Source organism: Danio aesculapii, chromosome 16 (assembly GCF_903798145.1).
Source record: "Danio aesculapii chromosome 16, fDanAes4.1, whole genome shotgun sequence".
Lineage (NCBI taxonomy): Eukaryota > Metazoa > Chordata > Actinopteri > Cypriniformes > Danionidae > Danio > Danio aesculapii.
Genome location: NC_079450.1, coordinates 38,977,932 through 39,042,816, shown reverse-complemented (window position 1 = coordinate 39,042,816; position 64,885 = coordinate 38,977,932). Strand labels below are relative to the sequence as shown.

Here is a 64,885-nt window from a genome sequence, read left to right as displayed (position 1 = left end):
TGGACATGCATCAGTTGCTTTACAACTCTCTGCTGTTTTATAATATTATCATTCGCTTATGTCATGTCAGTCAAAATTAACTAAACTTGTGAATGCTGAATAGTCATTCCATGGCTGATTCCAGCGTCATGGATGTGACATTTGCAGTAAAAACTCAAAACATAAATTCACATAGAAAGTATATGTTAACATTATATTGACAAATCTGTTTATATTTTCCAAAACAACTAACCACAAAGTTACAGGATCAGAAAAATATCAATCTGTAAACACTTTTTATACTTTAAATGAGGAAAATAAACATGCGTTATGGATGTGACAAAAAAAGTTTGCGAGTTTTCAGGAAACAACATACTTTGTAGAAATTCTGTCAATTAAACTGCACAACCCGAAAGAAACAATGCTAATCAAACAGACATGAGTCGGCTCACTAAAGAACAAAAGTTATTGATTTTATTTTCTTTGACATTTTTGCATTTATGAGGAAAAAGTGTCGTTACGCATGTGACGCTTTTCTGTTATGTATGTGACAGATGTGAAATTGCCACTTGTGTGATTTTGGCAAATTATATATAATAGTTTGAAACACTGACAGATATATTTATGAGTATTTTTAAAGTACTGTAAAATACTTGCTTACCCAAAAAATGTAGAAACGGATTCTTTTTTTGGTGAAAACTGGCAAGGTTGACATTCATGACAAGGTTGACATTTGCATGGAATTGCTCACATATAAAACTAATAGTCCTCATTTCATTACTTGAGTCATTACAGACAAAAAAATGTTGAACAAGTTATCAAAATCTGTCAAGCTAATTTTATTAACAAAATAAATTGTAAACCTTTTTTTCTTCCTGAAAATCTCTTCTTAAATGAAAAATTAAATGAATGATTTACAGACATATGTATGCTGTAGGTTCAGTTCCAATATGTACTGCAATATTGTTTACAGTTGTGCACAGCTCTACTCAAAGGAACTTTATGTTTGTTGTAAATAGGGGGGTATTTATTCTTTTGCACAATGCTGTGAATAATTTAGAATTGCAAAGAGCAAATGCAGTAAAAATGTGAAACATACATATTCAGTGTCTTGTCCTCAGATAATAATATCTAGTGCTGTCTTGAGCATTTTCAGGAAGTGTCACCAAAATCTAACTTTTTTGCATTGGAAAAAATGTACAGAGTAAACTGTCATAATGAAAACATGACAAAGCCATTCGACTGTCTTGTTAATAAACAATGTTGTCAGAACTTTTTATCTTGATGAAACTGACACTTTCTTTGACATCAATACTTGCTTTTGAGGAATGAGCTATAAATTTTGAGCTAGTGACACGCTTTTGCAGGTTATCATCTAGGTTTTGCAGTTTGTACTAATTGTTTTGAGAAATGCATTAACTGTTGTGCAAATGTAAATAGTGTTGTGAGAAATGCACCAAAGCGAATGAGAAAAACTGTAACATCTTTGTGTGTTTAAACTTTATTTACAGTTGTTGGACCTTTAAAGGTAGCAAAAACCATTTAGCAAAATGATATGGACTTTAATGCCATTGAGCCCTGTCTGCAGCACGTTTTCTGAAAATAACCGAGAACAACAGTCAGCTTCTCCAAGTAAAGCTTTTGTAAGTTCCGAGGTTGTTAATTGATTAATTTTGCTTTTGTGAAACCCATACTTTTGCATCAATTCAACCTATTTTCAAAGCATTAGCGTTTATTGCAGAATTTGCACACAAAATATTACCCATGATTAGGGCCAGACGGAATCTGAGGACATTTTTTGCTATTACTGTGGAGAATTTTGTAAAAAAAGGAGTATATTATAGGAGTATTTTAACTAAAAACTTAATTTATGAAATACAAAATAATACATTTTTAACTTTTATTTAATGTTTTCAATGCAAATCCAATTATATCCACTTATTTGGTAAACAATGCTAGTCTCTCAAATAATATATCCACTAAAAGACAGAAAATATTACTTTACAAACTGTATTGTAAACAAATCATATAAACATTTTAATATTACTATTATTATAACACAATAATATTAATAACATTTATTTAAAAACTGAATAAATATAAATTTACACACAATTACACAAGTAAATACATAGATCAATGATGGGCTAAAAATCTGCGGATTTCTGCGTGCACAGATTCCGTGTGGGCCTACGCATGATACTGTGCAGAAAACAGTGAGCAAAACCAATAGTATCTGACTGCAGACTTACATATGCAAGCTGAGACACGCAGTCTCAGACATGCAGTCTCAGACACAGTGCACTCAATGGAGCTAGTGACGTCACTGTGAGGGGTTAGGTGTGGACATTAATAGCATTACATGCAGCTCAGCTTGCATCTGCACCCTTCTCAGCAAAACACACCAAGAGATTCTGATATAATCTGATATAAATGATATAATTGTCATTATAGTGTCTTTATATATATACAGTCATCGACTTTTAATGAATAGTTTTATGTTGATTTTTTTATGTTATTTACAATGCAGTGGATTGTTGCTTTGTCCAAGGATAATACATAACCTCAAGTTTGTCAGATTTTCATGCAATTCTATTTATCAAATCAAAACTTGTGTTGTTTAGAAGCTGGTTGGTTTGATCCATGGCATGACTTTAGGAACCACTGTGACTGAAAATAGGGGCACTATGCACTTTATTGCAAACCCTAGCCTAGAACATTCATTCATTCATTCATTCATTCATTCATTCATTCATTTTCTTTTCGGCTTAGTCCCTTTATTATTCACCACAGCAGAATGAACCGCCAATTTATCCAGCATATGTTTTATGCAGTGGATGCCCTTCCAGCTGCAACCCATCACTGGGATTGTCTTTGGACTGAGGGGGAAACTGGAGCACCCGGAAGAAACCCACGCAAACATGGGGAGAACATGCAAACTCTACACAGAAATGCCAACTGGCTAGCCGAGGCTCGATCCAGCAACCTTCTTGCTGTGAGGCGACACAGCGCATTCATCAACCAATAAAAATGAAAATTTCATCAAGCAACAGCTCCCCATTGGTATAAATATTCATAATATGTCCAGTTATAAAGGACATTCTAACTATAACGTAAGGTGTTTACATGAACAAAGACTATGAGTATCTAAAAACAAGAATATTGGCTCAGTTTATACAGAGTATAAAAAAAACTTTATTTGTTTGTTTATTCTGTTAATTATTTGTTTTTCTTTTATGCTAAAAATCATTAGGATATTAAAAAAAGATCATGTTTCATTAGTAAATTTCATGTCATAAACTTAATTTTTGATTGTAATACACATTGCTAAGAACTTAATTCGAAGTGAAGTTTATTTATAAACTAATTTCGAGAGGATCACATGCTTATGATTGTCCACATCTGGTCCCGCATTAGCTAATCCATCAATTACCAATCGGATGATTCCTAACCCATTATAAATAACAAGAGTTCCTTACCTCAGTCGTCTTCGGCTTGAAGAATCCCCCCTTCCACCCCTACTCCTCCTTTCTTTTCCACAATAGGGCGGCACGGCAGCCCAATGGTTAGCACTGTTGCCTGACAGCAAGAACATCACTGGTCCAAGTCTCTAACAGGCCAATCAACGTTTCTGTGTGGAGTTCACACGTTCTCCCCGTGATCGCATGGGTTTCCCTTGGGTTCCCCTAGGATCCTCCCACAGTCCAAAAACTAGGTAAATTGATCAAACCAAATTAGCACCATAGACAAGCTCTTAATCAGCAGTATATCTCTCCGTAGCAATCCCTAATTTATAGCATAATAGCAGGGGAGTTCTCGAGAACTACCTGAGCTCAAACTCCCCTCTCGCCCAGCAAGTGAGAGGGAGCCCCTGGCTCGAGGATCTTATGAGCTCAGGGCTTTCTCCATGCCAAACACACTTTATAATCAATCATCAGCTAAGTGTGAACAAATTTAAAAGAAAATTTCTCAGTATTTCGAGTATTTTTTTGAACCCAAAGATTGAATATTTTCAAATAGTTATATCTGAGCCAAATATTATTATATCTTAACAAACAAAACATCAAGGGAAATATGATTTATTTCAGTCATGTAAAAATCTCAATTAAAAAAACAAAACATTGACACTTATGACGATTTGGGGGTCGAGTCAGGGTCACATTTGCTTAATCATTCTGATATTATTCTGAATATGTTTCTTACAATCAGTGTGTTGTTTCCTACCATAAAAGAAAGAGAAAATAATGTGTTAATGAAAATGTAAAAAAAGGAAAAGTGGGTTATAAATTACAATAAGCCAATGTCAAGTCACCATCATAACAGAATCATGTTTAATCTAGGAAATGACAGAAACAGGCATCTTGGAGTTGATGCTAGTACCGCACTGCTAATGAAATGCAATGTTATCCAGCCTGAGAAAGAGCGCTGAGTTCCGCAGAGGGAGAGAGAGAGCAAGAGACACGGAGAGGAGGGTGAATGGAGGGAGGGAAGTGAAAAATGGCAGGTTGAATGCGACAGATGCTTCAAAATTGGCTTAGAGCGGGTGAGAGTCTATTTCTTATGCTTTCTGTCATTTTAGAGATCAATAAAGACTCACTTTGTGTGTGTGTGTGTGTGTGTGTGTGGTGGGGGGAAGGGGGTGTTTGTGCAGCACATGCGGATGTAGATAAAATAATCTGAGGCTGAGTGAAAACGTGATGGCATTTCTGTGAAAAGACTAGCCAGTTTTGAACCAAGAGAGAGTTTGTTCCTTTTTTAATTTTTGGCCTGTCATTGATTGCGAGCATGTCAGCATAGCCAAGATGCGTTCCTTATTAAGCAGACTGTCAGATGACCAAACCCTGTGCATTAGTACAGCGAACTACGACCTTCAAAGGTTTTATGGACCGATATTCATGTTCATTTTCATTCTCCACTTCTCTCACTCACACACGCGGAGAATGGAATGGCTAATGCCGGGTGACAGCTCTTTCATGCAGTAATGTTGGTGAAAAGAGAGCTATATCCAACTCTTCTTGACTGACACACACGGGCAGTTTCCCCCACCCCCTCATGTAAGCACAAACCAACACACACACATACACACAGACATAGTATATTAGCTGTTGCGTTGAAACGTGCTCGGTCACAAGTGCAACACCTTGGCGAAAGGACTTACTGAAATGTGACTGTTATGACATCCTACTCAAATATAAACATGCAGAGATAGAAATAGAAAGAGAGAGAGAGAGATGTAGAGGCAGTTTTGATCAATTGGACTGCACGCTTCCCTCAGGCAATGGAACGATGAACCGCAGAGCAGAGAAGCACTTAACAGTCCCAGTGCAGAAAATACACACGCAAATATACACATCCACATTGCTCTGTTGTTTAAAGCCTTAGTCTGTCTTTTCGTGGAAATATGTTTACTCTTCCTTTATAGCGCAGCGACTGTAAGCGAGCTGTGCACACCTTTATTTACACCAACATGTTACAATTGTGTGGCGTGGTAAAACATTTCTATTACTAAACAGGCTGACCACAATCATTGAATCAACTGTAGCTGTGAGTTTGACCAATAGTAAATGGGTTTTTGTTCAGGAGCTAAGTGGTGGCTCGCTTCTTTGAATGATCGGAAGATATAATGCTTCACTTGATGATTCTGGCTAAAGCATAGCTGTGATTTGGGTGGCTCTTTATGAGGGGAAACCTGTTTGAAAATGATCATTATTTCTGCAGTTCAGTTTGTTGCCACTAGTGGCAATTCACTGTTTTCCATATTTGATGAAGAACAAAAGTTACTTTGAACTTTGGAATGTGAGATTGACTGGCGGATTGGTGCAGTGGCAGCAGTAATGTGGTCGATGTATCGGTCCGTTGTGATAAAGAAGGAGCTGAGGCGAAAGGCAAAGCTCTCGATTTACCGGTCAATCTACGTTCCTACTCTCACCAATAGTCATGAGCTTTGGGTCATGACCGAAAGGACAAGATCTTGGATACAATTGGCCGAAATGAGTTTCCTTCGCAGGGTGGCATTGCGCACTCTAATGGATAGGGTGAGGAGCTCTGTCACCCAGGAGGAGCTCAGAGTAGAGCCGTTGCTCCTCCACATCAAGAGAAGTCAGCTGAGGTGGCTCAAGCATCTGTTTCGGATGCCTCCTGGATACCTACCAAGGGAGGTTTTCCAGGCATGTCTCACCGGGAGGAGGCCTCAAGGAAGAGCCAGGACACACTGAAGGGACTATGCCTCTTGGCTGGCCTGGGAACGCCTCGGGATCCCACTGGAGGAGCTGGAAGAAGTGTCTGGGAAGAGGGAGGTCTGGGGTTCTCTCCTAAGACTGGTGCCCCTGTGACCTGGCACCGGAAAAGCGGCAGAAAATGAATAAATGAATGAAAAATTTCTTTGCTCAACCTAGGTTGTGAGATTGGGCGGGGCTTTGTCTGAGGGTGTTTGACAAATAGAAAAAAGGGGTGTGTTCAGAATATCTATTTGAAAATGATCATTATTTCTGCTATTCTGTTTGTTGCCATTAGTGGCAGTTGACTTATGTTATTTTATGTTATTATGCTGTGACTGTTACTCAGTGAAGTGATTGGTGGTCTTTGAAACGTGAGTTTTTCACTTCTTTTAATATCTTGATTACACAACATAATATCACATCCATATCTCAGCAGGGTCCGTCATGTTTTTGTGTCCCCTAGAAACATTTCCATTGTGTTACGTGGATATTTGCAAGTGTTGTGACCAATTTGCTGTGCGTTTCTTCAGTTGTTTGTGTTATGATCAATTTTCAACACGTGTGCTGTCAAATTGATGAAGATTGTATCTTTATTTGCTGGTGTTTTTTGTAAATGCATGTGCTTTCTTAAACTGCAGCGTGTTAAGCTTTCTCAGCCACCTTACAGCCAGGACTCGAACCAGCGACCTTCTTGCTGTGAGGTGACAGTGCTAGCCACTGAGCCACCGTGTCACACATTTGACTTGACATATTTGGAAAAAAATTATGTTTAGCTCAACCTAAGTTGTGAGTGTGGGAGGGGGCTATGTGTCAAGGTGTATGACAGTAGAATGAAGGCATGAGTTTAAAAAACCTTTTTGAAAATGATCGGAATGAGCGGAATGAACCGTTAACTGATTCAGCATACAGTATGTTTTACGCAGACCTTTCAGCCACAACCCAGTACTGGGAAACACCCAGATACTCTCACATTCACACATATACACTACAGTCAATTTAGCTTATTCAATTCACCTATAGTGATTATCTTTGGACTGTGAGGGAAACCGGAGCCCCCGGAGGAAACCTATGCAAACACGTGTAGAACATGCAAACTCCACACTGAAATGCCAACTTACCCAGCCGGGACTCGAACCAGTGAACTTGCTGTGTGGCGATTGTGTTCCCACTGCGCCACTGTGACGCCCTGAAAATGATCATTAATTCTGCAATTTATTTTGTTGTAATTGGTGGCGGCTTACTTCTTGAAATATAAAAAAATAACTACTAAATAGTACATGAAAAATTCTGAATTCATACTGACTGGATGTGGGCGTGTCAAGTGAAGTGACACAGGTGAGAATCTTTCAACTTTATGCAAATGAGGAGCGACTTTTGCGAGTGACAGCCAATACGGGCATCTGTGGAGCTCACGTGATCCTCTGTCAGCTCAGAATAGGTTTAAATGGAATGGCCTAAAGTAAACCCTAGAGCACTTTGGAAGAAAATTGTTGTGATATCTTAATCGCATTGCATTCTGGGACATAACGTTGCTGGAGTGAATATGAAGCTGACTTGCTTCCTCTGTCAAAATGAAGGGATGAGGGATATGTTGATGTAAACCTCCCTCACGTTTTAAAATGGCAACAGGGATTACCCTAAGGGAACTAGTGAAGGCAAGCAGTCTATGTTGCTGCTAGTGTGAATGCAGCGTAAGGCTTAGCTCCACCTCTAATGGCTGAACCAAAATTGTGTGTTTGGGGCGGGGCTACATGTACATGAGTTTGACCAATAGAAAAAGGAGTATGTTCAGGAAATCTGCTTGTTTCCACTACTTCACATATTTGGAAATAAATTATGCTCTGCTCAACCATGCTGACTCAACCAAATGTGAGAGTTTGGGGTGAGGTTTTATGTGTGCTTGACTGACAGACAAAAAAAGAGGTTTAGAAATCCTGTTTGGATCAATAACAGTAATGTTTTTTAGTCAGTAGTGAGGCTCACTTGTAATGTTTGGAAAAGTAAGACTTCTCAGCCAAAGCCAGAGGTGGAGGTGGGGCTATAAAATGTTTAACAAATAGAAAATAAGCGAAACAGTTTGAAACTGATCATTATAGCTGCAATTATGTGTGTTGGTGCAGAATTAATTCCCTGCAGCTTTGAGATCAATGCATATTATAGTACTTAATTTTACACCTTATTACCTCACACACATACAATTAAATCATGCAAATTATGTGGTTTCAAAAATGGAATAATTGCTCACATTGTAACAATAGGTGGTTAATTTCATTCTAGATTAAATCTGGTTAACATATTTTTAGGTGTCATTCATTATGTTCATTCACATTTATGCTGTATGGGTAGAGCTAAAAATATTAATAGATTTTTTTGAAATTTTTTTTTTTTTTTTTTTTTTGCTGCATTAAGCAGCCTTGAATGATTTCATAACTATGGTCAGTGCTTCTCATAAAGCCGCACAACCTCTTAACCACTAGAGGGCGCTGTGAGCTATGTGCTTTTTTTAGTGGTAGACCTATATAGGATGATAAATGGAGTGAAGACTCTTACAAAATAAGAGCGTTTAAATCATTTTAATTCAGTATTTTCTCACCAAATATTTCAACATTCTCCAGAAAGGCAGTGAATCAAACCACAGCCCAAACACGACAGTAGCCTACACAATATTTACACAAGAAATATTGAATATTTCTAAACTCTCTGAAGAAAAAAACCCTGCTATCATTTCAAATCCAAACAATATGTTCAGCATTTAAAATTGGTTTATAAGTAATTCCCACTTTAGCATATGATGACAACACTAAAACTAACAAGTCACAGATTCCATGATAGAAACTAAAATGCTTTTATTATATCATCTACAGAAGTCAAGGCAATAGTTACAGATCTCTTATGTGCTCTAAAGTGTACGACTACATAAATGAATCGTCAGTTGTGTGCGATTGTCAAATGTTCTTTCGATCCAGTGCAGTTTAATATGCTACAAATTCACAACGACATTCAGTCTTAAAAAGAGGCCTTTGTTACAAACAGTATTTTACTTCCTTTTCTCATATAAAAAACTATATCTTGCCTTTCATTGTAATTTCTGTTTTTTATGTACTATGCATCATCTCAATGAAAAACAAGTGCACTATACACTTTCTCTTTAGCATGGCGAGGCGCTCATGCGCATGTGTGTGTGGTAGTGTGGTGGTGGCACAGCAGCTGGTGGACCGGACATGGGCATGGTCTGGGATGCCGCAGCTGGCCCGTGTGCCCCAGGGTGGAGGGGGTGGTTGTGTGGGTATGGAGCGGCAGAACCTGGCGATGGCAGCTGGTATCCAGTTCCTGAGGCGGGACTGGAGGCGGCGGTGATTCCTGGAGAGGACGTGCCCTGCTGCCCACTGGCCTTGGATGTGTGCTGTGGGTTCTGGGTGAGCTGGATGGAAATGTCGCTGGAGATCTCAGAGGCGCTGCGTGCTCGCTGAGGTGGAGGCCAGGTCTCTGGGTGCAGATACTGGCCACTGTAGTCGCTGCCCTCGGAAAGACGGGGGCGATAGAGAGTGGGATGAGGCCGATACATCTCCTCTTCTGCATAACGCTTCATGAAAAGATACACTGACATCACACCGGCACCCTGGAGAGCATCGAGACAACAAGAGAGAGATGAATGCTGTGACACCCAGTAGTCACAGGACGTCAACATGACATCAGATTGATGTTGTACCCCAATGTCGTGGGGACGTTGCATTTTGTTTGGAAAAGATAATCGGGTTGACGTCAGAACCCAAGTCAGGCCAGCATCAATGTCTAACGTCCAACCTAAAATCAACCAAATACCAATGTCTAATGATTATGCAGCTTGACGTTATGTGGACATTACCATTATGACGTCTATCAGACGTTGGATTTTGGTTGCCATACCTGACGAATAAATGTCAGTATTTGACGTCAATATGACATTGGTTTAAGATGTTGGCTCGTCGTTGGATTTTGGTAACTTTCCAACACAACCTAAAATCAACCAAATATCAACGTCTAATGATGATACAGCTTGACGTTATGTGAACGTTACCATTATGACGTCCATCAGACGTTGGATTTTGGTTGCCATACCTGACAAATAAATAAATGTCAGTATTTGACGTCAATATGACGTTGGTTTAAGACGTTAAAATACCATTGTCCTTAGAAACTGGTGTTGCAAAATCCACACAGAAATGCCAACTGGCCCAGCCAGGGCTCAAACCAGCGACCTTCTTGCTGTGAGGTGAGCACTGGGCTACCGTGCTGGCCTCACGCAAATCATTTTCATGTAAAATTAGAACAAAACACAGACTGTTATGTTGCACATGTGATCATTAATATGCATGCCCAAGGCTGTTTTACTGGCCACAACATTTCCTAGTGAGTTTACGCAATTTGTATTTTTTCCCCTTATTTTTAAAGTTTATACAAGCTTATATGAACTTACTTTGTATGTGGAACTTTTATTTTGAAGACTAAATCCTGCCTCGCCACATGTTTTCCGTGAGTGTGAACACACCATTGCCTCATTTGTCATCTTTCCACATTGCTTAGCAATGTATTGAAAAAATATGTAAAGATGTGGCACGACAGGCTTTAGTCTTCCTACCTTTTCCTTTTTCTGCATAGTACTTTCTGTCTGGTGTGCGATGAGATTTAATTAGCGATTCTCAGCCAGTCATTATAATCCAGAATGCAAGATCATACATTTAATCAGTGCCACCCTAAAAAAGGCATAAAATCATTTTAAATTGTCTTTTGTTCTTTTAATGTGTATATTGTGAAATTTACCCCATATGTTTGTAATGAGACAACAAACCAACATAATCCCACGTCAATTCCTGAATTTTTGATTTAGTAGTTAATTTGTATGAACTTGTATGATCTTATTTGTACAATTTAGAATGATTGTACAATTTATAATAATGGACCCGTTATAATAATGAATTTTTTCTCTGAATTTATACTTCAATAATCAAAAAATTTAAAAGAACCAAATTTATCTAAATAGATTTTTTGTTACAATTAAAAATGTTAAAGTCTTTTGCAATTTTAAAGTTTTTTTTGTAAGTATTTCTTTTAAAAAACTGACATTCTGGTCATGACATAAAGAGTGACCTTGTAGGAATGAGACTAATCTCATATTGCTATCTAAAATGCAAAAACAGAATCAGCAGAATTAATTATGAATTTGCTTATAGTATTTGTGGAAAATCAGTGCCATTTTTTGTGACATTAGAAGTAACATTTTTAAACATAAGAAAAAACTGTGCTGTATTAACAAAGTCTTTCTTAAATGAGGAAAAACTCCAAGTGAATTTACGAGGCCATTTTACAACAGTTCTTCTTTGCTCTTACTCTAATCTTCCCTCTCTCACACACCAACAAACTAATGTTTCCTTTAGCGACCATAACAGTAAAAGGATCCTGCTGAATCAAGCAGAAAAAGAGTTAGAGGCTGAACTTCAATTTTGCTTAATCCTCATTTTATGGGCTCGCAAGAAATGGCTGACAGACAACCTGTGATCTGCAGCTCTTACTGTTCCATCGTCCACTTAGACTTCTTTCATAATCTATTATTATAAAAGAATATTATTTGTATTCGTATAATATGTATAAAATCCCTACAGCTTAAACTTTCCTATTGAAGTTAATAAAAACAATATGATTAAATGCTCTAAAAACTATTCAAGCTTAAGCTAGTAACTCAAATGGAGCAAATCTGAAGATCCACATTCATAATACATAAACAGCGCACTTAAAGTTCTGAAGTGTATGTCAGGCCAGGGCCATGTTAAAAGCATCTGCTTCAGCGACAACAAGTGGCATAATTACAGCACCATCATTTGTCAAGACCTTCAAGCCTGGAAGCATAGAGAAAGTCACTGGAGCTTTCTCCAAAAAAAAAAAAAAAAAAACAGTTGAACCCAGAATTATTAGTCCCCCTTTGATTTTTTTTCTTTTTTTAAATATTTCCCAAATGATGTTTAACAGAGCAAGGAAATTTTCACAGTATGTCTGATAATATTTTTTCTTCTGGAGAAAGTCTTATTTGTTTTATTTTGGCTAGAATAAAAACAGTTTCAAATTTTTAAAAACCATTTTAGGATCAAAATTATTAGCCCCTTTAAGCTATATTTTTATTTGATAGTCTACAGAGCAAACCATAGCTATACAACAACTTGCTAAATTACCCTAACCTGCCTAGTTAACCTAAATAACCTCTTTAAATACCACTGTATAAAATAAGCTGTATAAAAGTGTCTTGAAAAATATCTAGTCAAATATTATTTACTGTCATCATGGCAAAGATAAAAGAATCAGTTATTAGAAATGAGTAATCAAAACTATTATGTTTAGAAATGTGTAGAAAAAAATCTTCTCTCTGTTAAACAGAAATTGGGGGAAAAAAAATAAACCGGGGGCTAATAATTCTGACTTCAACTGTATATAACTACATCTTGACCATTTAAAGCCAATGGGTGGCTAAGCAAAAACACAAAAAAGCTGATGTTTTGGACTGGAATTTCCTCCTCTGACCTCTTTGAGCAGGAATGAGCTGGCAGCGAATGCGAAGGACCAGCCATAGCGATAGTTGAAGAACTGCTCTGGTTCACGTGGTCTGTTCATTACTTCATCATTGATACTGGAGATGTACAACACCAGTCCCACTACCAGACTCAACCCTAAGAGAAACACCCACAAAGAGAGAGAGAGAGAGAGAGAGAGAGAGAGAGAGAGAGAGAGAGAGAGAGAGAGAGAGAGAGAGAAGAGAAATAAAATAAAGACAAAAATATTAATAATAATAATCACCAGAACATTTGACACCACGTATGCTGACATGTTAAGTCACCATGAACTTGAAGAATGCTTATTTTTTTTAATGGAAGCTTGCAGTTTATTAGCTCATCCAAGTTCACAGTTATGAGGTTGGAAATCAAAAATTTATGATGTCAGGTGCCTTCAAATATACTTGGTCTTAGAAAATGTGCTTTTTCTGCATAAATGTCACTAGAATTATTTAAAGGGCTAGTTCACAAAAAATGTTCTTCTGTCATAATTTACTGATGTCAGGATTCTACTACTTATGGCTTGTCAATTCTTGTTTTGGTGGCAGAGTATGTTGTATGTTGAGATCATATGTTCATATAATTATTAATCACCAGTTTCTAAATGGTCTGTCTCTAAAAGTGAGGGGGACGGATCCCCCCCCCCCCCCCGTCTCCCCCCCGGTTGCTACGCCCCTGCTGTCGTGTCTTCCAACCTTGATCCCTGCCAGCCTGCCCAATTAAGTTGTTTGTTCTGTTAATGTTTTCTTCCTCTGTGTTGTTTCTGTTACCTTTTTGTTTTATTTTTATTATTAAAAGTTACTGCAATTTGCGTTCTCGTCTCCTTCCTACCTGGCACTGAACCTTCACTTATTACAAACCTGTTTGAGTTTCTTCTGTTGAATTTTGGCCACGAGTTGGTTCTTTGAGACAATTTAGAAAAAAATCTGTAGTCTTTGATTTCTGCTTTTGACATGGAGGTCGTGATCAGTTATTTTACCTCCAATTAAATCACGTTAAATTATGCAGTTTGACTATATACATTGACCATCAAACTAAAAACAACTAGGAGCGCATCAAGCACACTTCAAACTACTTTCGGTGAAATGTTGAAACGGGTCATGTGTCCAGTACAGCAAGAAGAGAAACACTGAGTTATGAAGAGAAGAGTTTGCATGATGTGTCATCACCAGTGTATCATCACATGGCTAAAAAAGAACATCTGGAAATTACATCATCACAGCACACACCGTTTTCAAAATTGTCGAATGTCTTTATTTTTTAAGGAGTCATAATTTTTATATACAGTAGTCTGACATTATGACCACTGAGATCTTACAGTATGACATGGGGATCGTGCTTGTATGGCCTGATCGTAAAGGACTAACATAGCAAAGTGTACACCCTGCCTTAGTTACTGCTGGTTGATAGCATTCATTTAATTACATGGCAGTCAAGACAATCTGCTGAAATTCAAACAAATGGGGAAGAAAGACGATTTATGAGACTTTGAACATGGCATGCTTGTTAGTGGCAGGGTTGGTCTGATTATTTCAGAAACTGCTGATCTACAAGGATTTTTACACACATCGTTCTAGTTGTTAAGGATGTTATTTTGATTAAAGTATATACTTTTGAACAATTATGTTTGAAAAAAAAAATAAAATAAAACCATTTATAATCGTTTGTAACTAACATTCCATAAAGTAGCAATTGGATCCCCATCAGGCCCAGGACGCCAATATGACGTCAGATTGACGTTGTACCCCAACATTGTGGGGATGTTGTATTTTGTTCAGAAATGAACATCGAGTTGACGTCAGAACCCAATGCCAGGCCGAGGTCAATGTTCAACGTCCAACCTAAAATCAACCAAATATTCAAGTCACCATGAACTTTAACAATGCTTTTTAAAAAATGGATTATTGCAGTATTTATTAGCTCGTCCAAGTTCCCAAGGAAACTTCACATTTATGAGGTTGGAAATCAAACATTTATGATGTCAGGTACCTTCAAATAAATTTGGTCTCAAAACATGTGCTTTTTCTGCACAAAAATCACTAGGATAATTTAAGGGCTAGTTCACTAAATTGTCATAATTTACTGGCCCTTCACTTGTCACAAACCTGTGTGAGTTTCTTACTTCTGTTGAATTTTGAGTTGGTTGTCTGGGACAATTTCAATTGCTACTTTATGGAATGTCATTTACAAACGATTATAAATGATTTATATATGTAAATTTTCAAACATAGTTTTTCGAAATTATATACAAAATAACAACCCTAAATCTAGAACGGTGTGTGTAAAAATCTCTGTAGATCAGCAGCTTCTGGAATATTCAGACCAACCCATCTGCCACCAACAAACATGCGCTGTAAAAAATTGCTGTTGAAAAAACAGTCAGATTCTACAGTAAAATAATGTTTTTTTCACTAAAAGTAATATTTTGTTAAACACAGTGCATTATGGGTAACATTTTTGTTTTCAAGAAAGTAACCAACAGCAGAAAACTGTGAGTTAACAAAGCTCAGATTCGACGTTTCAAGTCTGTGTTTGAAATCAAAATTTGCACCTTTGTTCACTATTCTGTACATGAGTTCACTAATATAGTTCGCCTGACAGTCAATGAACACAAATGAGTGAATTCAGAGACTGATGAACCCCTGCTGTTAATAATCACAATCACTGAAAGAAAAGAGAAACAAGAAACACAAACAGTGACGTCAGTTACAACATTAAATAAAATCAACTAAAATAAAACACCTTCAGTCTCAGCAGAGGATCTTTAAATAACTCCACAAACAACAGCAGATACACTTATTACTGACCGCTTTGACTTCCATACCATTCTAATTGAGAATCAACAGAAATGTAGGTGTTGTTTTTTTTGTGTGTGTGTCACCGTAATGGAGTGAGGGGCTGGTTTAATTGGGCTCTTCACCCTTTAATTCATATATTTAGACTCTCCAGCTGCTGTAATACAGAGTTTATACAACTCTTTTATTATAGCAATAAAGCAGGAAAGTCAATAGGTAGATGTGCCTAGTTCTGTTCTGATAAATGTTTTGATAAAAGCCTGGATGAATAGCCTCATGCCATTGTCTTTATACTTGGTTGCAGATATTAATTTATTAATGTCAAGTGGAAACCGGAAAGATACTTAATTCTCTTACAAAGTTAAGAAACAACATACAAAAACAGTTCAGTTAATATAAAGTCACGTTCTGACCTCATGAGTCAGACCTTGTAACTCAACAATGGTTAAAGACAGTGGCTGTTTAGTTGCTGATGCAGTAAGAATCTCTCTGGTAGTTCCAGCTTTACATGTATGTGTGCTGCTGTGAATTTTAAGACATTTGGGTTAAATGGAGCTTTTCCAATTAACTAAAACAAGTTATCATTATATGTATGCTTTTAAGCATATATAGCACATTACTTCATAAACCCATACAGCAGTCAGCCAACTTGAGGCAGTTGCTTTCAGTGAACAAAATGAGTTTACTTGAGTATTGTGTATATCAATGTAGTCCATGTATTTTTACAGCAAAATACTGTAAAATAACAGTTCATTGCTGGCAACTGCAGCTGCCAGTATTTTACTGTTAGTTTACAGAGCAACAGCAAGATGCTGTTAATTTAACAGTAACTTGCTGGCAACCATGCTGCCAGTAACTTAATTTTTTAACAAGAAAATCTTTAGCAGTATGCCATGTTTAAAGTCTCATAAATCATAAACATGAGGTCAGATTGATGTTGAACCCCAACATGGTGGGGATGTTGTATTTTGTTTGGAAATGAACATCGGGTTGACGTCAGAACCCAATGTCAGGCCAACGTAAACGTTCAACGTCCAACCTAAAATCAACCAAATATTCAAGTCACCATGAACTTGAACAAAGTTTATTTTTTAATGGATTATTGCAGTATTTATTAGCTCGTCCAAGTTCCAAGGAAAGGTCACATTTATGAGGTTGGAAATCAAACATTTATGATGTCAGGTACAGTACCTTCAAATAAATTTGGTCTCAAAAAATGTGCTTTTTCTGCACAAGGGCTAGTTCACTAAATTCTGTCATAATTTACTGACCCTTCACTTGTCACAAACCTGTTTGAGTTTCTTACTTCTGTTGAATTTTGGCCAGAGTTTTTTTTTGTCTGAGACAATTTCAATTGCTACTTTATGGAATGTTATTTACAAACGGTTATAAATGATTTATATATATATGTATATTTTCAAACATAATTTTTCTAAATTATACACTCTAATCAAAATAACATCCCTAACAGCTAGAACGGTGTGTGTAAAAATCCGTGTAGATCAGCAGCTTCTAGAATATTCAGACCAACCCATCTGCCACCAACAAACATGCCACGTTCAAAGTCTCATAAATCATCACCGCGACGTCAGATTGATGTTGTACCCCAACATTGTGGGGATGTTGTATTTTGTTTGTTAATGAAAATCGGGTATCCAACGTCCAACCTAAAATCAACGAAATATCAATGTCATTTGATATTCATCATGTGTAAAGATGTTAAAGCTTGACATTGTGTGGACGTTACCTCTACACGTCTATCAGACATTGGATTTTGGTTGTCATACCTGATGAATAATTGTAAGTATTTGACGTCAATATGACGTTGGTTTGAGATGTTGCCTCGATGTTGGACTTTGGTCACTTTCCAACACAACCTAAAATCAACCAAATATCAACGTCATTTGTCGTTGTTATTGGACGTCAAAATACCATTGTCTTTAGACGCTAGCTAGACATTGAATTTTGATAACCTGACATCATGACCTAAATCTAACCTAATATAAAACCCTAGACACTTTGTTTATCTTCAGAACACAACCTAAGATATTTTAGATTCAATCAGAGAGCTCTCTGACCCTCCAAAGTCTCTCCATTCTAGAAAAGGAATCATAAAACAGTCTAAAACCATCCAGTGATCCAACTGTAATCATACAAAACCCAGAGAATACTTCTGTGTGTGTAAAAACTACTTCGCATATGTATTTTCTTCAGCAGTGTCAGGTCCTAGTGTGTTTACTACGACAATATGACTTGTGTGCTTCATGATTACAGTTGAACTACTGACATTACATTGAATAGTTTGACAATATTTTTTATTTTAAATGTCTCACGACCCTTGATCTCGATGGAGGATGAGAGAGCTGTCAGATTTTATATAAAGTACTTTCATTTGTATTCCAAAGATAATCCCAGGGGTTTAGAACAACATGAGGGTGAGAAATTAACAACAGAATTTAAGCAATGATTAATATTTGTAAAGGAAAACGAGACACAAATAGCCAGAGCATAATTTATTTTCTACAGTGTGTGGTTAAATAACTGCACTGATGAGGACATCAGCCTTCCTGTCGGGCCCCCGAGGACATACTGCTCGGCCAACTCAACAGACACACACACACAAATACACACACACTCCAGGCCTCTGCCCGACCACTGATGAGAGGACATCAGCTCCATCTAAATAAATCACAGCCCCACACGCTCCTCTCTGCAGGCACAGCAGCCCGAGAGACACATGGAGGACAGAGGAGAAAAACTGAGAGCAAAGTGTGTTTTCAGCTTGTACACAGAACGACAGCAAAACTGAACAGGTTAAAATGGGCGAGAAAAGCTCTGACAGCTGAGAAATGCCTGTAATATTTATCGCAACAGCCGAATGACCGTCTCTCACCCGCATACACAAAACAAAAACACAAGGTTCCTGCAAACATCAGCTACATTTCACAGCCGCTCCATATAACGGCACTATCAGCGCACTTGATCTTTACTTTTTAATGGCTTCTTTCAGCTGAAGCACTTTTATCAGGCCTGAGCAGTCTGAAATGCCTATTACATATTCAGCAGCAGGCTGATAGAGAACACTGGGAAAAAAGGGACAAGTTAAAAAGGTGTTTTTCTAGGGCGGTCTGTCAGGAAGTTTGTGCTGCAGAAGGAGAGAGGTGCTTCCGATAAAGTTGAAGGTCTATTCTGGCCGTGTGCAAGGTTGAGGCTGCGGTGAGGTAAACAACGGCGGCATCTGAATACAAATAAGTTCTACAGTCACAGCAGGTTAGGGTTAGTCTCTCAGTGCACAAATAAAAAACAATAATGAAGTGCTATTTCATGTGCACATTTACTGTGGGCTTCCAAAAAAGGAAGAAAATTAATATTTAATATTTAAATATATAGTAATTTTATTATTTATTTTTTGCTTCTGAATCTTCTAAATTTCCTGTATTGTTTGATGCTCAAGTTTGCTAGTTTGATATGAGTCCTAAAATACATTTTGTAATATTAAAAATAGGTCTAAAATGGTTCATATTTCTTAATTCAATTATGATTTTTTATTACTTACATGATATTAGTTGACATGATAAAAATTTGTTAGAATTCATTATACACATATCCACTTATTTAACAACACACTTTACATGCCAATCTGCACATATAACGTTGTATATAGTAATAAACATGTACATACACTTGTCAATCTGTATATTTGCACTCACTACTTACTTCTATTTTTTAAAATATATTTATTATCTGTTTTTTGTCCTGTCTCTGTTATCCTGTTGCACTGTAGAAGCTCTGTCACGAAAACAAATTCCTAGTATATGTGAACATACCTGGCAATAAAGCTCTTTTTGATTCTGATTCTGTTTTCCTGTTTCATTTTTACCTTTTTATTAGTTGTTGTTGTCATTTTCATCGGGTTTTTAATATATTATCTGCCACTTTTGATCAGCTCAGCGTATCCTCACTTATATAATTTATATACATTTAATGAATGTAAAGAAATTCAAGCGCATATGTGATCCTGGACCACAAATCCAGTCATAAGTGTCTATTTTCTTTTTGTAAATAGATTTATATATCACATGAATAAATAATCTTTCCATTGGTGTATGGTTTGTTGCTGTTTGTTGGCAGGACGGTAAAAAAGAATAAGATAACTGCATTGGTTGGCATAACAGAGGGCAGTGGGTGCACATTGTATTTTTAAATGACTGTATTTATATTAGGAGGTATTTTAGCATCCGATTTTTTATTCATTCATTTTCTTTTCGGCTTATTCCCTTTATTAATCTGGGGTCGCCACAGCGGAATGAACCGCCAACTTATCCAGCATTTGTTTTATGCAGCGGATGCCCTTCCAGCTGCAACCCATCACTGGGAAACACATACACACTCATTCACACACACATACACTACGGACAATTTAGCCTACCCAAATCAGCTGTACCGCATGTCTTTGGACTGTGGGAGAAACCGGAGCACCCAGAGGAAACCCACGGGAACGCAGGGAGAACATGCAAACTTCACACAGAAATGCCAACTGACCCAGCTGAGGCTCAAACAAGCGACCTTCTTGCTGTGAGGCGACAGCACTACCTACTGCGCCACTGCATCGCCCAGATTTTTTTATGTGTATGTACATTATATGTTGTCTATTTGGTGGCAATTTACAGCAGAACTTTTTTTCTAAAACAAATCTCTCCTAAGGGAGATTTTACCTTGACCTTGCTATGATGGAACAGTATGTAGAATACTGAGAAAATCACCTTGAGAGTTGAACAAATGCAGTTCTCAGCAATGCATATTACTAATCAAAATTAAGTTTTGATATATTTACAGTAGGGAATTCATGAAATATCTTCATGGGACTAAAATGCTATGTAATATTCAAATGATGTTTGCCTTAAAAGGAGAATCTGTTATTTTGACCCATACAATGTATTTTAGGCTATTGCCATATACTCATGCAACATAAGTAAATGGTCATACTTCTGATCATGTAGGCATTATATATATATATATATATATATATATATATATATATATATATATATATATATATATATATACACACACACACACACATAATATTTTGAATGAAGGGAATGCTTGTTTCCATTTAACCATTGCCATTGGAAAAACACTTTTATCTGCAGTTAGGATTTTCCTGACATAATTGTTATTAATTTGTTTTATTCATGATAGAAAGGCCTTCAATAGTAAGCTCTGGAAGAGAGCCAGATACATGGCTATATATTTTTGTGGTTTTAATAAGGTGAAGTAATTTTGGGGAGACACAATGAACAATTTTTTTGTATTCATTCAAAGTAATTTTTAAACCAAAAGTGTTAAAAAACCTACTGTAATTATATAAATCCCCTACATGATTTAATTAGTCTGTAAAAAAAATTAATCCTTTTTTAACATAATCATTGCAAGATATGGAGTTGTTTTTGAATAAAATATACTGATTGTTCCAAATAATACATGAGTGGGGGAATGCCTACTACTGTCTGCTGGTTTTTCTTTAATGAACATGTTTCATATTTTATAATCTTGCTGACCTCTGCTGGTGCAGAACTGAACTGCACGCTCAGATTAAAGAAATATTCCACTGGGAAATAAAATCTGCCATCATTGACTGATGAATTTAATCTTCATATTTACATAATATTGGCCTCCTCAGACATTTGCGCCTGCATTAATAGATTACTGCAGTTTTCTTTGCTCTGTATTAGAGAGTTACAAAAGAAAACAATATGAGAAAAATATACTGTAGATATGCAACCGCATAATAAGAGATGTCACATGACAAATCTTTTACTTAAGCCACCCATTAGATTGATTTGTTATTGTACAGAAAAAAAACCACACACAAATGCAATACAGAAGTTCCTCTGAAGAATCTGCAACAACCGTTTGCAAAACCTGATAAATACTAAACAGATGGAGAGATTTCATGCTCAGACACAGGTTTATGATTGGAGAAGACATCATTAATGCACTGCAGATGGTACTGATGCATTCTGGGAGAAAAGAACACAAAATCCTCACATCTGAAAAACGATCTGCGATAAATATGTTGTGAGCTATTTTTAACTGAGAGTATTTTACAAAGGGACTTAAATCACAAGAACATTCGACCAGGCCTATTTGTGATGATATAATTATAGAGGACACAACACATTTCCATCTTAAAACACACATAGAAATCTGGTATTATACAAATTACAAATATGGCATATCAAGGCTGCATTTATATAATCAGAAATACAGTACAAAATGTAAAATTGTGAAATGTTATTGCACTATAAGATAACTGTTCAAAAGGAGTCTATGATGTAATAAATAAAAAGAAAATTCTAGTGAATTTAATAATGAATTTTCAGCATCATTACTCCAGTCTTCAGAGTCACATGATCCTTCAGAAATCACTCTAATATTTACTGTTATTTGCTATTATTATTATTATTTGTTTTGTTATTATTATAATTATTATAAATGATAATAGTAATAAAAGCAATAATGACTGGAGTATTCATTTCATTTGAAACTACATACAATAAGAAAGCAGTTATTTAAATTTTTTATAAACATTTAACCTTTTTTATATTTAATAAATGCCACCTTAATGAACAGAATCATTTTCTTAAAAAAAAAACATGAAATAAAAAACTGACCCCAAACTTTTGACCGGTAGTGTATATAATTACTCATTACAGTATAACACCTTTATTTTACATTCCATTTAAATTCAGGGAACACGGACAGACAGTCATCAGACAGCCATCATATGGAGAGCCATCAGACACATACAGCCATCATATCCTCTTTCTGACTGCATTTACCCTTATCTTTACAACCATTGGACAGTGCTAGGAATCCTTGTTGTCATTCACTAATAAGGCCCACATGGAAAGAACCTATATATGAGGATATTTGCGCATTTATGAAACCTTTATGCAGTATATATGCACATATATGAAAATACATATGCAAAATTGAGGTGCATGTATGTGCATAGGTCTCCTGTATTGCTTCTTTATATCCACATATAAGCCCTATATATATATATATATATATATATATATATATATATATATATATATATATATATACATACAAGATATTTCTCCTATGTAGCTCATATCTCACTTTGGCAACTGTCATCCAGTACATGATGCCCAGCTCATATTTTCTATTATAAAGGCAATAACTCAGATCTAACGAAAAAAAAGAAAAAAAAAATGCAAAAAACATGTATGTGCGAACACTTGAAATTGGTATCACATGTAATTGGCATATTATAGAATTTAACTATGGCAAATAAGTAAGAGGAGATGGAAAGCTATGAAAGTCTACTATGTGCATATATGCACACACACATATGCATATATATAGGTACATGTATGCACATATATATTCATATGTACATGTAACATAGGAAAACAGCCAATTTTAAATATCAAATATATTAAAACCCTATATCAAAACCTATATTAAAACATATATGTTTATAGGTTCTTTCCGTGTGGGTTGCTGTCAATCCGCTTTCAAATGTTACATATGAATCAAACTACACCATAAAAGAATTAAGGCCTCATTTAAGGGGAAACAATGCATGCAAATATTTTTTAATACAACAATTAAACCAAAAGACTGACAATAATGCAGGATATTTTCACATCAGTCCCATAGATAGCCCCAGTGAAAGGGGTGGTTCTTTTTTCTCAAAAAGTGGAGTTTTTTGCAGTTATTTGCCTCATTTTCTTTTTATTTATAAGATGTAAATTCTGCATTTTAGTGACATTTCAAGCACTATCTTTAGCTGGATTAGCTTTTCGGATGGTCATCATAATCACACTTTGATGTACCAAAATATTTTCCTAAAAATTTAGAATAAAGAAATATGAAATAATATTTTATTTATTTAAAGATTTATTTTTGGCCTTAAATTGGACAGTATTGAGACAGAAAGTGAAGTTGGAGAGAGAGAGGGGGTAGGGAAATGTCTTCAAGCCAGGATTTGAACTCGGGACAGCCTGACAAACCACTAGGCTATTGCGCCGACATAATACTTGTTTTTAAAATACAAATGTATTACATCACATATCATTAGAACTAAAAGCTATAAATTAAAAACTGTAGCCTATTGTAATTTATTAGGCAAATAACAAGCTGGCCAGTAACAACAATAGCCAAAATAGTATTTAAATTGATTTTAATATGCGCCGCTTTTGGTGGTTCACAACTTTTTATTGGTAATTTTTTCTTTCAAGAACAAGGTCCAAGATTTAGTAAAAAAGTAATATGTTTTCTAAAAACAATATAGTAGTGAACGATGACTTCGCTTACGTGATATTGTGTTTTTTTTGCACAGCTGGATGTTATAACAATAATAAAAATAATTGTTTGCATTGGCCAAAACCGGTTTTCTGAAGTCACCACAGCCAACAGGATTCCATTTGGTCTTAAGCCGCCTTTCCACTGCACACAACGTTGTGAGATTGCAAGAGCCTTTATTCTCTGTGTGTTCACCATGGTTGATTGAATGAATAATAGAAACTCATAGAACGCTAAAATTTTTGCAGGGAATGTGGATGACAACATAAAAAAATAATCTTTTTTATTACTTTTTATGAATAGAAATGTTTGTTTTTATATAGTTTTTTTCTGAATTAAAAAATAAAGAAAAAAATGACTATTTCTCATCTCGCGCACAAGGACCTGCTTAGACAACACTTCATATTCGGTCAGCCGGTTGCATACGGTCTATTCGCAGGAGTTCAAATATATCAATTTAGCCGCAGCTCAAATCGGATCCAAATTTTCCCGCATACAGAGATGATAGGAACTCCACGCAGCTCCTGGACTACTCTCCATTGGAAATAAATGACTTCCGGTCTGTCTCATGTTGTTTGTCGTGTGCAGTGGAAAGGCGGCTTTAAAGTCTTTTTTGATCAGTTTTTATTTTCACAATGTATGATGGCATTGCAGTCAAAATAGGACAAATGGGCTCATGTATGGGACAAATCCTGGACCTTTGTCAGTGAGGGATGGGTCTTCCGAACCACCCAAACCCCTCCTGGCTACGGGCCTGCACATTATGCAACATGTAGGACAAAAAGCTGTGCTTTACATGTAAAGCATGGTGGGGGGACATCCTGCCAGCTTCCGAATGTTTATTTAACAGTGTAAAAAACTAAAGTATGGGATTTTTATACTTATCAGAGGTGCAAAACAATACAGCAGCTTTTCAATATTAAATCAAGCAAACATAAATCTTGCTTTTTTTATTTACAAGATAAAGCACAACAAGGCATCAGTGTATTGATTATAACGGTTTGTTTTGCTCCATATGATGTTTTTGTGGGCGTTTATAGTAATAGGGACACTATATTTTAAAGCCTGAGACACACTAAGCTGATCCTAAGTCTGAAGTTCCAGTTTTCCACTGTGGAATGAGAAAACAGACTACTGCCCCTTGTGGTTGCCGAAAAACAGGCGCTGAACGGGTGAAAAGTCTGCTGCTGTTCGTTTGGTTCACAGGCAGAGGCAGCTTTTTGGTTCCAAAGTAGTCAACACAGACAACACAGTAGGTTTTCGTTGGTGCTTTTCTTTGGCATCTGCTTGGTGTGTCCCGGGCTTATTAAGAGGTATTGTCTTTCAGGTGAGAGGTTAAACTGTCTCTCTATTAAACCTGACTCACTTTGGTCATTAAAATCCCACAGCATATCTCGTAAAGAGCAGGAGTATAACAATGGTGTCCTGGCCAAGCCAAATCCCCTCTATTGGCCCTGACCCATCATGGGCTCCTCTCCACCTACAGATTGTTTGTTATGAACACAATGGCACCATTGTCTTGTGTCTACCATTGCATCATTTATTTAAACACCTGATAAACCATTTCAATGTGGTAATGTCATTGGCTCATGAATATTTCCTGCTTGTTCTTAAACTATTTCATAAAGGTAACAAGAGGCAATTCAATCATGACTTAACATTAAATCAGCTATCATTACATTATCAATATGTAGACCTTTTAGGATTCTCGGAGGCTATGGAAATTAAAAATGTAAAACAGGAAATACGTCAGGGGTCAGGACCATTGTTATTGTTTAAGTCCCTTAACCATTGTTACTGTTTAAGTGAATTTTGCATCATAATAGGTCCCTTTAAAATTGAATTTAGATATAACTATAAAAAAATATATAACTATACAGATATAACTGTAAAATATAAAAAGTGAGCACAGGATCAGTGTTCACCAGTGTTTTTCTCTGTACCTGAGAGTATGAAGAAGATGCCGGAGACGAAGGCCAGGATGGTGCGCTGTGGACGGATGTGGCCCACGTTACTGATGATGAAGGCTGTGAAAACGAATAGTAGAGACACCATCGGGAAGGGCGTAGCGGTCCGCACCATCTCTGCAGCAGCAAATACATGTGTGTGAGAATTGTGTGTGTGTGTGTGTGTGTGTGTGTGTGTGTGTGTGTGTGTACATGTGGATTTCATACTGTGATTTGATTTAAAGTCACATTCACTTACTGAGGATATTCGCTGTGTTTTCTGTGGTGATTTCAATCTCTGGCTCTGTGAAATACTCAGAGGCGACACATCTACCTTTCTCTGTGCCTAAAACAGTGAGACAGAGGATATATGAAAAAAAAGAAAGAAAGAAAGAAAGAAAGAAAGAAAGAGGGAAAGAAGAATGAAAGAAAGAAAGAAAGAAAGAAAGAAAGAAAGAAAGAAAGAAAGAAAGAAAGAAAGAAAGAAAGAAAGAAAGAAAGAAAGAAAGAAAGAAACATACATGAAGGAATAAAAAACAAGAAAAAAACATAATCCTTAATTTCTTTTACTTTTCTTGTTCACTCAACTTTTGAAAACATCATCTGCACTGACCTAAAATTATTTGTCAGTAATACAAAAAACATTTATTTGGGTTAACATACGATTATTCGTTTTTTGGAGAGGTGAACTACCCTGTAAGAAATGTTTTTAAGTTGTGCCAACTGAACATTTTTGTCTGCAGAACTGGAATGCTTGAAGTTGAGTGAACAAAAAAACATAATCCTTATTTCCTTTCATTTTTTTTTTGGTTTTCTTAACTTTTGAAGACATCAGTTGCACTGACCTAAAATGTCTGAAGTTGAATGAACAAAAAAGTTATTTGAAAATTGGTACTAAGAATTAATACATTATCAGAACAAAAAAACATAGTTAAGTTGGAAAACAATACTAATAAAACAGAGACAAATGTTAACAAAACATTCATTACACACTAATTTATTAAACAAGACAGGAGGCAAAACAACAATAACGGTAAACAAGACAGGGACAAACAGGCAAAATGCTTTGTAATGCTTCACAGGGAAAAACAAGACTCAGCAAAGAGCCTATGTGAATGAGGTGTCTTTATAGTCCTAGTAATTATTCCATCGTGAGCTTCCAGCTGTGTAAAACTGGTTCCTCTATTTGAATTATAGTTTGAGCATTTGATTTGTCATTTAAATATTGCAGGATTTTACTGAGTTGATTATGAAAATTAAATATCAAATACATTTGATTTGTCATTTGAGAATGCATTTTGATGTATTATTTGCTCGTTTGAGCGTTTTATTTATTGGGTAATTGTTTTAAAAGTTTGATTTATTATTTGATCTTTTTAGGCATTTGAATTTTCATTTTAGTTTTATTAGGAAAAAACTTTCATATATCAATATATATACATAACAGTTAAATACAAATTAACAGTCCACATTCGCTAAGCATTTCTTTTTGTAGAGCGAACTAGGTAAATGTGGGATGAAAATTCACATTAAAAGTCTTTCTGCAGCTGGGCGTTAAATGTAGTTGTAAAAAAGAAAAACAAATTCAAAGGGGGGCTAATAATTCTGACTTCAACTGTATACTTTTGTATATGTGGAATGAAAGGTAATATGAGCATGTCTAAAATGAACTTGGTGATTTGTAACAAGTCCCTGATTGTAGCAATTGGAAGTGTTAGAAATGACCGGTGATTCCCTACAGGTTGTGATTCAGAGGAAAAAGAAACTGATCCAAATAAATTGTGTACTGACAAAGTCCCAAGTATGACTAGCCTTTAGTACTGATCCTCCCTTTAATAATAAATGGAAAGAGAATCTCGCATTGTAGGGTAAGTTGCAGTAGCAGTCATCAGTAAAATGACAGAAATACAGCACAACATTTCTGCTTTACTGTGGTATTGTTGCAAAAACTAACTTTAACCATTATTACCATCATTACTCTACTGTTCAGTTTCAAATAATCATGTAATCATGAATTTAGTCCATTCATGCAAAATATTTCTTTTTTTTAAATAAATACGAACATACAAAAAGTCTTATCAATTCATTCATACTACATCTCTGTAACTAAATATAACACATATAACTATATCACCAAAAAAAACAAACATATTATCTATATCGGCATATTGTAAAGGAATGCCTTATAGATGGATAATCATATTCGGAGAGTCCTTGGCATCCTAAAAGTACTAGTAAAGACTTAATGTGTATTAATGTGTGTGTATCTGCACCTGCAATGAAACACACTCTCCAGAGGCCAGAATGCAATGCCATCTTGACATCGACAGTTTGGTTCTGCTGCAGTACGATTCCCTCCTCCATCAGCAGCCAATAATCCGTCGCCACCGCAACCCCCACCAACAGCAGTCCACACGCCCCGAACACTGTGGAGAGCAGAGTCAGAGCCCTGCTGCTGCAAGAGCTCATCTGCACACATGCACACACACACACAGTCACTGTCAACACCCAAGGTCGACATCACAGCTAAAACATTAGAGACATCCACCTTTTTTGTACGTGACTTCAGTGTTTCAAGTACAGTTCTGGTTTGGGGAATTTTCATATCATTTCAAATAATAATCCACACATGCAGTGAAAACTAAGTCAGAGGCACATTTGGCTTTGGATTCTACATCTTGAATATAATGTTACCCTTGGTATTTTGACATATTTAGCATCATCATATCTGTAATTGTGTTTTGATCCTCCATAGTATTTACTTTTTATTACACGTCTCTCTGGAATACTTAATTCTGATTGCACAATCATGACATTCTATGTGGTATGCTATTCACAGATAACAACCAGTGAAACTAATAACTAATGCATACAGTTGAAGTAAGAATTATAAGCGCTCCTGAATTATTAGTGCCCTGTATGTTCTCCCCAATTTCTGATTAATGGAAAGAAGATTTATTTTCAACACATTTCTAAACGTTATAATTATAATAACAAATTTTTAATAACTGATTTCTTTTATCTTTGCCATAATGAGAATACATAATATTTTACTAGATAATATGTTATATTAAGATACTAGTATTAAGCTTAAAGTGCAATTTACTTAACTAGGTTAATTAGATAAGTTAGGGTAAGTAGACAAATCGTATAAAAAAATGTATAATGACGGTTTGTTCTGTAGACAATTAAAAAAAAAATTAAGGGAGTTAAAAATATTTGTAGGCATAAAATAAATAATATTTAATATCTAATACTTGTCTCCTATATAAGGGCATTGTTTTTTATGACGGTATAACGATATTGAAACTGATACCCTTGCTATTTTTAGATCCCGCGGTATACCATATTACCGTATTACCGCCCAAGCCTAATATATATATATAAATCATTTTAAGGTCAAAATTATTAGCCCCTTTCAGCTATATATTTTGGTCAATTTTTGCCTAATTACCCTAACCTGCCTAGTTAACCTAATTAACCTAGTTAAGCTTTTAAATGTCACTTTAAGCTGTATAGAAGTGTCTTAAAAAATATCTAGTCCAATATTATTTACTGTCATCATGGCAAAGATGAAATAAATCAGGTTTTATAAATGAGTTATTAAAACTATTATGTTTAGAAATGTGTTGAAAAAATCTTCTCTCCGTTAAACAGAAATTGGGGGAAAAAATAAACAGGCGGCTAACAATTCAGGGGGGTTAATAATTCTGACTTCAACTGTATATATATATATATATATATATATATATATATATATATATATATATATATATATATATATATATCCACCTTTCTTCGTACCCTGATGCACCCATCAATCTAGCAGTCTACAACAGGGTAAATCTAGACTCATCAGAACACATGACCTTCTTCCATTGCTCCAGAGTCCAATCTTTATGCTACCTAGCAAATTAACGCTTTTTTATTCCAATTACCCTCAATGATAAGTGGTTTTCTTAAGGCTACATGCATGTTTAGTCACAATCCATTGAGTTCCCTTCGCATTGTGCCTTTGAAAATGTTCTTTCGATACTGACCATAGCTGTGAGTTCTACTACTGTTTTTTGCCATTTGATTTTGCCACTTTTAAGTGATTGCTAATCTGGATTATTCAAGATATTTGGATCCTCACTGGCCTTCCAGTTTTTAATAATACACTGGACATTTCTTAAGCAAATTTTACTAGTTTTAGGAATCTCCTTAGATGTTGTCTTTGCTTGATGCATGCCAATAATTTGACCTTAGATCAACTCTTGATCAACTTATATGTCCTAAGACATGGTTGTTTGACAAATAAGAAGCTACTCTCTGCATCAGTTAGAGTTAAATAAAATAACTCATTAAAAGCAGAAACATAAACATCCATGCAGTAATTCTCCAATCCAAGGCCCGAGGGTTTACAGAGAATGGCCAGAAAAAGAGAAAATATCCAGTGAGGGGCAGTTCTGTGGGTCAAATGCCTTGTTGATGCCAGAGGTCAGAAGAGAATGGCCAGACTTGTTCCAGCTGATAGAAAGGGAACAGTAACTCAAATAACCACTCGTTACAACTGAGGTATGCAGAGGAGCATCTCTGAACACACAACACATTGAACCTTGAGGCGAATGGGCTACAGCAGCAGAAGACCACACTGAGTGCCACTCCTGTGAGCTAAGAACAGGAAACTGAGGCTACAGTTCAAACATGCTCACCAAAATTGGACAATAGAAGATTAGAAACGTTGCCTGGTCTGATGAGTCTAGATTTCTGCTGCGACATTCAAATGGTAGAGTCAGAATTTGCCGTCAACAGCATGAAAGCATGAATCCATCCTGCCTTGTATCAATGCTTCAGGCTGGTGGTGGTAGTGTAATAGTGTGGGGGATATTTTCTTGGCACACTTTGGGCCCATTAGTACAAATTGAGCATCATATCAACACCAAAGCCTACCTGAGTATTGTTGCTGACCATGTCCATTACTTTATGACCACAGTGTACCCATCTTCTGATGGCTACTTTCAGCAAGATAACGTGCCATGTCAAAGCGCGAATAATCTCAGACTGGTTTCTTGAACATGACAATGAGTTCACTGTACTCAAATGGCCTCCACATTCACCAGCTCTCAATCCAGTAGAGCACCTTTGGGATGCGGTGGAATGAGAGATTAGCATCATGGATGTGCAGCCAACAAATCTGTAACTGCGTGATGCTATAATGTCAATATGAACCAAAATCTCTGAGGAATATTTCCAGCACCTTGTTGAATCTATGCCACGAAGGATTAAGGCAGTTCTGAAGACAAAAGTGGGTCCAACCCGGTACTAGTAAGGTGTACCTAATAAAGTGGCCGGTGAGTGTATACTGTATCTACTAACATAAACAAACATTTATTACATGATTCATTGTTTTAACCTTCATTTCGTTATTTTGTTAACATTATTTAATAAAAATGCATTCACTGTTAGTCTTGTTAACTCACAATGCATTAATGAATGTCACTAAAGAAGCAAAACATGTTTTTGATAATGCATTAGTAAAAGTTGAAATTAACATTAACTATGGTTAATGAATCTGAACATCATTCATTTTAGTAAACACATTAACATGAACTAATGGAACTTTATTCCATTCAATTGATGAACTATGAGAATAACGCCACCTCATTGCATTGCACATTGCTCATTTATCTTATTATTTACAATTTAACAGGAGTAACCTACTCTCGTAATTCACACAAAGCTTCATAGGCTGTAGGAAAAAAGTGGATGAGCAGCAGGGAGTGAGACAGACCTTTACGCATAGTTCCTCCTATTCTACAGCTCACCAATAAAACAGATAAGATGATCATCAGAGACAGTTTGTGTCCCGCTGTGACAATAATCAGCCAATCACACGAAAGGTCAAAGTTCACCAGGCTGAACGGGTGGCGCTCATTCAGGCAGAAATGAAACACTATTGGCAGTGAATCACATGGCGCAACACACACATCAACACAAGCGCCTACAGAGTCATGAGTCATAGCGCAGACCTCATGCCAATGAAGAAACAAACAGATGTAGACGCACACATACAAGCACGCAAGAGTAAACACACACCAGGGCTCGCTGATTCATATTGGCATGCCTGGCATTAGTGCATTAGTCCACCATCACTTTAGTGTTGTAGAAGTATTGTTTGCATTGTGATTTTGAAAAAGTCATTTTCATCAATATAAGCCATGAAACGAGCAGGCTATAAGGGGAAGCACAGCATTATAAAATTTTAATTATAACAGGTTTTAAGTGGTTTTAAGTTAATTATTTGATAAAACTACACCAAAAAAAAACTAACAAAAAAACTAAAACGAATATAAAGTCAGAATTATTAGCCCCCCTTTGAATTTTTTTTCTGTCTTAAATATTTACCTAATGGTGTTTAACAGAGCAAGGAAATTTTCACAGTATGTCTGATAATATTTTTTCTTCTGGAGAAAGTCTTGTCTGTTTTATTTCAGCTAGAATAAAACAGTTTTTATTAAAAAAAGTTCAGGGTCAAAATTATTAGCCCCTTTAAGCTATATATTTTTTTGATAGTCTACAGAACAAACCATCGTTATACAATAATTTGCCTAATTACACTATCCTGCCTAGTTAACCTAATTAATCTAGTTAAGCCTTTAAATATCACTTTAAACTGTACAGAATTATCTTGAACAATATCTAGTCAAATATTATTTACTGTCATCACAGCAAAGACAAAATAAATCAGTTATTAGAAATGAGTTATATTATGTTTAGAAATGTGAGAAAAAAACCTTCACTCCGTTAAACAGAAAGTGGGGAAAAAAATAAACAGCTAATAATTAAAAAATAAACAGGGGCTAATAATTCACGGGGGCTTCAACTGACTTCAGACTTCAACTGTATATATAAAAACATATATATTCTGTGCATGTTTAATGAGGGAAAGAACAATAATCCCATAAGGCATTATAAATAACATATTCACATTAAAAACTATAAAAAATAAAATAAAATAGGAAACTACTAATTTTTCAAGTCTTTTTCTTTAGAAACAATATCTCCCATAACAGGTTTGTAAGTTGGTCTGACAATAATGGCTTCGTATATTTCCTACAGAGAACTCAACACAATGTGTTAACTCTACATCTACAAAATGAATAACAAACAATGTCAGTTTGTTTCATGTTTATGAAGCTGAAATGTCATATTATATTATAACTGGACAAAAATACTGCATTTTGTAGATTCGACCTAATTTTATTGTAAAAAAAACAGGAACTAAATTAATTTAAACAAATCAACCCTCAGTACGCGTTTTATCTATTTCAACTGACAAAATATCTCGCAGACAGCAGACACATTTATAATTTCAACATCTATAAAATCCAGTTTCAGAATTTTTTGTGTTGTTTATCTGCTTTTTACTTTTAAATACTATAGTAACTGTAGGCAGCCTGGCCAAAGGGGTGGTTCTTTTTTCTCAAAAAGTGGACCTTTTTGCAGTTTATTTGCCTCATTTTCAATTTAATTATGAGATTTAAATATTGCATTCTAGTGACATTAACTGGATTAGCTTTTCAGATAGTCATCATAACCACATTTTTGATGTACCAAAAATATTTCCTAAATTTTTTGAATAAAGAAATGTGAAATATATATATATATATATATATATATATATATATATATATATATATATATATATATAAAATAGGAATCTGTTAATGTTTTTGAAATTAAAAATTGTAGCCGATTGTCATTTATTAGGCAAATAACAAACTGGCCAGAACGTTTTACTTTCCCTAGTCAGAATTTGAATCATAAAAAATTAAAACATAGTAATAATAATAATAATGTAGAGCTTCACAATGTTTCTAGGCTCTCTTGTCAAAAAGCCTTTGAAAATTCATGGATAACAACAATGGCAAAATCAGTATTTAAATTCATTTAAATAAATTTCACCTTTTATGGGTCAATTTTTTTTAAGGTCCAAAATTTTGAATAAAAGTTACTTTTATTCCGTTTTCTCTATTTAAAAACATTACATTAGGTTAGTAATGAAAGATGACTTCCCTTCACTCAGATTGCATGTATTCTTGCAGAGCTGGATGTTCTCATGAAAATAATTAATATTTGTTAGCATTGGCCAAAACCGATTAGCTGAAGTCACCACAGTCAATGTTTTCTTTCACTATTTATGATAGCATAACAGTCAAAATAGGACAAATGAGCTCATGTATGAAATAAATTATGGACCTTTGTCAGTAAAGTGGTGGGTCTTTCGAACCACCCGAATATATATATATATAACAGAGCATTGGAAAACAGACTGATTTGCATCATTTATGGTGCGAAGCTAAATGCCTGTAAAACACTGATTGGTGCAAAGTTCTGTATAGAATCATATTTTTCTACACAAATTGCAATTAATTATAAGAATCTTTTACATAATAAGAATTTTAAAATTAAATCAAATATTTATATTTTTTTAATGTTTTATTTACAATTTTCAGCTGTAAAATAGTTGTGAAACCCTGGACTAAATTGTCTGAAAAGATTTGTGTGTTAATTAAGACATTAACATTTGTTAGCTTTAACTGTAGGGAAAAAATGGCTAATTTTGAGCTTTTCTCCCTGATATTCATCTTCTGAGTTCAAAGTCTACATGGAGGCAGCGTCACTTGTAGTGATGTACAGTAGCATAAGACTGCAAGTGCTTCTATGCTGCATCAGAGTCTAATTATTATTCATAAGAATGAGATTTCTTATCTTATGACAAGAGCTGCTTCTGAATCATTTGGTCAAATTGTGAGACTGCATTTGGTGAACAGTAGTTAGGCATTCATAATGGGTTCTGGTGCTGGTGGTGTTGTCAGAAGTACCAACTTCTACGAGTCTGCACTGTAAAAAATATCTGTTAACTAACAGTTATTCACAAGTGTTTCCCATTTATTCACGTTCATGAATTGCATTATGGGACCTCAATCTTTGTTTTGTCGGCTTTTGATGTTGAAAATTCTTCTCTACAGTTTAACATAGTAACTTATTGACATTTTAGGAGTTTGAAATAATATAATGTATAAGAAATAATTCAGTAAAATGACAGAAAATGTACTAGCAGTTTATTATGTTAATAAAAGTCACTTTTTTCAAACATTTCAAGATTTAAAGTTGTTGGAAGAAAGATCAAAGTCCATTAATGCAGTTTAAAAGCATAAATAAATGCAGAAAATTAAAAACAAAACCATGAATTACAAAATACAGGAAACTGCTAATTTATTTTGTACAGCGTGTAGTGAAATGTATAAGAATGTGACAATAGCAGGATTTCCTGCTTGCATTTGGAGCCCTGATGAGGGGACTCCTGAACATCACTGATTGGTCATTGTGCTCACAGACACTGGAGCATTTTAAACCTATCAGCTAATCGTCGACTCAGAACTTAGAAGCTGACAGACATGACTTTATAATGCTCCAGTGCCTAAAGACATTTCTCTCCCTTCAAAGCATGTATGTGTGTCTCTCATTTTTAAAATAAGCACTCTTTAAAGAGCCCCTTATGCATTATAAAATGTCATATTTGGTTTTCGAGCTTCAACAACAGGCTGATATACATATAAGGTAAAAAAAAAACCCTTTCATTGTCTTATAATAGGCATTTATTTTTACCTAATTATCTCATTGACTCCCATATGATTCATTTTTGTATCAAATCCCTCCTTTGTGTGATGCTAATCTGCGATGATCGGTCTGATGACTTAGTCTGTTGTGACTGGAAAGAAATGCCCACTACGGTTATGAAGTAGCCAGAGTTCAGAGTATATGTGTGAGCCCAATGCAGAAAATGCATTAAAGCAATGGTGTTAAACACCAGCATATACTCTATTACTAACCCTAATCCCAAGTTATGACACAAATTCAGTGTTAATTGACACAGTGGCAAAAGTTGAACTATTTAGAAAGTTGAGAGCGCCACACATGTGTAGGAACAGCTGATGGTGGCCATAGCAACGACAAACGGCAGAGGATCGCGAGTTCAGAAATGCATTTAAATCAGTTGTGATTAGGTTGTGGTCCAGAGGAAGAAGAAACTGGTCAATATATACTGTGTAACAGTTACTGACAAAGTCCCTGTCAAATTCTGAGAAAGTCCCATAAATTAATAGTCTTTGCTGATCCTTCCTTTAATAGCAAACGGGCGGCAAGTACTGTGTTGCATGGTGGGTTAATCATCATATCATTAATCAAATGACAGGAACAAACAAAGTACACAGTTGGCTATACTGTGGTATTGTTGTGAAAATTAACTTTAAACATTTATTCCCCACAGCCACATCTCTGTCCTTCTCTCAGCGATCATCATCTTTGCATCATGATCAATCCCATGAGCCCCTCTGCACTCTAGTGCTAGTGTTCAAAGGGAGGGGCATGTTCACATTTTACTGGATCCAGCACCTCATATTTGGCGATGTGTCGTATTGACGTCGATGCGAGCAGGCAAAAGATTTGAACACAAGACCAATTAATTATTCAACTATCGACTCTTTCTTTTAAGAATCAATAGTTTTAAACACGGTGTTGCCAGACATAGCTGACGTTTTCCAGTCCAAAAGCTGTCCAAAACTCGCCCAAACGCACAAAAAAACACCTAAATTATTAATTATGATTTGATTTAGTTTTAATTTATTTAAATCAGAAATTAGCCTAGTTACTTCAATTGTCAGAATTTTTTTACCATACAGCAACCAACACCAGCAGGCACAGAATCACAATAGTCAAATTACAACGTAACTGGATCACATCACACTGCACTTATTGTTCTGTAGATACCTATTCGCCTATATATTGTAGATTTATTTGTTTAAAGATGATATTTAAATATTTTATACATTCCTTGCATTAAGTAGATGCATAATGGTGTAAATGCATAACAGAAAACTGCCCAATCTGGCAACACTGGGTGCACTTTCAGATTTAAACCTTAGCTGTGTGTTTTTATTTGCTTCAAGCTGTGTTACACACTGAATGGAAGAAAATTTTCAAAAACTCATAATTTTTAGTCAGAGACAGAATTGGCCACTAACACAGAGAGTTTGCGTATTACATTATGAATATTTGAATCCTTTTTATTATTATCTCAAACATGAGATGATAATACAATTATTGTAAGAATAATTATTAACTGTTAATTATTTGTTGTTCTTGCTGTTGGCAGTTTGAGAAATTGTTACAATACCATAAAATTGCTTCATTCATTTTTTTAACTTTCAATCGTCACAATAAATTGAAAGTAAGAGTAAATGTAAACACATTTATAAAGTAACTAAAATATATAGCAAAGAAAAGCTATTATTTTGAACTTTTATTTCATCAAGCAGTTCTAAAGTAAAATGTATCGCCGTTTCTACGCAGCAAATTTTTTTTTCAGCACTAATCATTTTAAAAAATCATCATTAGTGATTTTATACCAATAATAACATTATCCACAATCTTGTAGTCATGTTTAGTGCACCTGTAAAAGCCTCCAAATTAGCTTCAGCTACAAGCATTATGGTACACGCATGGGATGGCTGTCATTTCAGTTTAATATATGTTTATTGTATCTGTCCCAAGCAAATAACATTGAATAAAAACTTATTTTAATGATTTCTGAAGAATCATGTGACAACTGAAGTAATAATAATGAAAATTTAGCTTTGAATCACAGAAAAAAATTTAATTTTAAACTACTCTCAATAAGAAAATAGTTATTCATATTACACAATTTAACAGTTTTTTATCAAATAAATGCAGAATTGCCTTCTTTTAAAACAATTTTAAAAAATCTCACTGATTCCAATTGTTTGTATTGTAGCATTTGTCAAAATTCACAAAACTCATACAACAACATGTGTGTGTGTGCGTGTGTGTGTGTGTGTGTGTGTTACATGAAAAATGTCTTGACAGACTTTGACTCAGGTACTAAAAAAAGAAAGAAAAAAAAACCTCTAGGAGTCAATCAATTATCAGTGGCTGATAACATACAATCTGAATCGCCAACCCTTACAAAAATAGATATATTAGAATTGTATTGGTCATACTTTTCTACCCAAGTACAATAAATTGAACAAAGCACCATTAAAGTTTCATAAAAGAGATCGATATGACAGTTTTTGCGAGGAGCAGATGGAAACTTAAATCATTTTTCAATAACAATCTTCCCCTCCAGTGAGCCACTATAATTGAGTCAAGTGAGCTTGCATGAATTGCAGAACCGCATGGGTCAAATCATTCAGACTGGGATTATCAATCTAATTATTTTCTTCAGGAAAAAGTTTGTAAATCCATTGGTTTTATTTATGTTTTTTGAATGAAATGTAATTTGTTGAATGGAAAAATAAGTGCTCTGTGAAAGAAATAATCATACAAGTTTGGATTGAAGACTCATTTTAAATTATTCAATATTCAGATTTCAATTAATTTTCTTACTGGTTGGTTAAAGTTCAGTTTCAGATATTTTAGAATATTTATATATTTATATTTATAGCTTTATTGGCAACAGTTTAATAGTTACCCATTAGTTAATGCATCAACATCAGCAATGTGCAATAGGGTATATGCAGAAGAACTTTTCATTTTCAGTAGCCCAGGTAAAGCACTTCCGGTGAACTGCATTAAATTCCATTGTTCCGCACCATGTCTTTAAAACATGGACATTTATTTTACCTGTGTTTTCAATGGACTTTCCGCTTCTGCTCATGGCGGCGCATGCATTTACATGGTTTTCATCTCGTTTTACGCTTAAACAACTAAATTAATGCTTACGTCTATTTAACTGATAGTATTTTAATTACATTACAACATCGGGACTGTAAAAGAAACCGTATGATTATGAAATTGTCACATAAACCTTTCACCAGAAGTTTATTGGTGGGGAAAAAACACTAGCATACTCCAAAGTATCTTACATTAGCTAACAAATGAATACATTTGTTTATTATTGGTCAATACTTAGCTCAGCTCAGTTAAATATTACTTAACTGATACATCATTAAGATCAAAAGCTTTATTTGTTTATTTTGAGGTTGATATTGAATGAGATTGATATATATTTTTTAAGAAGTTAACTAATATAGTTACTGCAACTACCCACTTTCGCTCAAGTGGGTGGGTTAGGGGCATTGGGGTTACTAACTTGAAAAATTGTAGTGCTTCATTTATTTCAGTTAGCTGCAATAATGAATTCATTTTATTTGTTAATTAAACATGTTTTTCCATTTTAGATAAGAATTTAATTAAATTAAAGAAATATATTTTTTAACAGTTTTTAGGCGTTTTGGGGCTCTATCAGTACATTTCTGTTGTCTGCACTATTTGCCGTTTGTTTCTATATTTGCATGTCTTATGAGCACGCATGTGTGTTTTTGGTTTTTGAAGAATTTTGCAAATCTGCAGATTTCTGCGGAATTATTTTGGGAGTATCATAATTAAAACCTTAATATGTGAAATAAAAAATAATATCTTTTTAACTTTTATTTAGTGTTTAAAATGCAAATCCAATTAGATTCACTTTATTTGGTAAACAAAGCAAGTCTTTCATATAATATCTCTACTAAAAGACAGAAAATATTACTTTACAAACTATATTGTACATAAATCAGATTTATGTACAATATACATTTTTATATTACTCAATAATATTACTGTAATTAATTTAAAAACTGAATAAATATAGATTTACACACATTTAATCAAGTAAATAAAGAGAATTAATGATGGGCTAAAAATCTAGGGAAAATCAACGGAAAATCTGCGGAATTCTGTGCACTCAGATTCCGTGTGGGCCTAGTTTTGAGTAGGGGTGTCAAAATTAATTGTTTCTTTGGTGCACCACAATGCAGATGCGGACAGTTCAGTATCGGTTCAGTAAACGATCCTAACCGGTTATTACATCATTTATCTCATATATGCTATATTGCGGTAGCTTACTATAGCGAGGGAGCAGAGCGCAAGTTATTAAAACGCTCCAACAACTTAAACGCAGAAACTCTGCACATGTTTTCTCGCCTCTTGGCTGTTACAGCGATACTTTTGGATCAGATACGAACGTGTCTGCAGAACAAGTTTTCTCCACCGGATATTATGGATCACTTGTAATCACTGCAAGTGAAAATGTACGTTTATCAGCGTCACTCATCGGTGAACAGTACCAGAGCGTTAGAGCCAATCGCAACCCTTTTTGGTGAGCGAGTGACCAATGACAGGTGTGTAACAATTCGCTCAACAACGCTCAAAAAGCAAGCGGGATAATATTTACATTTGTTTATTTTCTCTAAATGCTCATGTTGTTCTGTGCATGTACTTGAGTTTTGTTTGATGCAATCAAAAAGAGTGTTTTCTTTGAGCAGGTAAAATTAAAGGTACAGTACATATCAGAAATCAGAAATCAGAAAGAGCTTTATTGCCAGGTATGTTTACACATACGAGGAATTTGTTTTCGTGACAGAGCTTCTACAGTGCAACAGGATAACAGAGACAGGACAAAAAACAAATAATAAATATATTTTTAAAAAAGTAGAAGTAAGTATTGAGTGTAAATTTACAAATTGACAAGTGTATGTACGTGTTTATTACTATATACAACGTTATATGTGCAGCTGTTATATCTATCTGACTGCTTGCATTTAATGACAAAATTGTATTACAAATAATATATAAATATAAATAGATTTATACATTTTAATACAAGAATTCTTGTGTTGCTAAGTAAAATATCAAATTGTTTATGGAAAGCATCGTCGGTGCACTGTGATGCACTAAGATATCAAATTGAACTGAATCGATGGCATGGTAATCGTAACCGAACCAAACCGTGAGACCAATGTAGGTTCACACCTCTAGTCAAGAACACATAAGTATGACAACACACATACGTGCTCATAACACATGCAAATACAGAAACATGCTGCAAATACTGCAGACAACAGAAATGTGTTGAGGGAGCCGAAAAATTTATGAAACGGTTCATCATTTTTTTGGGATCCCCTGGAACATTTCTATTGTGGAAATTTGCAATGCGTTTCTGTATTTATGATGATCTGCGTGCATGTGTGTGAGGTTTCCTCAATTATTATGATTTTTATTTTTTTTTTGCATTGAATTTGCGCTCTCTTGGCCAACATACTCAGCAGACACACAACCTCATAAAACATTAATATTAGGTTAGATTTACGTTGCCAGCATCTGAGGGCAATGTTTTTTGACGTAAAATAACGACGTGAAAAGATGTTATTTTGTTGATTTTAGGTTGTGTTGGAAAATGACCAAAATCCAACATCTAGCCAACATCTAAAACCAATGTCATATTGACGTCAAATATTGACATTAATTCGTCAGGTATGGCAAACAAAATCCAATGGCTGATAGACGTCATAGTGCCACGCAAGCTTAAATGGCACTTTAGCGCCACCCGGCCGAAAGTTAAGAGAGGGGGGTGGGGGTGTTGGTTGTTGTTGGGGTGAGGATGTCGCAGACTAAAGTGAAGATTTGGGTTATTGGATTGGTGGTTGTCGCGAACAAGTGGGTTCACAGGTGAAAGTAAAGGGATGAATTTGTGGATGTGGGCACGAGCGAAAGTGAAGAGTAAATGTGTCTCCATGCCGCCTCTAGCAAGATGCCACCCTGGGCGATCACCCACAATGCCCATGTCTAAATCTGCCACTGCACTGGCCCACAACGTCAAGCTGTAACATCAATAGACGTTGATATTTGGTTGCTTTTAAGTTGCATTGGAAAGTAAACAAAATGTAACATCTGTCCGACGTTGGACATTGACGTTGGCCTGACATTTGGTTCTGATGTTTTTTTTGCAAATGTTTTTGCTTAAAAAGGAGAAGAGGAAGGTAAGGTACAGTGTGTAGAGGAACAAGCAGGTCAAGAGACAATGCTGGAATGAGGAGAGGCCATATATGGGGCATCTAACTAAAAATGGCAGTACATTAATGTCAGAGGGTACAGTATGAACTCGTGTTCTCTATGAGCATTGTGTTGTAAAACTATGATGAAATCCTCAATCTGACCCTCTGTACCTCTTTGATTCTCCTAGGGCTGAGCTCTGATCGATTCTTAATTAATGATGGATGCTTTTGTTGTTGTTGTGAATGGATGACATCGCTGACAATAACTTCGAAAAGTCCATTCAAAGGGAAATGTGAATTCTGATACAGGAACTATGTAACACTGCGGCTGACACAAGAATGCCTCTACCTATTTAAAGATTATGATGTGTCGTAATTAATGAAATGAATTCTGTCATTCTGCTTCCATGCATGAGGTTGAAAGAATCAGTTTCCTGTCTCCGCAGTCACTCAGCTGCTGCTGCTATGGAGACTTTTATGATGGATATTTTTGAAGAGGCTTGTATAAGTGCGTGAGAGAGAATGTGTGTGCGTGTGTGTGTTTTCATGCTGTCATTTCCTGTGTGTGTCTCCGAGCTGGTGATTCAGAGCAGCACCCAGAGCAACAAGAGACGCAGCGAAAAAGAAAGAGTAAGAAACAGAAAACAGTGACCAAGACTTTTGACTTCCAAAATGGATCTCAGGTGTCTAGATGAGATTTCAGTGCCGTCCTTGTGAATATCTGAGAGCTTGACCTTTTGCTGTTTGTCCTGTGCAAATGAATGACACAAGCCTTAATACTAGGAGTCAACAGAAGATGAACCCCTGCAAATGATGGACAGATTTTGCAATGCAGAAAAAAAAAACGGCACAGAGAGAACGCTGTGGAGGAAAAGTGCTGGCGTTCAGTGCTCTGAAGCAAACGCAGCAGAGGAAGCGAGCAACAATGTTAAACTCCAGCTTGACCGTCGGATTTTTTTCCCGCAGGTCTGCTTCGCCTGCAGCACTTCTGCCCCCTCAAGGCCAAGTGTACTGAAGTAGAAGAGAGGTTACTTCTCCATGACAAAATCAGTCCGTCCAAGATTGACCTCAAACTCACCCTCTTCCTTTTTGTTTTTCCTTTCATTTTCACGTTTTGCATTTTTCTGGGTTCTGCACTTCAAAAACGGTCTGATCTTGTCCTTTGCTAAAGGAAATCTTGAGGAAATTGTGCTGTTCTTCAGTTCCATACTCCTCTGAGCTTTAAATGTGCACTAATAAGATGCAATGTAATATGATTACTTATGCTTCCATCCAAACTTAAGTTGTGTGCAAATTTGAAATTAAAGGTGGCAAGAAAAAATGTGCTCTAAACTAAAAGAGCGATAAAAGAATCTTTTAGTGAAAAAAAAACATTACTCTTTATGAACAAAGTAAATACAATATTTAAGCAAATTATACATGCACCAGTGTTAATTTTGTTGATGAAAAATGTTCCACATAATTTTTGTGACAAACAAATTTCGACAGACGAGTGATGATGACGACAACTATAATAAAAATATACAGAAATTTTCCTTGACTAATAAAAATTTGATGTTTTTTGGAAAATATTCAATCAGAATTAATATTGGTGTTTGATGCATGACACACACACACACACACACACACACACACACACACACACACACACACACACACACACACACACACATTTGAAAAGTAATTGATCCACAGTAGACACGGGATGCAATTACATCATCCATATGTGTCTGTTTGATCAAACTATAATGAATCAGCAACAGCTGAGAGAAAAATAAGATTCACGTTTGATGTCAAGACAAAAAGACTGTAAACCATATGGGGAGGAAATAGCTGATAAAAACAACCTAAAACATCTATCTAAATCTAAAGTGACATCAGCATGCCAGGGAACCATCACGAAATTTGCGCAAAGGTAAACTTTTTTGTTTATTACAGTGTGTGCTTTTACAAAACTGAAAAGGCATAGCCTTTTGCTGACCTTTAGAAAAAGGATTAAAAAAGTTAGATAGTACATTTAAAAAGTTATTTAATTAAAACCTAAAATCATATGAAATTTAGTCGACTAAAACTAGACAAAAAAATTTATCAGAAGACTAAAACAAGACTAAAACTAAAATGATTCAGAAGACTAAAACTAGACTAAAACTAAAATGACTCAGAAGATTAAAACTAGACTAAAACTAAAATTATTCAAAAGACTAATACTAGACTAAAACTAAAATGATTTAGTTGACTAAAACTAGACTAAAACTAAAGGATTTAGTTGACTAAAACTAGACTAAAACTAAAATGATTCAGAAGACTAAAACTAGACTAAAACTAAAAGGATTCAGAAGACTAAAACTAGACTAAAACTAAAATAATTCAAAAGACTAAAACTAGACTAAAACTAAAATGACTCAGAAGATTAAAACTAGACTAAAACTAAAATTATTCAAAAGACTAATACTAGACTAAAACTAAAATGATTTAGTTGACTAAAACTAGACTAAAACTAAAATGATTCAGAAGACTAAAACTAGACTAAAACTAAAAGGATTCAGAAGACTAAAACTAGACTAAAACTAAAATGATTCAGAAGATTAAATCCTGACTAAAACTAAAATGATTTAGTCGACTAAAACTCGACTAAAACTAAAATGATTTAGAAGACTAAAACTAGACTAAAATTAAATGATTCAGAAGACTAAATCTAGACTAAAACTAAAATTATTCAGAAGACTAAAACCAGACTAAAACTAAAACGATTCAGAAGACTAAAACTAGACTAAAACTAAAATGATTCAGAAGATTAAATCCAGACTAAAACTAAAATGATTTAGTCGACTAAAACTCGACTAAAACTAAAATGATTTAGAAGACTAAAACTAGACTAAAATTAAAATGATTCAGAAGACTAAATCTAGACTAAAACTAAAATTATTCAGAAGACTAAAACTAGACTAAAACTAAAATGATTCAGAAGACTAAAACTAGACTAAAACTAAAACGATTTAGTTGACTAAAACTAGACTAAAACTAAAACGATTCAGAAGACTAAAACTAGACTAAAACTAAAATGATTTAGTTGACTAAAACTAGACTAAAACTAAAATGATTCAGAAGACTAAAACTAGACTAAAACTAAAATGATTCAGAAGATTAAATCCTGACTAAAACGAAAATGATTTAGTCGACTAAAACTCGACTAAAACTAAAATGATTTAGAAGACTAAAACTAGACTAAAATTAAAATGATTCAGAAGACTAAATCTAGACTAAAACTAAAATTATTCAGAAGACTAAAACTAGACTAAAACTAAAATGATTCAGAAGACTAAAACTAGACTAAAACTAAAACGATTAAAAAAACTAAAACTAGACTTAAACTAAAATGATTCAGAAGACTAAATCCTGACTAAAACTAAAATGATTTAGTCGACTAAAACTAGACTAAAACTAAAATGATTTAGAAGACTAAAACTAGACTAAAATTAAAATGATTCAGAAGACTAAAACTAGACTAAAACTAAAATGATTCAGAAGATTCAAACTAGACTAAAACCAAAATTATTCAGAAGACTAAAACTAGACTAAAACTAAAATGATTCAGAAGATCAAACAAGACTAAAACTAAAATTATTCAGAAGACTAAAATGATTCAGAAGATCAAACTAGACTAAAACTAAAATTATTCTGATGACTAAAACTAGACTAAAACTAAAATGATTTAGCTGACTAAAACTAGACTAAAACTAAAATGATTTAGCCCACTAAAACTAGACTAAAACTAAAATGATTCAGAAGATTCAAACTAGACTAAAAATAAAATTATTCAGAAGATTCAAACTAGACTAAAACTAAAATTATTCAGAAGACTAAAACTAGACTAAAACTAAAATGATTCAGAAGATTCAAACTAGACTAAAACTAAAATTATTCAGAAGACTAAAACTAGACTAAAACTAAAATGATTTAGCCAACTAAAACTAGACTAAAATTAAAATGATTCAGAAGATTAAAACTAGACTAAAACTAAAATGATTTAGAAGACTAAAACTAGACTAAAATTAAAATGATTCAGAAGACTAAATCTAGACTAAAACTAAAATTATTCAGAAGACTAAAACTAGACTAAAACTAAAATGATTCAGAAGACTAAAACTAAAACGATTCAGAAGACTAAAACTAGACTAAAACTAAAATGATTCAGAAGATTCAAACTAGACTAAAACCAAAACTATTCAGAAGACTAAAACTAGACTAAAACTAAAATGATTCAGAAGACTAAAACTAGACTAAAACTAAAATGATTCAGAAGACTAAAACTAGACTAAAACTAAAATGACTCAGAAGATTAAAACTAGACTAAAACTAAAATTATTCAAAAGACTAATACTAGACTAAAACTAAAATGATTTAGTTGACTAAAACTAGACTAAAACTAAAGGATTTAGTTGACTAAAACTAGACTAAAACTAAAATGATTCAGAAGACTAAAACTAGACTAAAACTAAAAGGATTCAGAAGACTAAAACTAGACTAAAACTAAAATAATTCAAAAGACTAAAACTAGACTAAAACTAAAATTACTCAGAAGATTAAAACTAGACTAAAACTAAAATTATTCAAAAGACTAATACTAGACTAAAACTAAAATGATTTAGTTGACTAAAACTAGACTAAAACTAAAATGATTCAGAAGACTAAAACTAGACTAAAACTAAAATGATTCAGAAGATTAAATCCTGACTAAAACTAAAATGATTTAGTCGACTAAAACTCGACTAAAACTAAAATGATTTAGAAGACTAAAACTAGACTAAAATTAAAATGATTCAGAAGACTAAATCTAGACTAAAACTAAAATTATTCAGAAGACTAAAACTAAAATGATTCAGAAGACTAAAACTAGACTAAAACTAAAACGATTAAAAAAACTAAAACTAGACTTAAACTAAAATGATTCAGAAGACTAAATCCTGACTAAAACTAAAATGATTTAGTCGACTAAAACTAGACTAAAACTAAAATGATTTAGAAGACTAAAACTAGACTAAAACTAAAATGACTCAGAAGATTAAAACTAGACTAAAACTAAAATTATTCAAAAGACTAATACTAGACTAAAACTAAAATGATTTAGTTGACTAAAACTAGACTAAAACTAAAGGATTTAGTTGACTAAAACTAGACTAAAACTAAAATGATTCAGAAGACTAAAACTAGACTAAAACTAAAAGGATTCAGAAGACTAAAACTAGACTAAAACTAAAATAATTCAAAAGACTAAAACTAGACTAAAACTAAAATTACTCAGAAGATTAAAACTAGACTAAAACTAAAATTATTCAAAAGACTAATACTAGACTAAAACTAAAATGATTTAGTTGACTAAAACTAGACTAAAACTAAAATGATTCAGAAGACTAAAACTAGACTAAAACTAAAATGATTCAGAAGATTAAATCCTGACTAAAACTAAAATGATTTAGTCGACTAAAACTCGACTAAAACTAAAATGATTTAGAAGACTAAAACTAGACTAAAATTAAAATGATTCAGAAGACTAAATCTAGAGTAAAACTAAAATTATTCAGAAGACTAAAACTAGACTAAAACTAAAATGATTCAGAAGACTAAAACTAGACTAAAACTAAAACGATTAAAAAAACTAAAACTAGACTTAAACTAAAATGATTCAGAAGACAAAATCCTGACTAAAACTAAAATGATTTAGTCGACTAAACCTAGACTAAAACTAAAATGATTTAGAAGACTAAAACTAGACTAAAATTAAAATGATTCAGAAGACTAAAACTAGACTAAAACTAAAATGATTCAGAAGATTCAAACTAGACTAAAACCAAAATTATTCAGAAGACTAAAACTAGACTAAAACTAAAATGATTCAGAAGATCAAACAAGACTAAAACTAAAATTATTCAGAAGACTAAAATGATTCAGAAGATCAAACTAGACTAAAACTAAAATTATTCTGATGACTAAAACTAGACTAAAACTAAAATGATTTAGCTGACTAAAACTAGACTAAAACTAAAATGATTTAGCCGACTAAAACTAGACTAAAACTAAAATGATTCAGAAGATTCAAACTAGACTAAAAATAAAATTAATCAGAAGACTAAAACTAGACTAAAACTAAAATGATTCAGAAGATTCAAACTAGACTAAAACTAAAATTATTCAGAAGACTAAAACTAGACTAAAACTAAAATGATTTAGCCAACTAAAACTAGACTAAAACTAAAATGATTTAGCCAACTAAAACTAGACTAAAACTAAAATGATTCAGAAGATTAAAACTAGACTAAAACTAAAATGATTTAGTGCCTAAAACTAGACTAAAATTAAAATGATTCAGAAGTTTAAAACTAGAATAAAACTAAAATGATTTAGTCGACTAAAACTAGACTAAATCTAAAATGATTCAAAAGACTAAAACTAGACTAAAACTAAAATGATTCAGAAGACTAAAACTAGACTAAAACAAACGTGATTCAGAAGACTAAAACTAGACTAAAACTAAATGATTTAGCCGACTAAAACTAAAATGATTCAGAAGACTAAAACTAGACTTAAGCTTAAATGATTCAGAAGACTAAAACTAGACTGAAACTAAAATTATTCAGAAGACTAAAACCAGACTAAAACTAAAATGATTCAGAAGACTAAAACTAGACTAAAACTACAAAGATTTAGAAGACTAAAACTACACTAAAACTAAAATGATTCAGAAGATTAAAACTAGACTAAAACTAAAATGATTCAGAAGATTAAAACTAGACTAAAACTAAAATGATTCAGAGGATCAAACTAGACTAAAGCTAAAATGATTTAGAAGATTAAAACTAGAATAAAACTAAAATGATTTAATCAACTAAAACAAGACAAACTAAAATGATTCAGAAGAATAAAACTAGACTAAAACAAAAATGATTCAGATGACTAAAACTAGACTAAAACAAACATGATTCAGAAGACTAAAACCAGACTAAAACTAAAATGATTCAGAAGACTAAAACCAGGGTGTTTCATTCCGATGTGGCGACCCCAGATTAATAAAGGGACTAAGTTGAAAATGAATGAAGAGTAAAACCAGACTAAAGCTAAAATGGAATTTAGTCAAAAGACTAAGACTAAGACTAAAACTAAATCAAAGTTTCCTGTCAAAATGAACACTGACATGCACTTATAAGTGAAGAATACCGCATTTGTAGCTACGGTATAGTTATAAGCTGCTTACTAATGTCTATTAATGTAGAGTTAATGCTTTACAAATGATTAAATAACTGTTTGCTAATGCTTAACAAATGATTCATAGTGTGCAGTTATTGTAAAGTGTAACCCCATTTTTTATATTGTATGAAAAACATTTGGTCATACTTTATTTTAAGGTAAAATCAACAAACCATTAACTAAGACTTTTAGCTCTAAATTACCAATTTGTTACTAATAAACAGCCAATGTCTTATTAGAAGTCAAGTAATATGCAGTAGTTGATAGTGTGAATTGGTACTTAACCTAAATTGTTACTGAACATTTCAATAATCTAATCTAAGATGTGGGACCATCGATAACAATAAAAGAAAATGTATTTTTAGAGTATTACATAAAACATTTCCAAATAAAATACCATTTCCTTCAATGGGTTAAAAAGAACAAACAAAAAGCAAAAAGGAAGTTTCTGCAATAGAAGAAGACTCAGAGGGTCTTTTTTGTACATAATATTATATTTGTGCCTCAAAGCATGCAAATAAAATACAATAAATAAGTCAGAAATTATTCATGTGTCTGGCAAATTCTGACTAAAAGTTACTTTTGTTCAACCAGCAAGTTTTTTCTTTTTTTGACCAGAAATGACACAGGTTTTTCCAAAAGATAATAAGATGCTGTACAAGGGCTGGAATGTGGAAATTAAATTCTCAGCTTTAATTTCCATTTGAACAAAAATTTTAAGTCAGATATACATAATGATGTCTGATGATTATTATGGAAAACATTTGGGACAGTTCTGGGAGGTATGTACAGTATATCAATCCATTTTGAAAACAGAATTACTGAATAAACATTTGAGATGGTTTTCAAAATGTCTTGCCAACTGGTCAGTCCAGTTATCCAGTTATGTGACCTGTTGAGGCAAAGTCAAATAAGTTTTTTGTTTTGCATTAAGGAATGTAAGGACTGGAAGTCACTACCAGACTCAGTATTGTGACTTATCCTAATTGAAATGAGATACAGAATAGAGGGCTGGGTTTCATTTTAGCGCTCCTCATCTGCATCGTTTGGAGAGGAGTGACTAACGATTTTCTGCACAAGCCTTCAATCTGACATCATCTGACATCATCAACAAATTTTTTTTTTATCTTGATTGAAGATTACAAAGGCAAATATATATAGTATATATTAGCTTGCATGGATTAGTTGTTCACTTGAATAAGGTGATTTGAATAAGGAAGTTTTTGCAAATATTTTGAGAATGCTTGGTGCCTTTATTATTTTTCATGCAACATGCAGTTTATTTAACTCACTAATTTGCATATACATACATTAAACACACAGCTAGTCTGGGTTAAATACAATTAATCACATTTTTAAAGAAACTTTCCAAAAATTAAGATTACTGTTGTTGTAAACCTGCACGACTTTCTTTCCTATGTGGAATGAAAAATATGCTTTATGAAATGCCTGTGGTCCCCATACAATTAACGTTTAGTTTATTTCATTTTATTTCATTTTATTTCATTATTCATTTTATACAGTCTAAATATGCTGGTTTGTAACCCAATGATGGGTTGAATATGGACAGGTTATTAAAGGTTAAGTTAAATTTCAATTACACCCTTTAACCTGACAGCAACCCTGAATTGTTTTTAGAGTGTTTCAACATCACCAGCAAAAGTTCTTCAAAATGTCTTCTTTTGTTTTCTCCAGAAGAAAGTATAAGACTACATGTGCGGAATACCATCAGGGTGAGCACGACAGACTCTTAATTAATGCACGAACTGTCTCTTTAAATCGTTTTGCATATTTTTGTATTGTAAGACAAACACGCGATTAACAGCAAACATACAGTGAGGAAAGGGTACAACGGGTACAGAAAGCGTGCCAAAGCCAGATGTAGGCTAATGTATGGAAAGACCTTGGCCCAGTAATGATGGAGTTCCCACCTACATGCCAGTGCGTGCCTCCTGAGGCACTTGACTGAGCCAGTTTACAGACTCAACTACCTCACGCACTTCTGTCCAACGTAAAATAATAATACCAAAAACGCTCAACAGCTGCAAATGTAAGTCCAATCCACCGCACCCCAGCCAGTCTCCTAAACGCCCCTGACGGTTTACAATTCATCAGTTTTCACGAACTACTCGTTTGATAAATGTTCCCTTCATACAGTACGTCGACCAACACAACATGCGACCTGCTGGGATTATGGGAACGCGACGCAACGCACACAACCGTTCATTTGTCTGTAACTTCTGTCAATCACACTTGACAAAAGTTCAAATGTGTTTTGACTCATTCACGCATTAGTTGACAGCATTAAGGACAATGAAGACAGACTGGAGAAGCGCGTACTCACCCTGCCCGTGCGCGTGGAGCTGACGAGTGTGCAGCGAGCGCGCAGGCACAAGCCTCTCACCAGGGGTGCCTGGCAAAATATCCGCGCTCTTGTCTCTCTCTCCCTCTCCCTCCTTTTCTTTCTGTCTTTCTTTCTCTCTCTTACGTGCGTATTTCCCTCTGAAACCCCGTTATCTTCTCCTCCCTCGCATCCTCACGCTTAGCGACTCCTCTTTTTTATCCCACCCGACCGAATAGAGAGCGAAAGCAGCGACGATAATGTGCGTGTGAATATGTAGTAGGGATTGGGTTAGTAATGCGCAATGGAAAATGTACTTTTGCATTTTGTATGGCTGGATGGAAAGACGGATTTCTAGCTTGAAGCTTATGTGTGGCGGCAGTGCATTTGACAGGGAAAAGACGTTTTATACTGTATATAGCAAACCATTGATGGTTGCCCAACATGTTGGGTGAGACTTTGTTTATAAATTTGATTAAAATAGTACATCTCAAGGATATGTAAAACCAACACACTGACAGGATGCTCAATTGATTGCCGGACTGACTGATTAATTAGTTTATCTTTATTATATATATATATATATATATATATATATATATATATATATATATATATATATATATATATATATATATATATATATATATATATATGGTGCGATTTTACCAGTATGCCAGTAGAGAACATTTTTTTCAACACATTTCTACACATAATAGTTTTAATAACTCATTTATAATAACTGATTTATTTTATCTTTGCCATGACGACAGTAAATAATATTTTACTAGATATTTTTTCAACACTTCTATACAGCTTAAAGTGACATTTAAAGGCTTAAATAGGTTAATTAGGTTAACAATTAGGCAATTTATTGTATAGTGATTGTTTGTTCTGTAGACTATGGAAAAACAATATAGCTTACAGGGGCTAATAATTTTGACCTTAAAATGTTTTTTTTAAAAATTAAAAACTGCTTTTATTCTAGCCGAAATTAAATAAATAAAACTTTCTCTAGAAAAAAAATTATCATACATACTTTGAAAATTTCCTTCTCTTTTTAAACATCATTTGGGAAATATTTAAAAAAGAATATTTATATATATATATATATATATATATATATATATATATATATATATATATATATATATATATATATATATATATATATATATATATATATATATATATATATTTTTTTTTTTTTTTTTTATTATTATTATAAAATATACATTCTGAAAATTATAATTGAACAAGCAATTGATGAAATAAACAATCAAAGACCTAAATATACACATATAAACAATAATACTAAAAATTTTTGGTAACGTTTTATTTTTCATAAGTGACATCATTTCCCCAAGATTCATTCACATACTCTATACAACTAGCCTATTTTATCCGTTAATATTGTTGAATAATTAAAACAAACAAATTACTGTAATTTGCATTTGTTCTTGTTATTATATTAATAGCTTGATATAATAAAACCTAAAACTTCTTTAACTTAACAAAAAGTTGTATAATATTTATATATAGTTAAACAGAAGTTGTATAAATATGTATAAAATATAAATATGTAAATATGTCTATAGAGGGCAGCAGAATAGTGAGGGTGGATGATCTGCTGCTTTTCAAACCAAGCATCAGAATGGGGAAGAAAGGTGATTTAAGTGACTTTGAACGCAGCATTGTAGTTGGTGCCAGATGAGCTGATCTGAGTATTTCAGAAACTGCTGATCTACTTGGATTTTTCACGCAAAACCATATCTGAGGGTTTGCAGAGAATGGTCAGAAAAAGAGAAAATATCCAGTGAGCGGCAGTTCTGTGAGCACAAATGTCTTGTTAATGCCAGAGGTCAGAGGAGAATGGCCAGACTGGTTCCAGAAGGCAAGAGTAACTCAAATAACCACTCGTTACAATCAAGGTATGCAGAAGAGCATCTCTGAGCGCACAACATGTCAAATGTTGAGGCTGAGGGCTACAGCAGCAGACAAGACCGGGTGCCAATCCTGACAGCTAAGAACAGGAAACTGAGGCTACAATTCGTACAGGCTCACCAAAATTGGACAATAGAAGATAGGAAATGTTGCCTGGTCTGATGATTTTGATTTCTTCTGTGACATTCAGATGGTAGTGTCAGAACTTGCCGTCAACAGCATGAAAGCATGGATCCGTCCTGCCTTGCATCAACGGTTCAGGCTGCTGCTGGTGGTGTAACGTGTGGGAGATATTTTCATGGCACAAATTGGGCATATTGGTTCCAATTGAGCATCGTGTCAATGCCACCGCCTAGTATTGTTGCTGACAATGTCCATCTCTTTATGACCACAGTGTACCCATCTTCTGATGGCTACTTCCAGCAGGATAACGCGCCATGTTATAAAGCACGAATAATCTCAGACTGGTTTCTTGAACATGACAATGAGTTCACTGTACTCAAATGGCCTCCACAGTCACGAGAAGTCAGTCCAATAGAGCACCTTTTGCAGCCAAAAATCTGCAGCAACTGTATGATGCTATAATGTCAATATGGACCAAAATCTCTGTGGAATATTTCCAGTAACATGTTAAATCTATGCCACAAAGGATTAAGGGAGTTCTGGAGGCAAAATAGGGTCCAACCTGCTACTAGTAAGGTGTACCTAATAAAGTGACCGGTGAGTGTATATATAATTTTTTTGTGAATTGATTATTCAAATTAATAAGTCATTTCAACTTAATGGGCATTAATAAAAGAAAAAAAAAAGATATTATAAAATTATTTAAACATTGTAAAATAAAATTCGATTCTTAATTAGAATGTGAAAATTTGTGCATCCCTAATAATGCCATGAGTAAATTAATTTGAAATGTCTGTAAAAGTGTAGACCTGCCAAATTCCAGCACTCTCCTTTATGTAACACACAGAGAACGTCACTACAAGTTACTTTAGGTGTGTAAAGAAAGACAGATTGGTCAATAGTGTAATGTTAAAACACTGCCAGGCAAAGAGCAGCATCATTTACAGTAAATGAGTGAGTCAGAAGAGACAGAGGACTCATTTTCTCCTTACATTAGCAATTAGTGCAATTTTCCCTGACAATTTGTCTTAATTCAAAGGGAAGACTAAGCAGCAGCAGCCCAGATTTGCATGCCACTGAATCTTTGTTGGTCTTAACAAAAGAAAATGTGCAGTACAATTAACGACAATGTCTCTTCTGAAATTCTAGACAAGACGCATAAAGGATTACCAAAGTCTTTTCCATAGAAGGAGCTTGAACAAAAGCAAAAGTCTGTCTGACAGAGACCATTTTTAATTTTTTTTTTGTATCAGCAAACACACACACAGATTAAACCGAGGAGAATGCATGAATAAACGGTCAAACTTATCATCATCCATGATAGATTCAAGCCTTATCTCTCATCCTTCCTCAGCTTCTTTTTTTCTCTGTTAGTCTCATTATACTTTAGAGTGGCCTTAACCTCATGATAAAGTATTTTTAGACAAGATATCAATAGCATAGCACACTCTGACCTCAAGAAGTGAAGGAGGGAAAGAGAAAGACACAGAAAGATAGAAATCTACATTTTACTGTATATACAGCACGAGAGAAGCAAAACATTTCTGAGAATCCTTATTTTTGAACACACCTTTAAACACACTGGAAATCATCTGTTCAAGAAGATGAGGACATAGAACTAAAAAGATAATCAGAGTGGAACATTGAACAAAAAAAAAAGAGAGAGAGAAAGGGAATGACGGAGATGAAAACAGTTACAGTAAGGAGGTTAGTGTAGTTTTTAATAGGCAGGGTATCTAAGGGTATCCTGTTATATCACTCAAGCCCACTGGGATGACGCTGATGGAGCGATGAGTGAAGAGAGAAAATGTTGAGATTGGGAGACGAATGTAAAAGTGTAAAGGTCTGCTATCTATCTATCTATCTATCTATCTATCTATCTATCTATCTATCTATCTATCTATCTATCTATCTATCTATCTATCTATCTATCTATCTATCTATCTATCTTTCTGTCTGTCTGTCTGTCTGTCTGTCTGTCCGTCTGTCCGTCTGTCCGTCTATCTAAATAGATAGATAGGTAAAATCTTTTATTGTAAATGGAAACGCTTATTAAATCAATACATGGGAGTTTTCTAATACAGTTTTTCTCATTCGCTTTGGTGCATTCTCACAACACTATTTACATTGCACAACAGTTAATGCATTCTTCAAAACAATTAGTACTAACTGCAAAACCTAGATGATAACCTGCAAAGCATGTCACTTGTGTTACGTCCCAGGACGTATTTGTTCTGTTGTTTTTTTTTTTCTTTCTTTCTTTCTCTGCTACACCCTAGTAGGAGCTAATGACCATCACCTGCTGCCACTTATGAACCACTCCGTGATTGGAGGACGAGAAAAGCAGTGGGGATTTAAACAGCAGTTCTCCACTAGAACAGTGTGTTTTTGTGTGTGTGTGGAGGCTTTGTTTTTGTGAGACTTTATAAATATATATTTAGTTTGATTCTTTAAGCATCATTTGTTGATTAGGAGCTTTAATTTGTTTAAGTTCTGTTGATGCTGTTGATCATCTGAAATAGCTTTTGCCTCGAACTCTTTTTCATTGTAAGTTAATTTTTGTTTTCAATACTATATCCACTCTTTATTCTATTAATTTGGGATTGGGTTTACATTTACATTTACATTTAGTCATTTAGCAGACGCTTTTATCCAAAGCGACTTACAAATGAGGACAAGGAAGCAATTTACACAACTATAAGAGCAGCAGTGAACAAGCGCTATAGACAAGTTTCAGGCGTGTAAAAGTCTAAGAAGCGAGAACATTAGTAGAATTTTTTTTTTTTATTTTTTTTTTTTATTTATTTTTTTTTTTTTTTATTTATTTTTTTTTATTTTTTGTTTTAATAGAGAGAGAGAGAGAGAGAGAGAAAGAGGGCTCAGTTAGTTGTATAGCCAGAGAGGCAATTGCAGATTAGGAGGAAAGTGGAGACTAAACAGTTGCGTTTTTAGTCGTTTCTGAAGACAGCAAGTGACTCGGCTGTTCTGATGTAGTTAGGGAGTTCATTCCACCAACTGGGCAGATTGAATGTGAGAGTTCGGGAAAGTGATTTCTTCCCTCTTTGGGATGGAACAACGAGGCGACGTTCATTCACAGAGCGCAAGTTTCTGGAGGGCACATATATCTGCAGGAGTGAGAGCAGATACGAAGGAGCACAGCTAGAGGTCACTTTGTAAGCAAACATCAGAGCTTTGAATTTGATGCGGGCAGCAACTGGAAGCCAGTGCAAACGGGTGAGTAGCGGAAGTGACATGTGCTCTTTTGGGTTCATCAAAGACCACTCAAAGGTTAGTAGGGAGGGGGTGCCAATTTTTCTTTTGTAACCATTTTCTCCTGTTTAAGTTAGTAAGGTAGTGAGTATTTTTGATGTATTTCTTTGATAGATTATTTAGTTCTTCCCTTTCTCTCAGAGAACGTTTGTTGTTTTGGCTTGAACCCCCTCTTGAAGCCTTTTTCTTTTGGAACCCTCCCTTAATCCTTTAATAAATATTGTTAATCTTTATTCAAGTTGTATTTTCTTTGTTTAGTCCTTTTGAAAAGTTGCTCATGTGACCTCATTGCTGACACACACACACACACACACACACACGACTCCACTAATATTCTGTTGCGTTCCTGTGTCCCCCTAGACAGAGTTGAGGGGAACGTAACACTTGCTCAAAATGGATAGCTCATTCCTTAAAAGCAAGTATTGATGTCAATGAAAGTGTCAGTGTCATCAAGATGAAAGTCCTGACACCATTGTTTATGAACAGGATAGTCAAATGGCTTTGTCATGTTTTCATTATGATTATGTAATTTTTTTTTTCAATGCAAAAAGTCAGTTTTGGTGACACTTCCTGAAAATGCTCAAGACATTACTAGATACTATTTGCACAGCCATTTGAAAACTACAGGAAAGTTAGACATCACTGCATTTAGTGAGGTATCTGAGTACAAGACATTGAATGTTTCAAATTTTTACTGCATTTGCTCTTTGCAATTTTAATTTATTCACAGCATTGTGCAAATGAATAAATGCCCCCTTATTTACAACAAACATAAATCCCCTTTGAGTATAGCTGTTCACAGCTGTAAACAATTTTGCAGTACATATTAGAACTGGACCTACAACCACATATTTCTGTAAATCATTCATGAAATTGTTCAATTTAGGAGATATTTTTAGAAAAAAAAGATTAAACTTTTTTTTGAAATTTTGCTTGACAGAGTTTGACAACTAGTTTAAATTTTTTTTTAATGTAAAGACTCAAGTAATGAAATGAGGACTGTTAGTTTTATATGGAATGACTATTCAGCATTCACAAGTTCACGTTATAAAACAACAGATAATTGTATGAAAACATTTGCAATTTGTTGGAAGGAATGAGAAACTGCTACTATGATGTGCACAAATGACTAATGTTTTTGAGAAATGTGCAAATGTTAATAGTGTTGTGAGAAATGCACCAAAGCAGCTGAAAAAACTGTAATTAGCAAAGAAATATAATACAGTGTTTAGTACTGTTTGTCTATAAGTTTAAGGGTACAATTTTAAGTTTTAACCTCAAATTAAGAATAGATGCTAATAGTTTATATGCATAGCTAGTGTTTTTTTTTACCTTATACTGATAAACTTCTGGTGAAAGGTTAATAACTATTTTCAATTTCACACAGTTCCTTTTACAGTACCGATGTTGTAATGTGATTCAAATATAATCAGTTAAATAGACTTAAGCATTCATTTAGATGCAAGTCTAAAACGAGATGAAAAGCTGTTTAATGTGCAATCAGGAGCAGAAACGGGAAACTCGAATGAAAATACTGGGGTAAAAAAAATGTTCATGTTTTAAAGATGTTGCGAAACAATGGAATTTAATGCAGTGCTTCTTGTATATTCTGAGACTTTAGTGATTGAATTTTAAAGAAAACAGACTTTAAACGCAGCACTTGAAGAACTCTGTTACTGAAAATTAAAAGTCCTTCTCCATATACCCTACAGGTTAAACTTTAAAAATGAAGTTGCATTGTAAAAATGCACAGCAGATCTTGAGAGCAGAACCCTGATTTACAACATATACAAATTATACCATCATAGGAATAAAAATTGCAAAAATTCCAGGGTTTATGATCAAGATAAAAAAAAAATATATATTGGTTATTATTTTTTTTTCTTTTCAAAAAGGTGCTTTATGGGGACTTTAGAAACCCTTGTTATTAGTGACACCGGTGTCCATTATGTGAAATGCAGAAAGCAAATTCTGAACCTAAAACTTTTCGGTTCCCAAAAGTTTTCTGTTGTTATATTATTATTATTATTATTATTATTATTATTATTATTATTATTATTATTATTAATTACTTATTAAATAAAATTGTCTCCTATGGGCCTCTTGTTATAAAACCTGCTGTGTTATTGAATTTTTTGCATTTTTGAGCTAAATACCAAATTATGGTGTGACTGTCTCAAACTCTGAAAAATGAAAAAAATGTAATTGCAAAATCATTCATATCTCAGGCCTAATTTTACAAGTCGCTTTTTTCAGTTTTTTTCATTTATACAACTTTAAAAACATAGGAAATTCATACATTTTATCACTGAAAACTGTTTTCTGTGACACTATATGCAATTTGTTTTCAACAGAAAATTTAAATAAGTTGAAGGATCCCATTTGAGATCATGTGACTGAAGCCCCATGTGAAGACCATGACATGAACATTGCAAGTTTGTCTCTGAATTTATTGAAAATGTCCAACAATTTATGGAAAATATTAATTAATAAAATATTATTAATAATTTTAGAAAATAAAATTGCACTATGAAGATAACTCTCCAACAATGAAGACAGATTGCTCTCATGCTGTTTGTTTATTAAGTGTTGTTTTAAGTGTTGTTTTTTAGTAATGTAACGGGCATGAACTCATGACCTGTTAATCTATCTTTTTTTTATGACTTTAGGGGCACATTATTATTAACCCGTTCTTATTTACTACTTATTTAATTCTTATTTACACATGAACTCCTGTGTTTAAACGTAACAGCTATGCAAATCCACCTAGTGTGTGTTTATATTAAAAAACAATAGCCAGGTGTTCTATCTACATAAAAATCAATAGCTTAAATTCATAAGTAGTTCATGAGTTAAGAATGAGTTTATGATAATGTGTCTCTCTAAGTAAAGTGATGACATATAGATACAACCCAAAATCAGAGATGCATAAATCAGTTGACATAGCATGGAAAACACAAATAAAAAAGAAAGTAGTAAATACTCAATTTACTATTTTTCCCCAAAATAAACATATTCCAATTCTATATTCCAATAAATGTATTCCAATTTTGGTTCTTGCAAAATAATTTTTACAAAGTTGTTACAGGAGCAATTTAGGGCTAGTAATCAGGTAAACTGTTTAAATAATGTGATTTGAAACAGGTGATGTCAACAGGTGATTGTATGTTTGGTACAAAAGCAGCATCTAAGAAAGGTCTAGTCCTTTAGGAGTAAAGATGGGCAGATCATCGCCAGTTTGACAACAAAAATGTGAGAAAATTATTAAAATGTGAATAGTACAGTGAATAATATAATCAAAAGATTCAAAGAATGTGGAGGAACTCCAGAGCGTAAAAGACAAGGGCGCAAACCTAAGCTGAACAACCGTGATCTCCAATCCCTCAATTGGCACTGCATCAAAAATCGTAATTCATCTATAAGCGACATCACCACATGGGTTCAGGACTACTTTGGCAAACCTTTGTCAAGTACCACAATATGTAGTTACATACACAAATGGCAGTTAAAACTGTATTGTGCCAAAAGGAAGCCCTATGTTAACAGTGTCCAAAAGCGCTGTCAACTTCTCTTGGCTCTGAGGCATCTGGGATGGACTATTAAACAGTGAAAAGTATACTGTGCTCAGAGATGAATAAGTATTTCAGGTATTTTTGGGAGAAGTGGACACCATGTGGTCTGGAGCAAAGAATAAAAAGAATCATCCAAACTGTTACCAGCAACAAGTCCAAAAGCCAGTGTCTGTCATGGTCAAGTGCCATTGGCAAAAGTAACTTGCACTTCTGGGATGGCATAGTAATGCTGAAAAGTACATAGAGGTTTTGGACACTATACGCTCTCTTTATTTTATAGGGATGCCCATACATATTTTAACAAGAACACATTCTGCACACATACGACAACGAAGACCCCTTACTGTTGCTCATCTTAAGACTTGTTTGTATGAAGAATGGGACAAAATTACACCTGAAACACTTCATCTCTTGGTGTCTTCAGTCCCTAAACATCTTTTAAGTGTTGTGTAAAAAATGACAACATTACAAACAGTAAATTGCTTTACTGTTCCAACTTTACTGTGTTGCAAGGACCAAAATTGGGATATGTGTTTATTTAAACAACAACAACAACAACAACAACACAATCATGAGAAGCACATTAAATAATGTGCTGTTGTATTTTCTGCAATGAAATACAAGTCAAAGTAAATTTAAAAATCACTATTTTTTTTTCTCTATGTTTTTTCATACTGCCCAACCTTTTTCTGATTTGGCGGTTTACATTAAGAGGTCATGAGTCCATGTTGATTACATTTAGCTAAAACGAGAGTGTTATTACAATATCCTAATTAAGAAAACATACGAACAAGCAATTAAGGTAGCCATTTTTCACAAATGAAGTCATGTGACATGTTGTATATAAAGTCAGTTCATGATTAGCGCACACCTTAACTCATCATTAGTTCACAACGTTTTGTTGACATATTAGTACACCATTATTCAGGTAATGTTATTGTAAAGTGTTACCGCATTAATTTCATGTAATAAGCCGCCTTTCCACTGCACACGACATTTGGACACGACTGTCGGAAAATGCCCGCTTGTGGCTGTCACACAGAATTTTCAGTTTTGTCGTGCACCATGGGAGAGAAGCTGTTTTCGCAGTGTCCAAAATAAAGAAAAGCAAGAGCCATTATTCTCTGTGCGTTCACCATGGTTGAATAAATGCAAAATTAGAAACTGTGGAGACAATTTAAAAAATTAATATTTTTAATTACTCATTTATAAATAGAAATGTTAAATTTTTTATATAGACTTTTCTTTTCTTTTCAAAACTTTTCAAAAAAACGAAAAATACTTCTTCTCATCTCGCACGCTAGGACCTGCTTGGACAACACTGGAATACATCACATCCGGTCGGCCGGTCGCATACGGTCTAGTCGCAGTTCAAATTGGATCCGAATTTCCACATACAGAGATGATAAGAACTCCACGCAGCTCCCGATAGAGGTGTAATCAGGCCATAAAAGTTAGGCCCAATAGGGCCCGAGCCCAACAAGTATATTTTGATTGACAGCTTTTTAAAAGCCTGAACCTGTTTATAGCCCGACATTATTCAAATGTGCACATACACACAGCTCTTTTGCCTTTTTTTAAGAATGAGTCGTTTATACTTGTTTTAGCATAATTTATTCATAACAAACATAGACTATAGGCCACTTGGAAGATGGAACAAAGAAATAAAATAAGTCCTCTATAACATCATCTCATCATCACTCTAAATATAGGCATAGGTACATACACTTAGCCTTTAACTTGGCCAACACACCAATAAAAATAAGTCTTTCCTAACAAATTAAATTAAAATCAATTCTAAATTAAGACGGGTATTTTGCAATAATGAAATTGAGGCCACAAGCTGGCCTTAAGGTGACGATAAAGCTGAATATTAAAATAATAATGCCAACCTTAGCCTCTACTGTATACTCTGTCTACAATACATTTATGATTTAACTAATATTTAGTTATAATTTAAAAATCCTTTACTCACCAAGATTAGGCTACGTGTTGTTGTGGAGGAACATTATTGAATCCACTGTAATAGCTTTAGTGCAGTCCTGCGCTCACTGAACACCCTTTCACTGCTGCTGCTACAGGCCGGGATGCATAGTACTGATCTGGCTAATTTTGAAAGTTTTGGGTAGGATTGTTTGTTCATCTTCCAAGAACATCCATTTCATTTTCCATGACAGCAGTTTCAATGTAACGAGTGACCTTGTAATTTTCCCTGTCAGCTTGCTGTACATGCTGTTTAACGCTTAACCGTAATATGCAGTGTATGAGCGACTGCCGAAATACCTTAGCGGCTAGAATGACCGTTCTTTTTGAACTGGTGGCTGGCCTGACCGTAGTCAAAATTCGCCCCTTTTTGACTTCACCGTCATCATTTGTTTCACCTTTGCAGGGATGGATTTTAATGTTGTAACAATGTCATGTGGAAAGGCAGCTATAGATTTGAATACTCTCTGCAGTGCATGAAAACGTCACATCCTTTTCAATTTCCAACCAAAAACGTCCCATTTCACACAAAAAAAAATCAGTCTGCAGGCTTTTGTAGGCAACTTAGGAAGCCATAAGAGGTCTCGTTTTAATAGTTTCATAACAACTGTTAACACATATTAAAGCAATTGGTGCATATGAAAGTCTTTACATACAGCCAATTTAAACTTTAAAAACTTTATTTACTCCATCCCACCTTTACACATCTCCTTACATTCAACATGTGGTTCCTCTCCCACCTATCAAAACAGTACGCACAAAATGTTCATACTTTTCTGTTGGCAGTTTTGTTGCCAGAGCAACTTTCAAGTTGTATTAGATGGACAGTTTTAGCACAGTCTGCAGACTCGGGTCTTTCCAGGTCAGGCATCATGAATTTTTATTTATTTATTTTTGCTATGCAAGACAAGTGCATGCTGATCTCTGAGACCTCACAGTGTCTAATGAAGTCACATTTATAATAAACACACCACACAACGACTTCATCCACAAACTTGAGCAGATCGAAGGAAATAAACAACCAATGCTTACATTTAATCACTGATACATTTGTAAATAAATAAAATATCTACATGATGACACCTGGGACAGCTTTTGCTTGATGCTAGAAGTCGCCAAAAATATCTTGACATGGACTTTTTTATTTTGTGCCGATGTAAAATGCTAACATATTCATATAAAAATTCAGGTATGCACTCTGAATAAACATCAACATGTATACTTTATAATACACTCCACATACTTTTATATAGATATGTAAATACATGTATGGAATAATTCATAAATATCTAAATCTGAGCGTTTTTCAAGTCACGGATCCAAAGACTTATTTTATTAAAAGACTAAGATGATGTATAGGACTATATTTGAATTTCTGATGCACCTACAGAATTATACAGTAACATTCATGTCACAAACAAATAGTATTATATGCTATTTTTAAAATATATGTATTTTTACATCTACACTAGCTGTCGTGTGTGACTCCTAAATCATAATATTGAGCATCTATACCACTGGTCAGATGTTGAAAGGATGTGTTTGCTAACCAGTCTGCACTCATTTGGTTAACTAAACCAAACCAGAGCAAACAGGACGACACACACAAAGACAAGCAGAACAGCACTAGTATGATCAGAGATTAAATAATCAGCTTGAAGTGAAATTTAAAACATGGGGGAAATCATGTCATGCTGGTTTCTATAGTGCAGTCTTTTATAATTAGGTCATGCCAACTACTAGCATCCCTATCCAATAAGACTCTATATATTGTCCAATGAGATAATGCCATGAATGCATGACCCTTAAATATGTCAAGCTGAGTGGACCAGCTAAATATTATTAAAGCTTTGTTTGTTTTAATGTTAAAGAGGATTAAAGTGCCCCTTATCATGCTTTTACAGTTCATGTAGTTTTAAATGAGAAAGTCTGTCATTTATAGCAAATACCATAGTGTTTTTGAACCATTCTATAGTAAAATACTTGGTCACACTATATTTTTATTGTCTGTTTGTTGGATTTAATTTACATTGCATCTACATGCCAACTAATTGTCATTAGATTATAAGTAGATTGTTAGGTTGGGGTTAGGGTAAGTTGACATGTACTTGCAAAGTTCCTTATAGTCAGTTAAATGTCTGTTGAATTTCTGTATCAACAGATATTAAGCAGACAGTCTAATAATACTCAAACGGACCATTAAAATAAAGTGTTACCAAATACTTGAATAAGTCTGTTGTGGAAACGTAACTAATTTACATATTGCCAAAAAAGTGGCCAATTTATATGAATTCATATGATTTAATTCATATGAAAACATTATTTTTAAAGGAAACCATGTACTCAAAATCTACCACTTACAATACCCCTCATTGGGAGATGAGCAAATCATACTAAGACATGCGAATGTGACTGTAAAAACAAATACGAATTAGCCACTAAAACCAAAAATTACTAGTTGCTGTGGGATTGCACAGGGTAATTCTATAGCTGCTGTATTACAGCAACAACTAATATATACAAATGATAAATTACGCTAAGTTCTTTACAACTATAGGGTTTATTATACTACAATACTCTGCAGTTTGCTGTAATAAACACTTAGTATACTACAGTATTAGTACAGTTTCAGTTCACACTTCAGTATAATGTAGCATTCATTAACAGTGTTGT

At 34.3% G+C, this 64,885-nt stretch overlaps 1 protein-coding gene across 1 annotated transcript; it reads right to left on the bottom strand.

Annotated features, from left to right (window-relative positions):
* Positions 1–8,764: 8,764 nt before the first annotated feature.
* cacng7b (calcium channel, voltage-dependent, gamma subunit 7b) lies at positions 8,765–51,593 on the bottom strand. Its single transcript, XM_056474628.1, has 6 exons — positions 51,324–51,593; positions 28,130–28,325; positions 26,116–26,202; positions 25,854–25,994; positions 12,747–12,892; positions 8,765–9,816 (listed from the first exon to the last, which is right to left on the bottom strand). Exons 2-6 carry the CDS (start codon positions 28,323–28,325, stop codon positions 9,346–9,348), a joined length of 1,041 nt encoding a protein of 346 aa, XP_056330603.1. The 5' UTR covers positions 51,324–51,593; the 3' UTR covers positions 8,765–9,345.
* Between the last annotated feature and the right edge of the window lie 13,292 nt (positions 51,594–64,885).

What these genes read in the sequence shown, in the direction of transcription:
- cacng7b (XM_056474628.1), bottom strand. Translation starts at nt 28,325, where the DNA reads ATGAGCTCTTGCAGCAGCAGGGCTCTGACTCTGCTCTCCACAGTGTTC. An exon ending in AAACACAGCGAATATCCTCA is followed by an intron (nt 25,995 to 26,115) that starts GTAAGTGAATGT and finishes TTGCTGCTGCAG; the next exon opens with AGATGGTGCGGACCGCTACG. An exon ending in GCTCATTCCTGCTCAAAGAG is followed by an intron (nt 9,817 to 12,746) that starts GTCAGAGGAGGA and finishes GATGCTCTCCAG; the next exon opens with GGTGCCGGTGTGATGTCAGT.